The sequence below is a fragment of the Calypte anna genome, chromosome 11, assembly GCF_003957555.1.
Source record: "Calypte anna isolate BGI_N300 chromosome 11, bCalAnn1_v1.p, whole genome shotgun sequence".
In the NCBI taxonomy this organism is placed as follows: domain Eukaryota; kingdom Metazoa; phylum Chordata; class Aves; order Apodiformes; family Trochilidae; genus Calypte; species Calypte anna.
The window spans coordinates 3115176-3187264 of NC_044257.1; the positions used below are offsets into that span (position 1 = coordinate 3115176).

Sequence of the window (72089 nt, forward strand, 5' to 3'; positions counted from 1 at the left end):
CTTGAATTGTGTTTCTGTTGTCATCCTATAGTGCCAGGAGGTAAAAATTCTTCGTTTCTGAGTTGATGATATGTGCTGACATTGATGTGCTGCTGCATGATTCCAGGGTAGCTGAGAGACCAAACTAGGGACAGTCAGATTTGTTTAATCTGGACCACCAAACAAACACTATGAAAAAAAAATAGTAAATTCCATACTGGAATTCTAAGTTCCTTAAATCTTACTGCCTTACCCAACAAATAGGACTGAGGGGTCTAGCCAGAGAGTGCTTCTGGGACAAAGCCTTGTCATACTACTGGCACAAGATGGGTAAGCATGCTACACCAAACAGCTTTCCTGGGGTTTTCTGTACAGCAGGCCACCCCTCAGATCTCTTATCACCAGTGTGTGGTACAGTTTTTGCTGGTTGCTTTAGAGCCCCTCTATTAAGCATCCAGATCATGATGGAATAAAACTAGCTGGCCATCACTTCAGTTACAGAAACTTTTACACAAATCACAGAGCTGCACCCTAGGCAGTGCTACACTGTGCCTCGGTTGCTGAGCTGTGGTGCAAAGCAGGTGGATCACCTGTCCCTCAGACAGTGTACACAGATTAACTGGATCTGAATCTGCCCGAGAGCCTATGTACTGTTTGCTGTAGGCTGTATTTTTTAATTGATCTAGATAAACTTTGTCAGGACCTGATATCTTTGAAACTTCTACAATTTCTTAGTTTTGTGTCCTTGTTGGTGTCTTTCGTTCACTTGTTCTAGAAGTGCTGTTGTAAATTACAAATTGAACATGAGAAACAGAAGATGCTACCTGCTTTTGTAAAAACAGATGATACTTCATTGGCAGTATCCTTGCTGAGTGGCAGTGATTAAACCAAGAAAAGCATTAGGGTCCACATGTTGAAGATGCCTGAAATTCCTGTATAAAGTAGGGTAAGCATAGTGCAGAAACTTAACACAAATTTCTTATAAATACCATTGTACTAATAACCTGGGTCATACTATCCTTAAGCAAAGTGGGACTGACACCTGAAAAAGCAATCCAGGGTTTCATTTCCTGGCTGTGTCTTGCCTTCCCCCCCGCCTTCCACCTTTTTTTTTTTTTTTTTTTTCTTTTTTTTTTTTTTTTTTTTTTTTATTTAAAAATACTTTTTTTTTTACATAGTCTCTGTCTAAGGCTTGTAATGATAGATGTCCTGTAGGTACAGGCATTGTCTGAATGATTCTTTGTGAGACAGTATGTGGAACTGTGGTGGTAGTGGTGTGTACAGAACTACTTTTCTCCAGGATGTTACCCCCTCTGGAAAGGAAAGCCTGTTGGTTGCAGTTTGCTGGTACACACACTCCCCAACTCCTGCACGCATACCAAGGCATCAGAAGGCACAGGATCAATGCAAAAAATCAAGGAGCATCTGTACAGTGGTGCCACAATGCCATACCTCCCAGCTTCATTCTCTTGCACAGTTAGATCCTTAAGACAGTTAAGTTAGTAATTACTATATAGACTGATTAGTATGTGTATTGTTTAAAGAGACTGTTTTACAACTACCCATTTCTTGATCTCTGAGAAACTAAGACCATCAAAATCTAAAACAGGTTACTTCAAACCTGAAAAAATATTTCTCAAAAAGTTGACAAAAGTGCTTGTTTTTCAGTCAGCATAAAGCCACAGAACTGATTTAAAAGTAATTTATACCATGTTAGGTTTACTGTGAATGTAACATTGTCTGGCAGTAGTTTTATGATTGTATCCCACACAGTGTCAAACTCAGCTCCTGCAACTGATACTTAGTGAAGTTGATATCAAATTGTACTTTACATTGTTAGGAAAGCTATTAAAAATACTGTACCTTATATTTAATCTTACTACTGAGAAACAGCTGCTGGACAGCTCACAAATTGCTACTGATACTGTTTGGGTTTTTAAAAAAGGTTAATAAAATACAAGCAAGGTAGAAAATAGGATTAAAAGCACTGTTTCAGGTACAAGTCTTTCTGAATTGGGTGGAGAGATACGAAATCAGAAAAACACATTGCACACATGTGCACCCTCTGTATAAAGAGAAACATACAAAGTGGGAAATTGGTGGTGCACTTGGAAAGTACACTGAAATCTCTGATGCTATAAACTTGGATTTCTAATTTTATCAAAAAGGGGAATTGAGTGTGGTTCCACTTTTGAGTCCCCATGGGGTACACTTGCATCCTGCCCCGTGGTTTGGCACAGTACACTTTTAAGAGGCAGTCTCTGCTGAAGGGATGCCAGGACTGGAAAGTGAGGCATAAAACATGTCAAGACCTGCTGTAGCGGGAGAGTGTGGGAAGTGGCCTATACCTACTTGGAATTAGTCAATACTGTGAGTCCAATACTTTTATGAGTTTCTATACTTTGAATATCAGGCTGATATAACTAAAAGGTGTGTGTTTGCTGTAGCTAATTAAGCCTGTACCAAAGGCTGTGCAGAAGGGGATTTCTAACATAAATATATTTTGATTTAACTCAAGATAATGCCTAGCAGGTGTAAACTAAACTAAAATAAGAGCTTCTTCAGGAGTTTGTAGCCAGCATAACTAAAACAGTTTACTTAATGGAGTAAGTAAGTATTAGATTAACTTTAATCTTTTTAACACAGGGAATCTGTAATGGAAGCAGAAATAACAGAAAAACTGAACAGGAAGTAGGCAGAAGAAACTAAGTATCTGTTAACAGGCAAGGGATCTCATTGTTCTCCCAGCAACACAAACCCTTCTGTATTTAAATGCCTAAAAATATCCTGTCTTGTTATGAACCTGATTCACAGCTTTTATTTCTTTTTGTTAAAGTTACAGGGGCTAGGTAGGTCAGGGCATGGGGATAAGATGGCAGAGGGGAGCCCCACATTGAAAGAGTTGCAGTGGAAAGATCATTCAAGTTGGGTGAGAAGACCCCTACACTTTCCCTTCAAGTATACTGATTCCTTTGGAAAATTGTTAGATTATCCTGCCTTATCAATCTTGCACTGTTCTACACTTTTTCTCTCAAAATGTCACTGACACTTTTTCTATATCTAGCATGCATTTTACAAGCTATTTTACTCTCTTTCTAACAAAGGCAGAATGATGGCTCTGGTGTTACCAATGCTACTACAGGAATCTATTCACTCTACTTTAACATACATATCATCCCATATCGTAATTCAGAACTACCCCATGTATGGGAAAGATAGAAAAGACATTATAGGGGAACTATATTTCTTTTTAAGGGAATAAGTTGCGCTTAGAAAGCTGAAGGCCCAATTCTGGAGTCATCATTCAGAAAAAAATACTTCATGATTTCAAAAGGAACACAGTTAGAATAAAGGTAGACTGTGTTTTTACATCTTAATTCCAAGTATTTACTGCTCCTTAAATCAGACAGGAAGCTCCTGGTCTGCAAACTGAAAAGTTTGTTTGAAGGTCAATCCTTAGTGAGAGGTTTGCCAGTCCCAGAATGCCTTCCCTTGGCTGGTATCTGATTTTTTTTAACTCGTTTCCATTCTGATATTCCCCATGGTACCTTACTAGTTTATCTCAGAGTGGCATGCAGTGCGGGCGCATGCTACTGATGCAAGCACGCTACTACAATTTTAACAGGCTAAAAAAAGAAAAAAAGCTTTAGCTTCTTAGTTATACAAAGAAATGATGCAAAAAACCATTGAGCAGCACTAATTCACAGACTAATTACAAACTAAATTGTGCTATTATTGTTAGTAAGAATGGCACTGGTTTTTCCATCTTGGTTCGTTAGTAGTACAGGCCTGCCTTGTTGACTGAGCAACTACTGACAGTGGCTTCTGGCCACAACCTTTCCGTTTCTTTTTATATCCACCATCACTGGTACATTCTGGGAGTAGCCCAGGTCAGGTCTGTTCATCTTTCCTAACGTGGCACCAGAACAGCTTGTTCTTATCCTCTGATATTTTCTTAATATCATTAACATTTTCCATTATATCAATAACATTCTAATCTCTCAAAGCTGATCTGTTTTAAGGGTCATCTTTCTGTTATTGCTACTGGTAGGTGGTCTGTTAGGCCTGCTAACTGGGTAATAAAGCTGAACTCTTCCACTTCCTGCAGACAGAAAACAAAAATAAGACAGAAGGATTGGAAAACTGAACTGTGATACCACACACTAGGACGTAGCTTTTATTCTTTTTATGAGGTATCATGCACTAAGCTATGCTGAACTGTTCTTTTGCCTGCTCTTCTTCTGTGATTTATGGTAAGTAAGTAGAGGAAGCAGACACTGCACCATAAGTTCTCATCCAGGCTGGCTTGTGTCAGCCTCTGTCTGTAATTTGTAATTTAGGTGGGTTTTCATGGCATAATGAAAGAATATCCAGACACTTGAAAAGATTAAGTATCAGGCAAAATACTTAGTCTGGCAAAAAAATAAGGAAAGAAAACAAGCTTGGTTGGTTGGTTGCATATGCTATGCTGCCAGAATCCCTAAACTCATCTTAAATTTGTTTAAGGTGGTTTCAAACTGGGTACTTGCATGCAGAAGTAGAAAACAGCAAAAGAGCAAGTTCTCCTGGGAGTATGAATTTAAACCTAAGAAGAGACTGCAGTGCCATCCAGACAAGTTATTTTAGTTGTGGCTTTTTTTCTCAACTCTGAAACTCACCACTTTCCACTCCAGGTAGAGACCTTCTTCAGTATAGAGCATATAATCAATCCTCCTCCCATTTCCTTTCAGTGATGCCTTCCTCCCCTTTTGACTGGAACCATGGTTCTTGCTGGTGGGATACACTAAGTATCCTTTCCTTCCTTCTTCACTTTCCAGCACCCTGTTTCATTGAAAAACAAAACAAGTGCTTTAAGTGTTTGCCCTGTCCTTTCATGCATTACACTAGATTCTCTCCAAAACCCTGGTAATGGTAATGCCTGTCCAAAAGGACTGTTAAACTTGTGAAGCACATCCTCTTCTAAATGTGTTTGCCAGTATTAGGCTGTAGTAGCTGCTGACAGTGCTCTTAAAGCCTCATGGCAGATTTGGCATCACTGGTGCTGCACTGGTGAACTTGTCCAGTAACCAACAAGTGCAATGGCTGCTGGTTTGCATGTAACTGTGCTGAGAGGATCAGGCTTGGTTTTGCTGTCTGGCACAAAACACAAACTACTTTCAAAACCACCTCCTTAAAAATAATTTTCCTTTACTTACCTGCCTAAACCTGAGCTCAGGGTTCTGTAGTTTCCCTTGTAAGAGTTGATTATGCCATTAAGCTACATCATCAACTGTCACAGGGGAAACACTGAGCCATGAACTTGGGTCCTAGCAGGTACAAAGCTTGCAATTTCACCTTGGAAAAAAATAAGATACTTTTGATCACCCAGTTTTTAAGACTTAACTTTGGATAGCTTTTATGGAGTTGATTTTAGGTATTTTTTCAATGCATGTATGTGAGTAGAGAATGAAGATAAAATGAGACAAACACCAGACTCTTGTGATGTATTTTGATTTTGAGATTCAAATGGTTTCTTTTAAAATTTTTGTCTCGTTGGAAGATCTGAACTGTGGCAGAGAGGACACAGCACTTGCTGCAGTTGATTAGATCTCAGTAGTGTTGTAATCTCTTAAATTTGGGTCAGTTGATAAATACAAGAAATACTTTGTGCCTTAAAAATATAACAATGACAAAATTCTGGTGATATAGTTATTTAATCAGAAGTTCTCTTAATGCCCTTTCGACTTTGTGAGGTATTGAAGATTCTCAGAGTTTATTGTAACCAATTTATGAAATGAGCTTTCTTTTATATATTATCCAGTTTTAGACTATTGTCTCATAATCCACATTAAATTAGCTTACTGTCTGCACCCCATTTGCAAGCTGATTCTGCAAAGAGTTACTGCAAATTATTCACTTCCTGAATTTTTTTTTCTATGTTCAAGAAAGCAAGCTCTTTGATGGGACTGACCTCTTTCAAAAATTTATTTATATTTGGCAAAGCTAATTAAATAATGAAGTAGAAGAAACTGCTTATTAACACTGCAGTATTACTGCAAAAGACTCACCCTGATTTGCATTTATTTAAAAGATGCATTTGTTTTAGCTTCAGTTACATCTTTTAAAAAAGTGTGAGAACATTGGGTATTAACTGAACCTGCACTCAAATGCTCATGGAATGGAAATGTTGATTTCAAATACATGGGAAAAACTACTTGTAAATGTGCATGCATCTACTTCTGATTAAACTTGAACCACTTTCTAAGCATGGATTTGCTGTTTGTCTCTGCAGGAAATAGACACAAATACTGGACAGGTGGTGATGTCACACTAACAGTTAAATGAACATAAAAAATTGTGACCATGTTGCACAACTAAACCTGAATTTTGTCAGGCTCTCTTAATTCAGAGGACACAAAGAAAAAGAGGATAAAAAGTAATTGCAACTTTATTTTTTCCTTGAAAGATTTGCAATCCTAAATAGCTCAAATGTATTTTAAGTATGAAAATTCTTTCATACAACTCTCTGGCTGATGGCTTGTTTGCAGTTCGGACTGTAGCTGCAGTGAACAAAGGACCAGGAAGAGCAGTGTATGTAAGGCATGTATGTCATAAAGCAAAACTTCATCATAAAGCTTGAGGGACCATCTCACACTTAGGCAAGAAGCATCCAAGTAAAGACACTTCTTAGTGGTGGTACAGCCTGTTGCCCAGAATTGTGAACCAGTGTCCAGCACTGGAGACTGGTAAAACTGGCATTGAAATCTTGTTTCTTAGCTGTGCTGTAATGTGCTCTTCTTTGCCAGACTCCGTTCAGGCTTTAGAGATGAAAATGGGCTCCCAGTGCTTTGCTTGAAGGTGACAATCATCTTTGTGAGATTGTGTGTGCATTTCATGAAGCCTTGTGTGGCTTCCAGCACTGCAGCAAGGCCCAGATTGTCACATCTAGCTTATTAATTGCTCTCTAGTTATAAATTACTTGCTCCTTATTTGTACCAAGTATGTTCTTCTAGCCTGATGTTTTACATATGCTGTACTTCCCATTAAAGAGATAGTTAAGAACTAGTTGTTCTGCTGCTTTTGTGGCCTAATTTACTGCGAACTACTTAATTTTATTTATAAACTAGAGAAGAGTGCTGATGAAGAAGTAATTCCCTGGATAGTTTATATTGCCAATTTAAATGTTTGTTTTGAATGTATGTAAAGCTTGATCAAGGTTTATTACTGAAGGAATTTAGAATGGATAAAGTTTAGGCTGTACCCTCTTTTGCTGTGTATATGAATGATACTTGTTAGCTGGAAAGTACTCCACAACTTATGTGCTATTTGACATTTAAAAGTCTTTACAGCCCAGATTCCATTAATGGCTTTAATTTTTACTGAATTTACTGCCAATTTTTTGTTTACCAGTCCCTTGCAGAGATGGGAGGACAGGCTCTCTTGGCCTCTCCTGGAAGTGATGGTTTCTGTGGTATATATGTGTGTCTACATAATGGACCCTGTAAGTCTCCATGAGCCTGGTGGAAATTCCAGTCCAATAGAGGGGGTTTTCATCAGGTTAAGAGAATTACAATGTACTGCAGAAAACTGAAAGCCATATTCAGTAGAACCTAAAAACTCTTCCATATATTCTGTAACCAACACTTTGAGTTTTTTTCAGTTATCCCATACTTGAGTTGCTGTACATACATACTGGTAATGCAAGTAATATTCTTTTAAGTCTTTATTATTCATTTGATGACTCCTTATCAGTCACATTTTTGGCAGTGGAAATCAATTGCTAAAAAAAAGTAATTTTTCAGGGAATAAAAAAAAATACCTCAAAATTAATTCGGAGACAGATTGTCTCAAAAGGCTGCCTGGAAACATAGGAGTTATTTTGTTGTTCAGTTTTTGTGGGGTTTTTTGGTTGTTGTGAGTTTTGTTTGGTTTAAATTTATTTTTTTAATGCACTCCAAGCCTGTTCCTGGCATCATAAAATAGAATGTAACACTAACATACAGATTTGAATCTACAAACTCAATTACCAGGCCAAATAACCTTATTTTTGCTTTCCAGGAAACCCTTGGTTCAAAAACTGATCTAGGGAAGACTTCCAGGGGTAGCCTTACCTTATACATCCAATTAATTGTCCATCTATACTATGCAATGTACTGTGTTTAGTGAGTAAAAATGCCAAAACTGTGTCTATATGATATACCCTCTCCATTATGTGTGATGTGTGTTAACTGAAGCACCTGCTCAGACACAATAACTGAGTAACCTTTACTTCTTTAGTATATTTTTGTAAAGAGCAGCTATAACATCTTTTAGAGATGGGTTATGATGATGATTTATTCATGAAACTAGCCTTTGAGGTAGAGAAGGCACAAACAGGGATTATCACCTTCATTTAGTGCTGCTTGAAAAAGTACAAAGCTTATTAATTTCTTTCCAGTAGCATATTATTTAACCAACAGTACAAGTATTCAATAAATTTATCTTAACATTTCTGCAAGTTAAGTTTTTTTTTTTTATTTCTCCTAAGGCCACTAGCTCAAACTAAAGATACCTGTTAAGTTATCAAAGTCCTTAAAAGTAATGGTGCACTAGAATCACTGGTAGATGATAAGTCACATTCCTAGTTATGTCTGATGTGCTCTTCAATTCTTTACATTTGTGAGGTTTTTTAGGTGTATTGAATTCTGCAGGCTTTCTATCATGCATAATTAGTTCTTAGGTTGAAGGCGGTGTCTTAATGGGCTTTTTATTTGAAAAGTAAAATTTCCTCTTGTCTGTCCTTCTGTGGTCATGGCCTTGTCTGCCTGCAGAAGGACTTGCAGACAAGCTGCTCACATCTCTTTTTGGTGGTGGTCTGAGGTTCTTCTCCTATGGGCCTGTTCCACTAGGACAACTGTAGATACAAAAAAACAACGGACTGCAGTTGTTTTCATCTTTTTACTCACTGAATCTAATTGTTAGACTTAAAAGAAGCACCCACTTCTCCTTCCTTTTTTTCTCCCTCTTCCACAAGTATCCCTGAGCAGAAAAAAAATGTTTGGGGTGTTTGTTTTTTGTTTTTTTTTTTATAGTCTATAAAACACCCTTCAATTTGTGACATGTTAAATAAACAGCAAGCAGTGAACTGGCTTTTTAAGGAATTGTGTAAAGCAAGTGGGAGGATTAGGAGCTGCATACTTCTGTAGGTTATCTGGAGTGCACACTTCATCATCATATAATCCTTCAGGATCCAACAAAGTACCTGTGAACAGAAAGGGAGAAGTGACTGTTGCAGAATACCTCCTGTGACTTGCCTCTCTGGAATCGATCTTTGAGCTCCATGAAATAACTACAAATTCATAGTGTTGTTGAATTGCTGCTACATCTTCACTTGCAGTATTTCTAGAATAGCAAATGGAACATTCTCTTCAAAAGCTGCAGGCTTTCACTGCATGCAGAAAATACAGAAACAATAATTTGGCTTCCCCCGCCACCCCAGGTAATCTAGGGATTATTTTAAAAATACAGTAGGTGTGGGAAGGCATTCAAGTAGCTTGATGGATAAGTTTTAGAATGTGTACTGAACTCTGAGATCTCTGGATCTTAATTATACTTGAACAAGACACTGTTAAGTTTATAAAACTCTACCACAGTCTTACTGCCTGTTAGCCTAAAATCCTGCTGGTTACAGCTGTCATGGGAGTGAAAGACAAGAAGATCCTCATACCATGGTAGCCAGCAAAGATCTTACCAATTGCCCATGGTTTATCCTCCCCAGGACCAATTCGACATGGGTCTTTGTAGTGTGTAAACAGAGAATGCTGTTGTTCCAACTTATCCTCTGCAGAGAAAGAACAAGACCCAAGAAAACATACATCAGTTATATGTTGTAAACCTGTGGACAACTGGGTGTTCTTCCACAACAGAAATGGGAAGTCTTCCTTCCTTCTCAGGATACACAAATGTAGGGTGGATTGGAACTAGTTCAGTAGTACCTTTACTGCACAACAGTATCTTGTCTTGATTACAATTTACAACAAATGGTTGCTAATAACAATGCTTTATTACATTCTTCCTCTGAAAGCTATTTTTGGTAGTTCCTAGCTGTAAAGTGAAGATTTTCCAACATATCTCCTTAGGCTGGCATTGAGATAGATCACATGATGGAGAGTTGGGCTGACGTCAGAGTGGCAATGTAAGTGGCTGTTTGTGGGTACATATATACATCTCAGTAAGTATGAAGAAAAAAAAGCTTGTGCTTTCCATGCATTGGAAAAGTTCACTGAATGTTTTCTGAGCTATAATAGGTAAGAGAAAGGACAGGCAGTTGATAATGTTCTTGGGGTATGATCTACAGCATTAAAGGCATTCTAACATGACTCTAGTTACATATTTGTCTTATTAGGTAAACACTGAATATAGAGAAGCTCCTTCCTGCCTTTCCTACCTCCCCTATCTATACACAAGACTCTTCTACAACTAACTTGCTTCTAACTCATTTTTCTCTGCATGTGACAGTTACTATTCTAGAGTTGTTTCCACAACTTTACTAAAACATCTTCTATTACAATGCATGACATTATGGATCATTATTTTTCATTATTGCTACTGCTTTCTTTATCAACCTCAGCTACCTGCTGAGATGTATTGGATTAAATCAGCTTTTAGGCCACAGATTCTTGTCTATGTTGCTGAATCCCTTGGGATACTGCAGCCTAAGGTCACCAAAACACTAGCACAGATTAAATTCCTCTGACAAGCCCCTATCATTGAACCTGCCTCATACTCTTTGTATCTCAATACTTAGCTTAGGCTCAGCCCTCAGCTTTTTAGGACACTGAGTACTGATAAACCATTTCCCAGCTCCCACACCAGTTCTCTGCCACCACATGTAGCCAGTGAGGAGCTCTGTTGGATGCCTGAGCTGTACGGGGCAGGAATACAGAGGATAAACAAGCTGCTCTGCATAATATTTCTATCTGGAAAACACTACCATCTCTACAAACTCACCACCCTCTACTTAGGGGTTTGTTCAGTTCTTCTTTTAGTATCCTCAGCAACCAAGTATAGAAAAAACCTAAACATTTTTAAAATAAAAAACCATAAGTACTCAGCATCAGTACTTTTTCCCAAGAATGATTTAGCAATATTTACTTCTCTCTGCAGCATTATTCTGCTGTGTCTGGGCTTTGGCACTTTCAATTTATTTTTTAACTGGATCAATTTACCTCTGACTCTCTACAAAAATCTTGTAACATACATGTCTTTCATTAGACAATAACTGTGTACTTAATTCAGGTGAAGCTAACGCACTGCATCTGTCCAAATCAGACCACAAATTACAAGTTATTGCCCTTTATGCCTTAAATAAACCATCATGCTTACTTAACTCATCAGAGATCTTAAACACGAGTTTCTCTCCTTGGCTCATCTCAAGGAGAATATCTGTTTTAAAAGATTCTGTACCAATGAAGTCATTCCTTGCAAAAGCCAGTCACAGCTTAATATACTGGTATAATCCTTTTTTTCGCAATAAGTAGACACCAAGATAAGGAAAAGCTTAACTCACCAGAGGAGCAGTTATCAAAGTTGAGATCTCCACAGATTACATCAAAAGCCACCAGCTCCTCTGGATTGGCTGTACTGGAGGAGGAGGTAGATTTTCTGAATTCAGACAGCCAATCTTGAAGCATATCCAGTTGCTCACATCGAACAGTAGTATCTCCTGAAGCAAGCAAACAAGCATTTAAATCATAGAATCATAGAATTGGTGGGGTTGGAAGGGACCTCTGAAATCATCAAGTCCAACCCTTGATCCCTTGAACCATGTGGTTCCCAGCCCGTGGCACAGAGTGCCACATCCAGTCTCTTTTTAAATATCTCCAGGGATGGAGAATCCACTACTTCCCTGGGCAGCCCATTCCAATGTCTGAGCACTCTCTCCATAAAGAAATTCTTTCTAATATCCAACCTAAACCTCCCCTGGCACAACTTGAGACCGTGCCCTCTTGTCTTGCTGAGAGTTGCCTGGGAAAAGAGACCAACCCCCCCCGGCTCCAACCTCCTTTCAGGGAGTTGTAGAGAGTGATGAGGTCTCCTCTGAGCCTCCTCTTCTCCAGGCTGAACACCCCCAGCTCCCTCAGCCTCTCCTCATATGATCTGTGCTCGAGTCCCTTCACCAGCCTAGTTGCCCTCCTTTGGACATATAACTAAAACAACAATTGGACAATAATTAAAACAAGAAATAAAAACTCCTTTTAGGATATTACTCTGCCACATACTAGTTGTTAATCTACTGCTAGACATCCTAAGAAAAAGGTTGCAAGATAAATAATGGTGGGGCTAATAGCATACACAGTACATGGTGCTTAACCTATTACAGACTTTATTAGGAATCACACTTTTTCATTATTTAATTATCTTGTTCTGGAATCAGTTGTAATAGGATTGATCTGAAGAAATAAGAAGACAAAGCATCTGTGCTGCAGACAATCAGCCAAAATGACAGTGTTTTTAGCAACAGCAGGAGGATGATCTGATACACTACATTTATAATCAGGAGTTCAGAGTTGAAATTCTACTTCAAAAAAACTGAACATCTTCTGGGCTAAACCACTTGATTTACTTTGCTTTGCTTAATTTACTTTAAAATTGATTTACTTCGCTTTCTAAATACACTAGAAGTATTTTTTCATATATTTAAAAGTACGTGTAGTTACAGCTTTAGGTGGGCATTATTTCAGAAATAAAAAACCAGATCCTTTTCACTAGTTTCAGGGAAGTTATACTAAGCAATACATGCAGAGGACATGCCTCTGTTTTATAGGAGTGAGATGAAAAGTTTGAGATTGATCAATTTCCAAGTATTTCTTGTTTGTGAAACCATCTGACATTAACCAGCCCTTTAGTTGTAGCAACTAAACACACTTAATTTCAACCACATTAGATGCCATTAAGTCTAAGAAAAAATTAACTACTGGTTCTCTTAAAATGATTACAGCAAAAGCTTGATATACAGAAAGGAAGAGACCTATTCTAGAATTAATTGTTCACCATACTGTCTTCTCCTTTTCTTTGCATTTTCACTGTATCTGTAGTTAACAGTTATAATCTTGCTTGTTTCACCCTTGATATGCCAATTCAGAACATTACAAACCTACAGTTTATAGTTACTTGCATCTCAAGTTCACACAGTACCCTAATCACAGAGCTTGACACAAATCCAGACCAACGTGTTCTTGGGAAAACCCCTTGCTGCAGCAGACATAGCTAGGCAAAAGCACAAGAAATAGGTCACATGGAATAAATACAGCCTCAAGCAGGTGACACTGGCCACAAAAGGTGTGCGTGACTAACATACACATTCTGCTTAACTGAAGAGACAGACAAAATTACAGATTCACAGAAAGCATGAGCTTCAAAGGGAGCTCTAGAGATCATCTAGTCCAACCCCCCTGGTTCAAGCAGAGACACCTACAGCAGGTTGCTCAGGCCTGTGTCTGATTAGGCTCTGAGTATCTCCATGGCTGGAGCCTCCATGACATCTTTTTAACTTGTCCAGTTCTTAGTCACCCTTTCGATTAAAAAAGTTTTCCTGGGTTTAGATGGCATTTTTTGCATTTCACTTTGTCCCACTGCATTTTGTCCTGTGACTGGGCTGTACTGAGCATCTGCCTCCATCATCCTTACACCCTCCCATCAGGTATTAACACACTTTGATAAGAACCTTCCTGAGACTTTTCCTTTTGAAGCTGAACAGCCATAGCTTTATCATTCCTGGTAAAACTTATTCATTTTGCAGCATATAACTCTATCCAATTTCATCTTTGGTCAGTACTTCTTTCCGGCCTGCCTTTATTTTCTCTTAACTTTTAAGCATGGTACTTACTGATAAGAATGCAGGAAGATATTGTTCCCCACAGAGTCCCCATTCTGTAAATTGCTTCACTATCTAAGGCTGCCCTTTACATCCCTATCTGTCTGAAGTTTGATTTTTTTCGGGTTTTTTTCCCATTTTCGACGAGTTACTCATTTATCACAGCTTCACTAGGTGGAGTGTTAAAATAATGCATCCATTACCATATGGGCATAAAATTCAGGCAGCAACCTGTAACAGACCAATGTGAAGAATGCAGAAATCCCACTTAACAGAAACACACTAAGGCAACATCCTCCCCAGCACAAAACTCTCGAGAAAAACAAAAGATACCAGCAAAAACATTCTAGGAAGATATTGTCAGAGCTGTCCTGTAACATGAGTTAACATGAATTGCTATTTATGCTAAAAGGCATTAACTATATGGTGACATACATCTCCCTTAGTAAGAATGCTGAGCTTTTGTAGAAGCACTGTACACCAGGTAACCTTAGAGCTCTACAGAAAAATAGTAGCCTTGGAACTGTAGGAGCAGATGACTTCCATTTTTTTTTTTTTTTAAAGTACAGAACTTGCGAGTCTGGCAGCTCTGATTATCCCCACTAGAGGTCATAGAAGTAATTGCACTTCAGTGCACATGGAGTGTGTGCAGTGAAGTGAGCTACATTTCCATGACAAAAAATTAGATCCTTTAACATGAGTTCAATACAACTGTTTTCTGCGATTTATATCCAAGTAACAGTATCCAGCTTACTGCATGTATCTGTAGGCAAAAGTTACTAGTGAGATTCAGTCCTACCAGTTCCCAATGATTAATAGATTTGGAGATAGCTGATGACTGAATTAATCACACATCTAAGTAGAGGAGAAGCCAAAGTTGAATCCAGCACAGTAAGGGGAGCACAAATTTCAGAACAGCACCAGTAAATAGTAGCAGAAGAGAGCTACACAGAAACTCCCTCCCAACACTAGCATTCAACTTCTAGCTTTCAGCTCTAATTAAATGTTGAGATAGAATCATTGATCTGATTGCCTGCCACCAGTGATTAACCAGAGAAGACAGATTTGTTCTAATTGCTCTACACTCTGTTCCTTAGTAACTGGCCTGGAAAAATGCGAATAATTGTGTTGTGACTGATTCCTGCAGTCAGCATTTCTGAATTCTTTCCTATTTCCCTTCAGCTTCCAATTTTGTGCGAGGATGAAAGGGCAATGTGGGAAACCTCAGCCAGCATAAATAAAATACTTCACCTTTGCTCATTATAGGATAACCATGTTTGCACTTTCCATTTACTTTGGAAATGTTTAAGAGAAATCCCAGCTTTGGTTAGAACTGTAGATAGGTAGGGAATAAGGAAGACTATTTTGTCCTGCTCTAAAAGACTCTAGAAGGAGCACTATGGTGTGTGAGCAAAGCAGCTGACAGGCTTAGTCAGAGGAAATTAAAAGATCATAGAATCATAGAATCATAGAATCATAGAATTGGCTGGGTTGGAAGGGACCTCAGAGATCATCGAGTCCAACCCTTGAACCACCGTTGCGGTTGCTAGACCATGGCACTGAGTACCACATCCAGTCTTTTTTTAAATATCTCCAGGGACGGAGAATCCACCACTTCCCTGGGCAGCCCATGCAGTGGAGGGTTTTAAAACCTCAGTTCTCAGCATTGTTAAGTGCTATGGGATATAATGGCATGGAACTGGAGGAAGATGAGCAAAACTACAAGCTTTTAAAGTGCAAGATATAAAGCCTAGTCAAAAGGAAAAATTGTTTCCAAGTCATAACCAAAGTCCTCAGTTCAGCCAAGAGACAGGCTGTGTCACACCTGACTGTGTGGCACTTTAAGCAGACCCCTATGCTTATAATATACTTAAATCCAGGAGAGGATGGGAAAACCAAGTAAAAAAAATAAAACCAAACCACCCAAAAAACCCCAAAACTAAAAGCAACAACATCAATAAACCAAACCCTTTTAAGTTACTTTTCAGCTAGGTCAGGTCCCCAGTCAAGTGCAGTGCGTCCCACAGCAGCTGTGTTACCAGCACTGAGAGGAGGGGAAGCTGCCACGGGGTGGATACAGCAGCTTTGCTATTTCAGGAGCTTACATGGTATCACTGCCTAAAGATGCTTAGCACTGAAGTTACTCCTGACTGCATGGTCAGAATTTCAGACACAGACTGATCTTATTCAGTCCTGAGATGAGTTCTGCTTCAACTGTGTGTAGGCTTGTAGAACCTGAAACTGGTGCTAGAGAAGTGTGAGTTTGGAGTGCCTGTACAGTTAATGACCAGATTCACACTAAAAGGGATGTGAACAGGGTTGTGAAATAGCATCCAGTATGCAACATCATCTAGACCTGGGCTGGAATAGGTTAAGGCTATTATAAACAGAGAAAGCTGTTCTGATGGCTTGGTAGGCTGCCTGAAAGGCATGACTCAAAAGGCCTTGAGAGGTGGGTGGATTCCAGGCAGCAAAACCTGTCCAGAACATTAATCACTAACAGAAAGACACAAAAGAACCATGTAAACTTAACAGCTTCTCAGGAAATAATTGCATTCAAGTCTCATTAAAGGATCCCTTCACTTGTCACTGAAATGCAGCCATTTCCACGGCAGAAATGAAAAGCTGCCTGTTAGCACCACTCAGTAATAGGTAGAGAACTGAGAGGCCAATCCTACTACAGCCAATCCTAAAGTTTTACTGAAGAAGGTGAATGTCAGACCTGAAAAAATAGTAATTGGTCAGAACAGAGGTGAGTCAGCACATCTCTTGAACAGCATTAGTAGTTCATCACTATCAGCAGCTGGATCCCTTCATTTTATACTCACAGACATCACAACTGCCAGGTGTAAATTTACAGTAGAAGGGAAGTGAAACTGCACTCAGCCACGTATGAAAAGATGATTTAAATGGCTAAACTTTTAAAGTGCTTTTTTTTTTTAAAGATACAACATCTTTACATCATTTTACCCTTGAAGAAGCTTTAAGCTGACTTTGAAAATGGAACATTACTTCCCCATTATTCTTCCCTCCCCCCTACATCCTTAATATATTAGGGACTTCATAATGTAGTTACCAAAGACTGAGAATAGATGACTAGGTAGTAAAAAGGAACAGGACTAAAAATGGAAGTTTATAACCTAAACTAGAACAGCAGCAAATCTCAGCTCCACAACAGCAATCTCACAGTGTATTACCATAATTCCAGTTAAAAATAGAAAACCAAAGAGGAATGTTACATTGTTAAAATGTAGCTGAAAAATTCATGAATCTGCTTTAGAACTATCTAGTCTCTCTAATGTACTTCAGGGACTGGCAGTTTTGTTCCCAAGTCTGTCTCTCTGCTGCTGAAGCACTGACAAAGTAGGATGAATGCTGGCTGCCAGAGTGGGTTAACCTAGACATGCCACAGTGCACAGGTTCAGAGTTCTACCATTTATAACACATGACTGTCTTGCCTCTCTGCTGATACTACGTGTGGTCTTCAAGCAGGCTAGGAGGGCTGTGTCATTTTCTCCAGTTCTCAGGAGCACAAGAATTGCAGTTGGATCAAGTAAAACTAAGGATATCTACCCTCTGGCTAAATTAAATTCTACGTTATACTAAGGAAAGGCTTGTAGATTTGACTTTTATTACTACACCTCTTTTAAGTATAGAACAGATAGTTTTGTTTCCAAAGATAGGAGAAATACATAGAAAATTTTCCATAGAAATCTCCAAGAATTTCAAGTATTTGTCAATTGTAATTGACCAGTGTTCAGGCAAATGCTAAAAATGATGGAGAGTCTTGATTTCAAAATGTATCCATCAGAACGCTAAGAACTGAATAAAACAATCTAAAGATAGAACTTTTCTTTCCCTTGCTTTCTGGCCTTGGTTTGTTTAATGCAGATGATGTTACCCGTCCACCCCAGCCTTGTTCTAAATATTAATATTAATAAGAGAACTGGGTAATATTAAAGCTGAATTAATACTTAAAGGAGATACCATTGCAAAAGGCCATGAGATGGTTGAGGAGGAGTAGGCTCCACAAAAACCTGACAGTCTAGTTATGGAAGGCACAGAAATCTGCTATTAAAAGAACATTTCATTCTTTTTTAAAATAACTCAGTGAAAAATAAATTTTAAAAAAGCCTTCCACACACTAATAAGAGTTTTTGCATTTTATTTATCTCTAATAACCTTAGAAAATATGTTTTATTAAGCAAAGGACACAGAGCATCCTATCTCTTATTCTAGGAAATGTAATAGTAGAACCAGTTTGAAACATGGCTGGGAGAATTTTTCCGTTATTGTATTAAATTGCTAGCCATATATGCTTGAAATCTGAAAATGAAATTTTGGGTACAAATTTATTTGCCTTTCGTCAATATTTCAGTGCTATTTGGAATGCACACTGCATTCACACTTTGTCAGAAATACTGAAGGAGCAATGCTTGCTACTTTTGCACAAGAAAACCACCCCAGGCCTCTTATAAACAGTGGAAAACTAAGAACTATAAACTAGGACAGTACCTGCAATAGCTTGCAAGTGAGTGCAGGAAATGTATCCCACAATTCTTTGGTCCTGAGGTGTACTTCCCACTTGCACCTGGAAAGAAATAAAAAGGTGATTAATGGATAGTGAAATTATTAAAAAACAATAAATGAAAGGTGGAAAAGGCTGGGCAGACCTTGTACACACTGTAGGTCAGTATTTCACCACTCTTTCCATCGAGCTCAATTTTGAAATCACATACATACCAAAAAACCCACCTGAGACCCACACTGGGACATTGGGGTCTCACTTGCTGCTAGCACACCAACTTCTTCCTGATCACCAGTACTTCAGTGCTTGGATTTTGATCTGCAGCACACACAAAAATTTTACTTCCTCCTCTTTGCAACCCCATTGGTTCTCTGTCCCTGTTGCATTTCCACCTTTTTGCATTCCAGCTCCAGTTCATGTGCTAGATCCAGGCCCTGTAGTGCTGTCTATTACTTGGTATCCAATTGGTAGTCTAATTCTTGTTATCTATGTCAGACTAGAATGCAAAAGGAAAAAATGCCAGGGGAGCCTGGGGAAAAGGATGAAACACAGAATAAACACTGGGTTTGACCATGTTTTCTCCATTCCACAGAAAGTTTTGGATTTTGATGGATTTTTTACATTTTTCTACAAAGGTGGTGGGTATTTTTGCTATGTTACAGCAAAGTGTTGACATTCTTCAGCTCACAGAAGCAGCCCCCATTGTCTGTCCAGCCAGAAGAAAGCACAACATGCATCCCTGCTCTTACAGACAGAAGGAAGAGGAAGCTCTTAGGACGGTAGTATAATTCCTTGTACAGATCATATGCTCCAGTCTTTTAAAAATTTATTTGTTAGCAGACACCCAAGCAAATTAGAATCAAGTTCTAAATTCATTTTTGTTGAGGTTTTGGCAGTTCAGGACTTACGACAGCAGCAAATTAAAATTCCCAATGATTCGAGGGTCGGGATTTGGACTGAGTCAAGAAACGACTTTGAGAATAGGGTTTTGATGTTGATAATTAACATGGCAACACTGCATGGACTGATGAAGAAAATGCCCATGGAGCAAAAGTGTACACAGGTCTCAGAAAACAGAACTATAGATGTCTCTCCTTCACAAGACTAGGGACAAATTTAATCCAACACCTCTATATAACAAGCAGAGTTTCATTTCATACAGACACAGTTTTGTCATCTTGGTTGGGTTTCTTGTTTTTAAGTTATTCAAGAACCATCTGATTCATTTTACAACTGAAAGTCAGCTTTGCAGTAAGTGAATTTATAACTCATTTGTTCTCATCAGTGCCTTGTAAACTTCCATTTTTTTTTGTTTCAGATAAACAGCTTGCATTATTCCACCCTCAGTCTACTCAGTCCTCTTTCAGATAGTTTTCCAAATGGGTAGTGATGGTGTTCTTATTGCTGTTCCCATACAGTTAACCTGCATCAGGAGGGATGAAGACAAAAGACAAGAAACACAGATGAAAACACTGGTGGATCTACCCCTAAACCAGAGGAGTCTGCTGCCCTCACAAGACCATAGCACAGTCTCAGAGGCTGTGCTGATCTGCCAGATGGCTATGAGTGACTACTGCAGAGGTCTGGCTGTGCAGACCTTTTCCTTCCTCCCTCAGGCTGCCTTGGTCTCCAATATATCAGTGTCACAGGTGAGTTAAAAGGAATGTTCTCTTCATTTTTTTAATGCAACAAATGCCATTCCAATGGAAAAGTGGGAAACCATCTCTACTCTCTAGAGCAGACAGATACATGAATTATATCTTCCAAACAATAACTGAAAATCAGATCCTCTTTTCAACACTGAAAACTATATATTGTAAAGTCTGTATTAGATTACAAATTTGCAGTGAAAAAGTGAGCACGTCATACATCTTTCAGTGCCATCTACTGTAGCCTCACAGAAAGTTTTCTGCCATAAGAGCAAGAATGTTCTGCCAATAATTCTCTTATTGACAAAATCAGATACAATCATTTTTAGTGTCTCTGTCCAAAAATCATAAAAGATTTAAGTTCAAAAGCTGAACATAAATTATAGTCAATTGAGAAAAAGAAGAGCTCAATTTGGCTTTAGAATTCCCTGTGCAGCTTTAATGGAGTGCCTGACAAGGCCTTTTACTCATCAACCAATTTATGCATAGGATCACTCTAATTTCTATTAATCATAAATAAATATATCATCTGGTGTCCCTGTGTGCACAGATCTATATTGAAATGGACTTGAAATCTTCTGCTCTCAAAGAATGACATGAAATTGCCTAGAAGAAACACTGCTATATACATGTGGGGACCACAACAAATGCTCCCCTGGGCTGCTGCCACAGGGGGACAGTGTCCCAGGGCTCTGCATTTACCAGGAACAATGTCTGCTTTACATACACCCCTGACGGGAAAAGGAAAGGGGCTTTCATAAACAAGCTGCTCATTAAAAAAACCTCCAAATCAAGAGCTGAAGGCATTAAGATAATTAGAATTTCCTTGGAAAATGCCAGCATAGCAGTACATCCCAAGCAGCTCATCTTCCACATTTCAGGGTTCCTTCAAACTTTTAAAACATTTGATGTTTTTTGTGGTTTGTGGGTTTTTTGGGTTTTTTGGTTGGTTGGTTGGTTGGTTGGCTGTTGTTTGGTAGGTTGGTTTCTTTTTTTCCAGTGGCAGTATTCTTTAAACCACCGAGTCATTTTCAGTATAATCATAAAAGAGGAAAATATTTATGACAACTACTAGCACAGAAAATTGATATCCTTGCAGCCACACAGTCAGTTCCCACCTACAGAGGAAGCACTAGTATATTAACTATGGTCTGAAATAAAATACTAAGGAAAAGCTGATTATTCAGTTTAATTTGATCTTTCACAGATGAACAAGGACTATGGGATGTGCAGACAGGAAAAGTACTTGACCTCTGAAATATTACAAGCCCTATAATTCTGTATAAACACATTCTTTCCTGTGGCCAAACACTGCAGCTACTTTTAGACTGTTTCATTTTCAAGGGTATATTATATTGTGGTGACTTGGTCTGGGCAGCTACGTGGCAGTCCTGCAGGATGACAACCCTGAGCATTTATTTCAGCCTGCAACGTGGATCTTGGCAGAAAGGTTCCACTTTCACCAAACCAAGTCAGCACTTCACAAATATAGCATAGTTTTTGCTGCTTAATACAGAAAAAGTTCTTAAGTCACATTACTAGGAAAATAAATGTAAGCTAATAAGCCAGAGTGGCTCCTTCACCATAACTCTGACTTATATTCACCTCACCTGTTCTACACTGGTAGCTCTGTATCAGTAATACATTCACTGAACTACCCTTGTCTAGGGAACTCCTTCAGATACTGCCTTCTCAAAATCACTGTATAGTCTTAGCTGTGTCATGTACCATTCTTCTGCCTCCACAAAAATTTATAGGAAGGTAATATCTAAATATATTTGTCTTTCCAATGTTTTAAAATAGGATAATCATTATAAGAGGAAAAAGTTATGTGTGATCTCCTGTTAAACTCTGATGTTACTGAGAGGTAAAATGAAAACTGAGAGAACAAATTTGTGTTCTTAATGAAGTATCCCAGTTATACAGGTATAGATATTTGTCTGCATTATGCTGAAATTAGCAAAATATATTCTCAGCACATTTGCAAATGCTAAGTAATCAAACTAGTGAAGCTTTTGGAAGGTAGGAGTGTATTCTGATCCCCTTTACACCCCTGCAGATTACATTTGGTTAGCTGTACGGGTGGAACATAAAAAGCTTATCACAGATGAGAAGCATTTTTCCATAAAGGGAAAAGATGGGACTCTCTTTGTTGTGTTTGGAATCCAAAATGCCAGTTTCTACTGCTACATATTTACATTTGTCTCCTGCCTGTAAATTAAATAAGTGTAAAACTGACAGCTCTGAATTTTTATTTTCAGAGTACTGACTGTGTAAAGCACACAAAAGTACTTGACATCAAGTACTTTTTATTAAAAGAATTCATCTCTATGCCATAGCACATTATGCTGGAGAGACCGTGTTGATACTGTGCTCTACTACAAAAAGTTTTAAATCAGAGTATAATTTGTCCTGTGTGGACTAAGGAGTAGTATGTCCTCCAATCAGACTGGTTTCAGGTAATGAACAACACCCATGAAGGAAATCAAGCCAAGGCTAGAGTAAAATGATTCTTGTGAAAAAGAAAAAAATGTAATTAGTAGCATCAGGTCAAATTTTAGAGCTAGAGTGAAGGAAATAATGTTCAATTCAATCACTTGCTATTGTGGGAATTTTCTGAGATACCCAGAAAATCTTGTTTACAATACTCCAGCACTGTAAGTATACAAAGCTGCAAACATGACATATATAGTTTATATTTACACACATCTGTCCCAGCAGTTCTGTTACATCTGGATGTCAAGAAAAACTTCAGCAGATACTTAAACAAAAAACCAAGGAAATGCTACTTAAATACAAGGGGGGGTTCAATGTCAGCTTTAAAAACAGCTTCAAAGATTGCTGTGTTACTAAATCATCAGCTACTTGGAAAGAAATGTTTAAAAATTTTGGCCATGTCACAGATGAAAATCTCACTCAATTAAAGAATCAGACTAGGTGCTCAAACACTGACCAGTATCATGTAGACAAAAGCAGAAGTTTCATTATGAGGGGAACTTAAACTTTAGTGACATTTTCTAGAAGTCACTGCCAGGAGGTAGCCACTAAAAAAACAGTAGACAGTTTCTTATGTGTCTTATGTGTCCAATAGGAAGGGTTTATCTGCAAACAAGTCCAAGCATATGCCATTGCTTCTTTCATGAGAAGAAAATCCAGGTTTGCAAACCAGAGCAGACCTATGATTTTGGTGTACTCCTGTAAAATCTGCTCCAGAAAGTTTATCACCCCACAGTCTACATGCAGCCAAAAAACCCAAAGTTAGGAAAGGTAAATAATCTGCATGTGACAGTAAGAATCCTTTAGGGAGATGGGATGCTACACAGCTCTAGCTTCAGCCATTATTGATCAATCACTTCTTGGACTGTAAATGAGCAAAACTATTTGTTAGTTGACCATGACACTGTTCATTTTGCCACTAGAATAATGATAATGAGCACTATGAACTGTAGTACTGATTGCTGCCTTACTGTTCTGAAGAGGGAGTGTCTTCAAAATGTACAGTTCTGTGGCAAACAAATTTAGTCATAACAAGAACCAAGGTTATAACGCTCATATTACAAAGAAAACCTAGGCAGGCTGAAAAGCACAACTACATGCTCTATGAAAAAGCCCTCCCTCCTTAAAAACAAAAACAGGAACACTGCATTTGTAAAGAACATCATCTAAGCAGGGGCCTTGAGTTACTATTTGTCTTAGAAATAAAATATTCCAGGTGGAGAAAAACAACAGGGCACAGAAACAGACTTTACACTAGACAGTGACTTACTCCAACAGAAATATACATCTTACCATATGTAGCCAGTGTTGTTTAAGATCAAGTGAAGCAGACATCTTTGTAATTATAATAAGCAAACAATACAGTGAGGAAAAGAAAAATACATGGAACATAGAGTTACTCTTTTTTTCCAGTACAACTTCTCCATAACCTCCCAAATAATTGCCTCCTGTTGGATATTTTTTTCCTTTTCAGCATTTTTCCAAGACTAACAAGACTAACTACTGTAAAAGCCAGTTAACCCATGTGCCCAAATCCTCATTCCTCTTATTGTTAAGAGAAGATGCCAAGGAAAGCTTGCAACTACTCACATTCAGAATTCAAACATTCCTGCCACACAGAGATAACTTAGATTAGTGGCAGCTTCTAAGAAAGATGTATTTTATCCTGTACTTTGTGTTCTTTGTAGATTATTTTTTGTTAGCTTAGACACAATGTAAAAGGATGTCTTATTTTTAGGACGCTGACAGCTCTGCCCTTTGCCTTATGGGATATGCAGCAGCTTCTAAGGAACAACCATTAGTTGAATTACTAATTTATTATCACAAATATATTATTTAAGCATATTAAATAAGTTAAAGAAACTGAAAATGTTAGCTCAAAATTCTATTCAGTGCTCTGCAATTCTTCCTAGCCACATTTGCACTTGCATATTTCAGAATCCTATTTTTCCCCACCTACCACATGACAACAGGTACTGTTCTGTGAACTCAGAGAACTAGTTATTTGGCAAAGCTTCATTAAGCTTATGCATGAGAGAAAGGGACTGTAAATTGGTGCCATGAATGAAGGGCTCTTCCTCTTCTGAAAAGGATAAAGCCCACAACTTGCATTCTCTCAAATCTGCATTACATTCTGAACTGTCGAAGACGGCGGGAGACAAACGACACATACACGTGTTTGAGGATATGTCTCCGACTTTATTTTCCAGACGTGATCTTTTATATGCTCCATAATTAGCTGATGCATATTCCAGAGCCTGAGCTCATCATTGGTTAGCTGTTACTTCATCTCGAAAACAATGGTGGACATCCTCTTATCTTTTACCTTGCTATATTCTTGTCTATGCTTATGATCTGTTAAACTCTTATCTATGCTTATGACCTGCTAAACTCTCATCTATGCTTATGACCTACTAAACTCTCATCTATGCTTATGACCTGCTAAACTCTCATCTATGCTTATGATCTGCTAAACTCTCATCTATGCTTATGATCTACTATACTCTTATTGATGCTTAGTCAGACTCTTTGTCTGCAAAGATCATGGTATTACTGGGTTCTGTTAGATATACTGAGTTCTTACCAGTCTCTGCTCATCTGTCGCATGGCCACGTTCTGTGAGCCATGCCTCCATACTAAATCTCTCCACAGTGAACAACAGATTTAATTTCTCTCCATTAATGAAGAAGAAAAAGACCATCATTAATGACATAAATTATTTCAAAGTGAAGGAACATGGTACAGTGCCATGGTAGGGACTTTCTAAAAAAAAAAGTCTCAAGCAGTTTACTGGACTCTATCCAGTTCCTGCATTAACATTTTATAGCAGAAACTGACCATGTGGAAAATGTTTAGGTTACCCTCCCAACTTAAATGACACAGCTTTAGAGATAGCAAAGCAAATCCATAAACAGCACTAGACATTTCTTTTATACATCTTGGGATAACTGTAGAAAAGAAAGCTGATCAAGAATAAGCAAATCTAACCACTGAAATCTGTAGATCATCTTTTCCTGGGGTGAGACAACAGCCATTCCCCTTTTCTGTGTAATTGTTAGATAAAAAGGCTTCCCCTCAAAGTGCTGTTCAACTGCATAGCAGAAGTTACCCCTTCATTCTCAGCCATAGTTGGCCTAGGATAGTGAAGACAGCTTCAATTACCCAAGCAAAATATATCCACATCAGTAACATCAAAAAGGAGAATCACAGATTAATTCAGGGAACCCTCATTTTATCATACAAAGCAGGCACCTTGAGAGTAGCAAACCATAAAAACTGCTTCAAAGCAGTTCTTCAAGCAGAACTGCTCCTTCCACCATCTGTTACCACCAGATCAGCTCTTCTGAAAACAAGCTTAGCTTTGCACATAAAGCAAAGGTTGCTAGGTTTCCTTTAAGCAATGAATAATAACATGTTCTCTGCACAATTACTGTACTTCCTGACAACAGCAGTAATTTTCAGAAAATTTGAAAAGTAAAACTGTTAATAAGCCCAGGAATTAATATTAATGAAACACAAGTTCTTTCAGAAATTTAGCAAAAACTGCAAGACACATTTTTTCCTTTTCATTCCTTTTGGTTGTGTTAGTACACTATTAGGTGTTCAAACTACCCACAGACTGTGGTTTTGCTTGTTCTCCATTTCACATATCGTGTTTTAAGCAAGTTTTTTGTTTTTGTTTTTGTTTTTTTTTGGCTAAGATTGTCTCTCTTGGCAGATGCCAAAACCAAGAATAATTTCCTGTTATAATGGTAAGAAGAACAGCCTTCTATGCAACATACTTCCACATCTCCCAGACTCCCTGGGAGGAAAACCACTCTAAAACCTCGAATCAGTTAAAAACCATTTTGAGAATGATCTCTCTTTCATTCACCTCCCTACCCCAAGGAGGCATCAACATGTCTTGTATGTTTTAGCTTTTTGTTAGTTATAATTATCACAATTTAAGCAAAGAGAGAGGCAAAATTTGTTAGCAGAAGTGACAGTTTTTATTAGATTGATACGTCTGGAAAAATACTGATAAGCTCTCAAACTCACCAGGTCAAGTTAAGAATGTTTTCTGATTCTGTGACACTACTATTCAAAACTTACACAGTATCCCTGAATGACAGTGTAACTAAGATGGATACTATCCATCTGTCTAAAAATGTATGCTGACATTTTGAAACCTTCTAGTAAATAACAAACAGTTGATGCATTACACAACTTCTGCTCAGCGTTTATTGCGATCTTTTAAACTTGTTTTGACTGCAAAGTCATCATCCAGTTTCTGAAAGGGACTTGTATTTTAAAACTCTCTTTAAATTAATCAAAACCACTGTGAATTAAAAGTATGTGCATGTCAAATCAACAGCTGCAGTGTAGCCAAGCCCACATCGTGTCATATACAGATAGATCCAGCTAGCTTTTTGTTTAGAATCACCAGTACAGGACAGTGTCTGTGTCAGTGCCCCTTCCTTCCTCTGTCTGTAGCAGAGCAGCAGTAACAGACCCTTGGAGTTATAAAATGCACAGAGCAGACTCAAGGGTTCTTTTCTTAGGCATTTTAAATTAATGTGAAATGCAGTGCCAGAACAGTCACGGCAGAGTCTTCCAAGGACCCAGACTGTCAAAGTATGAAAGTGGATTGTCTGATTTATATATTTGTGAACTTCTCTGACTCTTCAGCAGCAACTAGGAACAGTGGTTTAACACTCCACACATGAAACTATCACTTAGATGCGAGTGACATTTGCCCCCTTTCCTATGTGCTCTTTTTTCTGTGACTGTGTCCCTCTTACATCCCAACAAGACCCCCATATTGGAGACAGAAACACTGCTTGAGCTGAGGAGATCAAATTGCTGAATGTAAATTAGTCCTTCAGTTATGCAGAAAATGAGCTTTACACAAGAGCTACTGTCAACTATGTCATCTTCATGCCTTCATCCTTATCTGCAAAGCATCAGTCTATACAGAAGGAAAAAACAAGTTGTGATCTGTCAGGAAAATTCATGGAGCAGCATCTTTTGTGGAAGACATCTTAGGAAAGGAACAGACCAAGGGTAGCAGATTTCTTTGCACAGGTCTCCAGATAGCTGGTAGGTAGTATGAAGTCAGTAATACTAAACAGTGTTAAAAGTCTCTGTAGTTTACTTCCAACTTCTTTGGTTGTGACACCCCAGGTATTAAGCCACAATTAAATCACTTCACCTTCCTGTGCTTTAGTTTCTCCTCTTAAGCAGATATTGACCTTTCTTTATTATGCACTCTGAGACATATGAACGAAAAGCAGCACCTGAGAGCTGATTGTTACTATAGCTATTAATAATAATGCTTGAGCTGTGTAAGTCTCTCAGGTAAAATAAGTCTTTATGACTAAGCATGTCTCTCAAATCCTTCCAAATCTCCACTTGAACTCCATGATCTAGATGGTGAAGGCAGGAAAGAGGGGAGGCAATGAAAATGATTCCCTCATCACTGGAAGCAGAACATTTTCTGAAAGGAAAAAATGTGTAAAACACTTGTACCTTGGCAGTAGGGATCTGTCTTGTGACACAACTCCCCAAAAACTGTTTTGGCTTTTTAGTTCAAAATAATTAAACTTTCATTAAATGCATTAAATGTTTATTTGAATGTTGGGTCTTTCCTGAGCTTCAGAAAGTTTTGAATAAAGGCTTCATTTTCCCTTTGAGGGGTAGCATTACCTAATTTTTATCCATAATTTAAAAATGTACAAGTGCTCCCCTCACTTGCTTTTAAGAACTTTTTTTTTTCCCCTATTTCTCCTTTACTCAGCAATAGATGCTATGCAAGGGGAACAGATTTGGAAGTATGCATGCAGAACAAAACTCGGTTGGTATCTTTTCTACTTCAGTATTGTGCTTTCCACAGGAGTCAGAAGAAACTTAAACACACAGGGTTTGCACAAGATAGAGAGATTTGGCTCCATGCTACTACTGAATGCAAAGCAATTAGGAGACTCTTGTTCTGCAGGACTATCTTACTGTCTGGGAAACCACATTGCCATAAACTCCAGTGCAGGACTGGATTGTGTTATATACATTAAAATATCTTGCCAGTCAGTGAAACGGGTATCTAAAGGCAGGGATATAAGCTGCCCATTCCAAATGGCACAGAACTGGGTAGAACGGCAGCTTCCAGCCACAGTTACATTTTTTTAGCTTGCTGCTATCCCACTGTAAGACCTCAAGACTTCTGAAATTAATAGATTGATTCTCACCGACTTCAATAACAAACCAGGCTTTTACTTACTGTAGCTTTCATCTCCAGAGCCCACACACACACTGAGTTGCTGATTAAGCACTACATCAAAAAAACAGCAACCTTCAAACCTATTTTGTTGCAAAGCTAAGAATATGTAGATCATTCCTATTTTTTTTTCTCAAAGAAAGAAATGACCAATTATCACTTAATGTAAAATTCAGAGAGAAAATAATTTAATATCAGGATAGACAGAATGAAAAATATTTTGGTTTTGAAGTGCAGTATGTCAGAATGACACAGATATGAGGAAAAATGTTCTTTTAGCTAGGCCAGAATTCTGTCATATTTAAAAAGAATGAAGTTATCTTCATATCTTCACAATCATTGGTCCCTATTCCCTGCTTAACTGTAGCATTATTTAACTACTCAAATTCATAATTAAGTTCATCATCCCAGTGGAATTTTTAAAAGAGGCTTAATTTTCTACAAGACGAATGGAGACTGCAGCCTGTCTAGCAGGGCAGCAAATCAATGGCTCAGCCAGTGGCACAGTTGAAAGGAGACTGCTTTTCATCTCTTAATCCCTAATATATGCAGATATTGAAGGGTAGTCTTTGTGGCACTGGTAATATTTATATTGCACAACAAATATGTTCATTTTTTTGCATGCAGCACTTAATGATGAAAAAATTTAAAATTTAAGCTGTTCATAAACAGACAAGGGTACAGTAAAGAAAACTTACATTTTTTTGAAACCTGGATTCAGATATGGATAGGCTTTTGTTCATATTAGATGTATATGAAATACTGAAGTATTATTGGACTGCAAATTGTAATACTTCCTCTCTCCCTTTTTTTTTTAATGCAAGCCACAATACCAGAAGTTTTTACTTTGTTGTAGCGGGAGGAGCCCTTCTTGCTCCTAGGGCTGCTCCTGAGGCCTCGGGGTTTAGCCCATTCCTGGACAATGTCCTAGGGCTGTTTCTGAGGCCTCGGGATCTACCCCTTCTTGCCTGCTCTTGGGGCTCCTCGAGCTGTGGGCTTCTCCATCCTCACTGAAGAGTGAGAGCTCTCTCCGTGGGTGTCAGCTGCTCTCTTATTGGCCCCCTGCTCCTGCACATGCTCAGGAGGGAGGCCAGACACAGGTGAACCCACAACCACTCATCAATAACTCAGTGCACCTGGTCCTGTCTCACTACATTTCCCCCTTTTTTTTTTTTTTAACACAGACATTTACATAGACATTTAGACATAGACATTTACATTTACATCTTATCTTTAAACATTTACATCTTTAAGGGGAATTAAAGATCACACAATTTACATATATTTTTAGGGAGAATTCTCAACCCTTACACATATTTTGGGGAAAATTCTCAACCTTCTTTCTTTCAACCTTCTTTCTTTAAGGGGAATTAAGCATACCCATATATTCGCTCCATGTCAGCCCCTTTCTGGCAAAGTCTCTGCAAGTTGTCTGAGCACTCTTCACAAAGTCTCTGCAAATTGTCCCAGGTACTTGCCCTCTGTTCCAGGGTTTCTTTCCTCACGGGCCTCGGGATTTAACCCTTCCTCATGGGATTTCCCTCTGCTCAAGGGCTTAGCCTAGGCATATTTCACACAGTCTCTGCAAGTTGCACCAGGCACTTTTCACAGAGTCTCTGCAAGTTGTTGTTCTTCTAGTTATTATTCTACCTCCTGTATCTGCTCTTCTGGCTTGGTTTTCCTCTGTTCCGGGGTTTCTTTCCTCATGGGCCTCGGGATTTAACCCTTCCTCATGGGATTTTCCCCTCTGCTCTGGGGTTTCCTGTCCAGAGAGCTTGTTGATCATACCTTACAGGGAGAATGTTCTTGCAGTTTCTGTGCCAGCTAGGTTTTCTGCAGGCTGCCTGCATTCTCCACCAGATGTAGCGGGAGGAGCCCTTCTTGCTCCTAGGGCTGCTCCTGAGGCCTCGGGGTTTAGCCCATTCCTGGACAATGTCCTAGGGCTGTTTCTGAGGCCTCGGGATCTACCCCTTCTTGCCTGCTCTTGGGGCTCCTCGAGCTGTGGGCTTCTCCATCCTCACTGAAGAGTGAGAGCTCTCTCCGTGGGTGTCAGCTGCTCTCTTATTGGCCCCCTGCTCCTGCACATGCTCAGGAGGGAGGCCAGACACAGGTGAACCCACAACCACTCATCAATAACTCAGTGCACCTGGTCCTGTCTCACTACACTTTGTTAACAAATTTCAGAGGGAATGTCTCCATAACAGTTCTCTTTTCAGCTTCTTTCTTCTAGCATTTAGACTTTTAGCTTCTACTTAAACATACAACATGCATACTTGCCCACTATGCTGTGTTTGTTTTAAGAAATGGAAAATGTGTTCATTTTATTGAAAGATTTCTGTATCAAACTAAAATTACTGAAAATTAATTCATATTTGGACATTTGAAATTACACTCAAGATCTACATCCAAAAGTCCCTCATCATCTCATGCATGACCATCACATAATCCATATCTGATTGTTGCCTCATCAAACTGTAACAGAGGTGACTGAGAGAAAATAACTTTATAAATTGTCACATTAATAATAGAGTCAATATTTGTAGCTTCAGAAAGGCTCTTACCTTAAGAAACAAGGCTCCCTTGGAAGCCAAGGAGTCTGTTCCTCTTCCATTGGGGTAACAGTGATAGGCAGCATCCATAACAGGATAGCGGCTTGCAAAAAGCAGACCACTGTTCACAAACTTAAAGCTACAGCATTGGTGGCAACTGTAGACCCCAACATCATAGACAATGTATTCAAAATAGCGATGAAGCTGCTCTTTCAATTTCTCTGCAGCTCTTTTGTCAAACACTTCCTGCAAACACAGAAAGTCCAGGTTGGCAGGGAAGAAAGCAGAGATCTCATGATCAAAGATCTCATCTGTGTGTTTCTTTTTCCGCACTGATGTCTTCTTCATGATTGAGGCTTTATAGAGGAGCTTGTTGTTGACAGTGCTTTGGTCCACTGTACCATCTCCAACACGAACTTTAACTAAGGACTCTCGTGAGGCAGAGCAGCTGTCTAAACTCCCGCAATCTCCTTCCTTTTGCTTGTGGTTAGGTGTTTTTGAGACCTCAGCATCACCTTCCAGTGAGGGCTCTGCTAGGCCACTGGCATGAGCCTGCCCATTGACTGTTTCTGCTTCCGTGTCTGACATGTGGCCGTTATCCTCTCCATTTATGCGGACGATGCAAGTGTTTTCTTCTCCCTCATTTGGCTCTCCAGCTCCATTTTTATCTTCTCTGCTATTCTCACTGTTGTTTGAGCCAGAATTGTCTCCTTTATACTCCATTGATGTTGTCCTTTTGATGCCAGCATTAACAGTACGATTAGTGCTGTCTCCACCCTGGGGGGACACCAGGCTGCTAAAACTTGCTGCACTGATGGATGTGTTGGTAGGAGAATCTATATATATTTTGATCTGTGGTCTGCTTGCTCCATTTCGGATCCTCCGGCCAATCTCTTTAGCCCTAGCCTGTGTATTGAAAACATTATTAAATCTTGCCAGAGAATCTGGCAGCAGGCAAACATTGGCACTGCCAAAGCAGAAGCTTTTCCCATTCCCTGCAGCCTTCCATTCAGTGAGTAGTGTGGCCCCATTGGCATGGTTCTTGTCTTGTAGTCTGGAGTAGATGTATGGCCTTCTGGCTGACTGGAGTGGGGACCATAGCAAGAAGCCAATCAGAGCAAAAGGAAGAGAGGCTACCAAGAGTGCCAAGTAGATGGGAGTGGTAATAATGATGCAGAGGGCATGAAAATAGCATGGATCATCTGCTCTTTGACGTTTCTCATAGGTGGTGGGAACAAAAGAGGCCACGAGCCTATCTGCTAACCAGTAACATGGAAAAATCAGGCCCCAGGAAAAAGAATGCAGAACCGACAGAAAGCTGTTAGGAAATGGGGAAGTGTATAAAACCATTGCAACTTAATTATGGCAACACTTCAGGACCTACTACATGATGTCACTGTGTCAAGCATCCATTAGAACACTGGGAGAGGGCTGGGGAAAAAAGGTCCAGTCACAAGTTGGTTTTTTTTTCCAGTGAGAATCAATAACAAATTTTTAAGAGCACCATTTCACTGTGTTGGAGTAAAAATGAAACAAGGCCACTGTTTTTGTCTGTCTTTTTGGCATCTATATTTGTCAAAGGATGTCATTGTTCACTGGAGGCTGCCATACTGAAACACTCTGGATGCAAAAAGGAAATCTGTAAAAACAAAATAAACAAAACATATGCAACAGTCATTAGAAGCTTAAAGCAAATATTCTCACCAATTTTGCCTTACAGTATAAATTATTTCCCTTTTTAAATTTAATTTAGCACTTTTAACAGTCTGTTAAAGACTATGGATCTAGAGCAAGTCCAACAACAAGGAACTGGTCCTGCAAATGAAATCACTACCTTGACCATCTAATGCACATGACTGCTGCTGGCATGAAACTCATTTCTGTTATGAATTTTAGGCCTTACACTGAGGCCTTAACTGCTGACACAGAATATGCTGTACAGATCACAACTGATAAGTAAGGCATTAAAATATATTGATTAGCTCTCTTTTTACCACACTATTTGTGTTTTTTATTAATGAAAATTCTTTGCTTAGTTTAGATTCCTGATCAGCAGGATTAGGAGTAGTCATTGCACACCAGATTTGCAGCCATACAATTTTGGGTAGACACCATGGCAAAAAAAGAACTTTAGTAAAGAAACAGATGAAGATGAAATAGTTTTGTAGTTGTTTCTTCCCAGAAGTGAAAGCAAGCAAGCACTGGTCTGAAAGATCCAGTAAGAAGGTGGCAGGGGCTCATAACAAAACCAAACTGGAGTCAGGACATTCTATCCAGAAGTAGAGGGAGAAAGGTCGAGTTTGGTAGGGTCAAGACTATAAATATTTTGAAGACCAAACCCAAAGAGTTGATACCATAAAGAAGGAAGAGGCAGTAAATGTGTGCATTAAAAAGGATAGCAGTACCACAATAGAAAAATTGCTTTTAACTGTTTTGTCCTCAGCAGAAAGGAAAGCTGCATGTGAGAGATCTCATGTAGAATCTTCAGGATGGCAAGGAATGCTTAATAAATATGCACATACTGATACCATAAAAAGACCACCAAAACTTCACTAAAAAGAAAAAGAATGGTGAGGGGGGAAATAGAAGAAGCAGCAGCTGGTTTTCTAGAGCAGAACACTCCTATCTTTCCAGGTACAAGAACCCTGAACTTGTTCACAGCCAACTGCACTTTTTTCCAGGACCAGGCAGTCAATTACATTTAATGGGATAGACAGTCCTGTGTGTTTTTGTGCTGATGGTACTATTTAGATGGAGATGGGAAATGTTGAATCAAAGGAAGATAATTTTTTATGTGTTTTTAATTATTAGCTTAGCAAAACTTCCGCAATCTTATGCAACATGTTTTTGAGTTTTTATTTAAACTCAAATACGCATTTATTTACCAGTGACTAGTAAAGTCACTATAAGTGACTAAAGTCACTATAACGAATGCTTGGCATTTACTCATTGCCAAAGGCATTTTGGGATGTTGGGATGTTGCAGATTTGTTTTCCTGAATGATTTTTAGGACTCCTTAGTAGGAATGTTTAAAGAGACTCTGACATCTAATGGTAATTACCATTAGAAAGGAAAAAAATGACCTGTAATGAAGTTACTCTGTTCTCTCTGATGGTTGAAGAGCTTTATAAAAGCTCTGCCTATTTACATAATCACTCACTAGACCAGATAGGTTCTTGTTTACAACAGTACCAAGGGTAAACAGAACACTGCTGTTTGGGTTATGTGAAGTGAGGACAGGCAGTCCTTATATTTCAGCTCTGAAGCTAATGATCTTTCTGGTGAAAGCTGCAGTTATTTTGCAGACTGTAAGGTCAATTTGACTTTCACTGTTTTAAAATAACACAGTGGAAAAAATGCAGAACCACTCTGGATCCATAATGGTTTGTCTACTTAGTCTTCTATAGGTCTGTATTAAGTATAAGAAGTGCTACAGCTCCCAGGGCATCAAATGCCAATTTTGTAAATAGAGTACTCAATGCCTGCTCGATGATGTGATGAAGTAAAAAAAACAATCCAACGTAAATCATGCCAGTTCTGTTAGGGACTACAGCATCAATAAGCTACAAGATAAACAGCTGTCCAGCAAAGTATAAAATGCTCAACTGGAAAGGCTTCACAAAAGCAATTATCCAGACTACAGGGACATATGAAAGCCAAGGAATTCATGCTTACTGGAAATACAACATGCTATCCTGTGCGTTGGTAGAAAAGGAAGAAAAATTAATGCAAATAGAAATCCTTTTGTGGTGCAAAATTACATAGCAAGTGTCATAAAGCAAAATTGGTTCAAACTGAGGTCTACTTTAGTAACACTTAGGAAGAATTGTAATTTATTGTATACTCTGAGGATTCATTGATGGTTCAAGGCCTTGCTGGTGACTCCTGCCCTTCCTCTGCCTTGAACAGGGCAAGTACCTTTGAAAATCAGGAATTTGAGGGAAAGTTTTTGCCCAGGTGCCAGCTGCATTCCTCCTTGCTAGCCAGCTGGGGACTGAACAGGGATTTGGATACAGAGACAGATTCAATCCATTTTATTCTATGGACTCTAATAAAATTCTCACAATCAATGAAATAACTCTGGCAGCACAGCAGGTTTTAAAATATGATAAGGGAGATGCTAGGGAAAAGGGAGGATTGAATCATGAGCTGGATGTCCTTTAAATTTTTACATGTTGCTGACAGAACACAGTGGCACATGAAGTTAAAAGCACTCTTCTTGTAAGTAAAATATTATTCTAATTTATTAATTTTATAAATGAAGGAAATCACACAACTTGCCAGGGATCTGGTACAAACTGGCATACACATGAACAGGAACTAAGTTTCCTGATTTTGTCTCTTAGCTACAGAACCAGACACATTACTGGTGCCTCAAACCCACCCAAAAAGAGATAACTAAGTCATGAGAGACACATTTTAGCTCAACATGATCTAAAATGGAGAGAGAAGGCACCATGTGAGTGAACTGCATCTTGGAAAGCGTGACATCACTAACATCTCTCTTAATGCAATGGTTTAGATGGAGCCTAAAGCTAGAGTGCATAATGCCTTGTGATGAAGGGTATTATTTGGTAATCCAATGCTTTATTCATAGGGGTTTGAGAGATTAGAGGAGAATTGAAGATATTGCAATGAAATAGATATTTTTTTTATGCTACAAAGACGTAAACTGCAGTCTGTTTGGTTTTTTTATTATTTTCTATTATTTACTATTTTGAAGGTTAAAAAAAAGCCTTTAATTTTTCTATGGTGTCAATATAGAATATCAACTTTAGTGATAGCAAGACATAAGGTGGAAAGGTTTAAAATATTTTTATCATTGCAATTATGCCCCTAGAAATAGTAGAGAAACGGAAGAAAACCAACAGATACTGCAATATTAAGGTTACAAAGACAGGAAATTTTAAACTCTTTTTCTTAAAATAAGCTTTCAAATCAGGAAAGTAAAATTTTTCAAGTTTGCTATCAGTATCTCAACTGCATTTTTAAAATACATGTACATCACTGAGAGAATAGTTGTTTTTTTTAAAAAACAGTAGAACACAGCTGAAGTGATTAAGTGATTTGGAAATTACCCTATGGGTGAATTCACGTTATCCACAAAAATTCATTCAAACTACTTTTCCCCGAATCCTGACAATTGCTTGGTCTTTGGTGATTGACATAGTTACACATACCTAAAAGTGGATTTTAGAGGAGCAGTGTACTTAGGCCAGCGTTGGCTTCTTGGAAGTTTTATTTCATTATTCTTGGTGTGATTTGAAGCAGAGAAACACAGCTTACACCAGTGGCACTGTTACACTATGCAGAACAGCAGCAGACATGGTTTAGCACTGGATTGGTGGAGGTAGGTTAATGGTTGGGCTCTGTGAGCTTACAGGTCTCTTCCAAGCAGAAAAATTCTAGGAAAAATTTGTGTGCGAGACTGTGCAAAGTGAAGATTGAGAAAAGTGAATGAATTTCCACTTATTCTCTCATCCTTGCTCATTACAAAAACCACAACTTAATCTCTTCTTTCCTCCATGGTCTCATCGGGTTTTGCTCCCACACACACTTCAGGAATTCCTTTCTTCACTTGGTCTCTTTTCCCCAATTATTCCTTTATATGCTTTTCATTACAGTCTAGTCCAACAGCTAACTACCCTTCTGGAGAAAATACCTACTCCAAAAGGCAAAATACATGTGAACTGTTTCCCATGTTGATTAGATGACTTTAATTACAGAGATGCAGCCATCCCAAAGTGTCAGCAGCTCTAGGGGAGATACTTCCTTGTTCCCATGTGATCACTTCACAGGTTCATGTTTTAACTGTCATCCTCTACAGGACTCATTCCATGAAGTACTTCAAGATGTAAGGTAAGGGAATTCAAGGAGAACTTACTGGCCTCCACTTAAGTGAACAACAATGTCCAGCTTTCTTAGGAAAAATTTAGCAAAAATGTGATCTGCTATGGTATGAGAAGTTGACTTAGGTGTATTTCTGATACTGGTGAGTAAGGCAGTACCCAGGCAAACTAGGGATTTGTCAGAAGGAGAAAGGAAGGAAGTGTTTTTGCAGACTTGCCATTGCAATGTTCATTTACTGTTTTCTCCCTAAACTTTCTTCCTTCTTCCTAAAAAAGGCAATTAAATGTTGCCTAGCTACTCTGCAGCTTGTCTCTTACATCCGCAGGCTGCCATCAGGCAAGAAGCCATTAGAAACATGTCTACCCTAATTGAACTAACCTGTAAAAAAAAATAAATGAAGAGTGTGAATTTACAAGTCTCTAAGAGTTCCAGTGATGTCAGCACTTAATTATGTGTCAGGAGAATAAAAAAGGGAAAATGAAAAAAACCCACCAACAACCAACCACTACTCCCAAAGGTTTACAGATCCTGCTCAAACCTTTAGCAGTTAGTAAAGAGTAGATTTAGGATCTCCATAAAAAGGTATTGAGCACTGGGGCTTAAATTTCAAAAGCTTTTGAAGCCTCTCAGTGAATTTCTGTAAAAGCTGGAGTTTGATCCATCCTGGCAAAAGTAGCTCTTGTCTCCTGTATGAGAGCCTGCCCACAGTGCATGGGAGGCAGTGATCCTGTTCATTTGATGAAAGGTTGGCTGTAGCTGGTGTCACTTCAGGCTGGCTTATACCTATGGCATCCTATATCCCTTCTCACTCCAAATGGGAGGTTTTGTATCAGAGCTGAGAATTGGCTTATGATCAGACTGTAAACCTTGCTCTGTGTGGCATGGAAACAGATTTCTCATTTCTAAAAGCAAATAATCTCCATTTGGTAGTCACAGATCATATTCCTAGGCCAAAAACCATACCCACACACCTGCTACCTAAACTAAAATGAATTATTAATATTAAGTTTCAAACTTAATATTAAAATATGTATTCAATTATGTTAAGGTATGAGAACACACATTAAAATATCTATATATGTCCAATTTTAAATAATTAAAAACATACCGTTTTTTTTTCAAAATGGCTGAATAAATGAAGCTGAACTAATTACTGCAGAAAACAACCAGCTTTAATATTCCTGTGAGCAGTCTTAATTCCACCTGACAAAGCAGACATTACTTGCTTAACACTTACTTTTGGAGTCATAAATGCATAAGGGATACATTGCATCTTTTAAGCATAAAGGAGACCCAGAAAACCTCACCAATCCAGCTCCAAATTCTAAAATACACATCTGAGACTTTGTGCAGTCTGTTATTTGAATGCAAGCGCACCAATACCAGCCTTTAAACATAAGCTAACAACTCAGATACCTGTCATGTGAGAACTTCTTAACAGGTCATTTAGTTCTGCTTCAGTGTAGAGTACAAAGACTCACCTAAAAATCTGGAATCCAGAAACAGTAATTAATTATTTTTACTTCAGTGGATATAGAAGCAGAAAATTTCTGTTGTTTTCTTTAGGGACCAGTGGCACAAATGTGTCTAAAACTATCATGATAATGCAAACTAGATAACAACACACCCAAAGCCAGTTATGATCAGCAAGGACATTACTTTAAAAGACAGATTCAAGTGTGTTAGTTGAGATTGTTAGACATACCAAAATGTCTGTTCCTGTACAGGAGGCCCAATCACACATATCCAAATTACCAAACCATATCTATAGCCTTAGGTTCTGGTAAGAAATAGAATCAACAGTCTATCCTTGAGTGGCTGAAAATAACATCAAACATTTCATACAGCTTTTAAGTTTTCAGGAAAGCTTTGCTGTCAGGCAAGATTTAGAGGGAAAAAAAAAAAAATGAAATCACCTGATTCCTTGGTGATCTCACCAAGGAGTGAGTACCTGGGAAGCTAAACAGTCTCTATTTTGAGACCTTATTTGGTGTACTTCAGTAGTGAGCATACAAATGCATGAACCTGTGACACTGAGCTTTGTTTATACAATAGAAATGGAATGGGCTGTATTTACAAAAGCAACTTTTACTGTGCTTTTTAGCCTTGTATTTTACAGTAGCTGGAGTAATTCAATAATGGCTAAATATCTTTGTAGATATCTTCTTTACAGAAATCTTAGTCAGATGCAACAGCATTAACTTTGGTTGCCCAAGATAGAATTGGAGATAGTATTTTTGCTACTCATCTTTCACCATCTAAAACCTACAAGCAAATCCATAAACTGCTTGGGGCACAGTCTCCCTGTAAAATGAAGACCTGTATTGTCTCAAGCAGCACTTTAAGCCCTCAGGCCTTAGTCCAATATGGCTCATCAGATAGAATTATAAAGCAATCAGTTTTCTCTAGAATGGCTATTTTTATACTATTAAAGTAGTACTTAACAGCTGGCAAAGTTATCTTAGCCTGCAGTAAATCCAACATAAATCCCTGCCCATAAATATCTGTTCTATTAAAAAAAAAATAAAAATCTCACCTACAATTCTCAAAATAATTTAAAAAGCAAATTAAAATGAAATCCACCTAAATTAGAACACAGCTACTCCTATAAATAAAATTAAAGTACATTTATGTGCCACACTAGAAAATTGGAAAAACAAATAAAACTAAGTTTTCATGGAAACCCTGAGGACAGACTCCTTCACTCCCTATTTCCTGCTGTTCTGACAAAGGCATATTTCCTCAGGATTCAAAGAGATCTAATTATATCATGAATAATAAAAAAAGAATCAGCATTACTCAAAGCTCAACACATAAATACTGAATCTTTGCCCCAAACTTGTTACTGCACCAGCCTCTCTGACAAAAACCACAAAGATCTCGAATTTGAAGTCTTGTAAGATTCAAATGTTGATATGTGCAACAAAAATACTCAGCCTTTTCCAAACAGTTAAATACAAGTTTATTAAAATTCTCTTTAGAGAAAACCCCAACAGCCACCACCAGTCCAGAGCACTCCACACATCTGACTTTTCCAATGTGGTAACAAATTCAAGCAAAAATATTTTGTTTATTCATTTACAAATCCATGTCACTGTAATACAATGGTAAATTGAAGTATGACCAGTCCTCTCATATTTTTATTTCTTGTTAAAAAGACATAAGAATAGGCAGTTAGCAACATATTTAACATATCCCATTTAATCAGTTTGTACTTTGTGAGAACACTTGTTGCCATCTTTTTATAAAGCGTGGCTGAATTCTGTTCAGATTTTACAAAGCTATTCATCTCCTGATTAATCATTAAGTATTTAAAACCAGAAAATCTCTTTGATGGTTTCTCTTAAACACACTCCTAAGAAGGCAGAGAGAAGATTTTTTGCAGGTTTATTCTAGGAAGCCTCATGCCATGTTACAACTACAAAACATATATTAAAACAGTGTTACAGACCAATTTAAACTCTGTTCTGTCTATAATAGAGTAATATTTGTTACATTGGGTACCTCTGGAAAAACTATGAGCAGTTTTTTCGATGTGACTTAAGGTAAAATGTTTCATTGAAATAGCTGTTACTAAATAAATAACCAGAAGCTGTGCACACCAATGCATGGTATTTCCGGATGAGATTTTCCTGCATGAAATTTTCCATGTACTGGAACATGAGACAAGTCTAAATAGGTCTCAATACAAATTTAAAAAGTTAGAGAACCAAAAGCATTGACTCCAAAGTAGACCTGGCCCCATCCCAAATATAAACTTGACCTCAGTATTGCATTTAGGATGCAAAGCAAGCACCCTAGGTTAGATAAACTTTATTGCTGCAACTGTTAAGCAAGAAGACTACATACACAAATAAAACATGCTATTCCAGGGCAGAAAACAAAACAAACTGAGTGCATTAAAACGTGGTCAAAACATGGTGAGAAAACCAAAAAAGTATCAATTCTTTTTTTTTTTACTGTAACTCTGATGCATAGTCACAGCGCAAGCAACTAATTTTACCTTCATAAAGTTTGGTTTTAGTAGCTACTACACAGCCAATTCTACCACAGCAAGTTAAATGGCATTTTATTTATAAGATCTTCATTGATATATTTGTTAAGTTTGCTCTGCATGGTCTATTAGTTTCAAAGAGCATCCTTAGACATGTAAAATACCTTTTTTAGCTTTATAAAAGTGCTAAAAATTGCAGCATTCACAGAGCACAGTCTTTGTTCAGAGTAATGCCTAAAGCTGGAAGGACTTCTGCTACATCGTCCAAACCAACATAGTCTTATCCTGCCATTGTACAAACTCTCTTTGCTTTGTGCTTCACTTCAAAATTCAGTTTTTAAGAGTCATTTTGTAGAGCAGAAAAATGTTTCTGAAACATTCAGTTGTCTTTACTAGAAAAGCAGGCCTTCAGGTGCTCAGCGCTATGATCTTGGAAGTGAACTTCAGCAATGAAGTGAAATTCATATTCAGGCTAAGTTTGCGTTATTTCCTGCATGTAAGAAGACAGTTGTCAAGGAAAAAGGTTTATGGTGTGGAAGGCTTCTTTCTCATGCTTTTCCTCTCCTGGGCTTTGAGTCATCTCATCCCCATTACAAACCTGAAGCTGGCACATACCAAATCTGAGAGTGTGTTATGACCAATACAGCTTCAGCCATGAAACAGCAAAGCAATTTTTTTTAGGTATTAGTTGCATTTCTATGTCTGCTGACTGTCCCATGTCTATGCTACACATTGCAGAACATAATTTGAGCATCTCAAGTAGAGATACTCTTTCTTTGTTTGCCATGGCTTCTGCCACTATGTCACCTTCAACAGCACTTTACTCCCAGAGGTAAATCTGCATTAGTGAACCAAATGCCTACTGGGAAAGTATCAGAGCACTGTTAGACAGAATGACATTATTTATATAATTCCAATTATTATGCATCTCAAATTTTCTAAGATTTGAGGTGATGTAGAGGGAACATACTTTTAGTTCTTACATAATTCATCCTGATCACTTAAACAGTTTCTTAAAACAGCATTCCCTAGATGCCTGGTTGTGAAGTGTTTAATGAGGTATACATTAAGAGTGTAATAACCATAATGGTGGTATAATGAGCTTTGCTATCAACAGGAGTCAAAGTACAGTAGATTTTATCTCAAATAATTATTTCTATGTGCAGTGAATGCACCAGCAAAACTGAGAAAATGAAGTCTTTGGATTACCAATAGTGAAGGGAGTTCACAAAAGGTAACAAATTCAGAATAAAAAGTGAAGTTATATAAATCTGACAGAGGTTGCACTGATAAACCAAGAGACCAGAGGCCTCATGTAGTGACACAGGGCTTTACACTACAGCACAGGAAGCAGAACTTCAAATTCCAGTGCATATTCCTGACAGGAAATTATTTGACACCATGGAACTAGATGACAAACTTTCTACACCAAAAGGCTATTTCATTATAAGATAATCAAGAGAAATAAGTGCCTTAGCTATGAGTAGCAGTCACAAAGATACCCATGAGCCAGCATAATCCACATGCCACACAAGTACCCCAAAGTCAACAACCTTTTCCTAGGGAAAAGAAGTCATTATTTACAGGGCATGTTCATTCACTCTTGAGCCCTATAGACAAAACAACCACAAAGTTCCTGAGTACTGCTGATAAATTTTCTAGTAAGTGTTGTCAAACTCTAGAGGGCCTTTGCTGAAATCACTGAACTTGCACAGGACACTGAAAGCAGGTACCACCAGCTGGTTACACTGTTCTTCCTGGATAACAGGATTATTCATCTGTTTTGAGGGAAAATACCCCAGGGCAAAAGCCCATTTGGGCTCAGAACAAGACCTTCTTTTGTTATCTTAGGATATGCTTCAAACAATACACTTTAAAACACAGATCTCTGCTCATCAGTACTGGTGCTAAACCTTAAAATGGAGTAAAGGACTTGAATCATACTGAATGTAAGATGCTCACTTTCCCTTTATTGCTACACAGAAAAAGGTGATGCCACCTGCAAATTAAATAAATTTCACAGCTGCTGAATGCCAGCTTCTGTCATCCAGACTCAAGGGACTTGGCTACGGGCATCAGATATCACAAACTCCTCCAGGGGAGATCTATTACTGAACTTTTCTTCTTTACTTTGATTTCATTTCAAAAAAGGCATGTTAAAAATAACATTAGAAATCCTAGAAACTGAGTACATGCAGATGTAACAGTAACACATAGGCAAATCAGACAGAACTGAACTAATACAACTTCTGTGGATCACCCCCAAGCCCAACCACAAGAAAGCATTGAGGTGAATTACTTGATCCTTACTCCACTGGGTTTTTCAAGCCTAAATGGATAGGGATGACATTAATCTGAAATAAAAATTCACTTACAGAAATTTAGGGTTTAATATATGGCAGCACAAATAGAAATAAAAAGTTGCTCTTAATGCTTATGGAAGGCTTTAAAAATTAATTTAATGATTATATTCTACTACATAGAATAGCCCTTTCTTAAATCCCAGCACTGCAGCAATCATCCACATGGACCACTGTTGACACGAGCAGATCTCAGTGTTACATTTTAAAGCATATTGATCAAAAGACAGGACATTGTGTTTACTATTTTGGACATATTCCTGACCAACAATGGGATGATTGAAAGCAAGCAACTTCTGTGTGCATGCATTTGGCACAATGAACCACTTGTGACTACTGTAACATTTGGAGAATAATTTGGAGAATTTGGAGAATAATGGCATATTTTAAATGGTGAAAACTTAAGAGTGCCACTGATCTTACTGTGTCAGCTTGCTGTTAAGGTATAAGACTTCAGTATCTGAATGCTGAAAATAATTACCAGGAAAACTACATTTTTTCAAAAAAGAATATTCTCTGGCATTATATCAGAATAACCAATAAACCATGCATGGTTTGGCTACCAACTGTTCTTATATCTTGGTTGTTTGGTACTTCAGTGGACTAACTTTTTTTCTAATTCAGTCATCAGAAAGTTGCAGTGTGAAGAGACCTTTGGTTAGTTTTCCCCTAACTACATCTTTGCTTGTTTTTAGACAAGACTCAATGCTTCATTTTAAAATACCATCAGCAGGAGAATCAAAACATAACTCTATCACTACTAAGTAATTTTTGGGATATATAAAAATCATATTGCCTTACAAGCTAACTCACAAAGTACAAAATGAAGCAACCTTCCCAGACAGGCATGAGGTAGTCAAACCATCTCATATCAAACTAGCACTGTCATTAGCATACAAGCCAATCCTTAAAAACAAAATACTGAATATCCTTGGTCTGAACTCACCTAGAAAAGAGCTGGTGTTTGTCTGAAGCAACACCCTTGAGACTTCCCAGGAAGCAAAACATAAAGTAGCAGTCATCAGCTGTAACTCTAGCAACAACAGGGAGAGCAGTTGAGGAGTATTTGATATTGTGCCTCATATGAGAAGGCTGCAAGCTGATGAGGTTTAACTACTGTAATTTCAGTTTTAGATGGTGAGGCTAGGACAGACTTTATACCGTAATTCAATGAAAAAAATTATCTTTATAAATGGATAATCTAGGCAATGTTCTCATCAAATACTCAAAAGCAATAATAATGCAGATCATGTGACTTAACTTTCTATTTTGCTTAATAATGCAAACCTGTTAGTCCTAGTTTTTAGTGAGGTACTAGTTTTTGGACATAATATGTCACCAATTTTTCCTTATAGTCTGTGACCACATCTTTCTTTCCCTTAGAAAAATCCTTTCACTGATTTCTATTTCTTCTTGTTTGAAGGACCATATCATCACCAGCACCATTATTATTACCATCATCATAATTTCTTCTTTATGGAAATTCCCAGAGCAGGGACACCATCACCATCATCATCATTTCTTCTTTATGGAAATTCCCCAAACAGGAACAGATTCAATACACACCTACACAAAAAAAAATGATCACCAACAAAAGACTTTGCCATTCTAACAGCAGGAAACCCAAATCTTACAAACTGGCTTGTTCTTCCCTCTGCCTAACATCTTCTATTTCAAAGCAAATATTCCTGCATCTGTCACATGTCCCTTTGCAAGCTATGGGACATCTGTGTGCACTCACTTATTGCCCAACTTCCCCATCCAAGCTGACTTCCCTGCTTGAGCTCTGTGCTCTATTAGACCCCGAATAACTCTCAGCTCTAAAACAGCCCTCTTCATCCATAGATCAGCAGAAATGCATCTGGTAATCCAACTGTTGGGAACAGGTCATCAGCATGATTAGCATATTAACATCTAGGCCAAGGTGCAAAACTAAGATATTCTTTCAAAGGTTAATGAATTGGCTCAATATGTACTTCAGCACTGATTATTTCCAAGAAACTTGTTAAAGGTAAATGGGCATCACTTGAATTTTAATTGAAGGTATAATTTTAATCTGACTAGTTAATACAAGTGTTACCTGATTGTCATGAACATGCTTGCTCCTGTTCCTGTCGTAACCTGCTTGGATTTGTTCACATTAACTGCATATGGTGTCACTGATTGAATTCCCTGGGAAAGGACACAATACTCACAAATGACTAATTAACCCTCAGCTTAATGATTCTAAATTCCCAATTGTTATGTCAGTATAAATGTATATTACATGATATATAGATTCTGTACTTGGTTCACAGATAAAGGTCAAACCAAGAGCAGATCACAGTAGCCTTAACTATTTAACATTAAAATTGCACACTATTTAATTTCATATTGACTTGGCCACCCACCCAGGTAATTTTCAGATAAACCAACTAAGTAACTGCATACACCCCAAACATCCATTTGGAAGAACATATATTAATATATTATTCACTGTAAAGACCAAGAACTGGAGTACTCCAGCAAATTGTCATTACAAACAGATGAAAGAGCATCGGTTCCGAAGACCTAAAGACTAAGGAAAAGAAAAGGTTTATACAGCCTACCTGCTGCTACACAAAAGTGATTTTATTTTATTTTATCTTTTATTTAATACCTCTTTGGCTAGGCTTTATGTCTTTTGTAGAGTAATCTGCACCTTGCAGCCTGAAATCTTTGAGGACTTTTTAGAAATGCACCCCCAGAAAGATCAGATCCTTAAGGTAGAATTGCTTGACTCTTTGAATCATAATGCCCCATTCACCAGTTTCTTAGCAAAGGCAACCAGCTACAAGAGCTGAGGCCTTTATGTAAATGCAGAGACCTGGGATGATTCTCTCAAAATTAACACTGTCTAATTGTTCATGGGAGTACAGCAAGCAGAAGAATTGAAAGCAAAGAATTCTTCCAAATTCTTCCTATCTCTTACTGAGGGGAAATAAAAAATGTTAAGGCCAACTCATCCTAGCCTCATTATCTTCTAAGGAGAAGGGGTTCTGTATGCTGGAATGTACTTCATGGTAATTTCTGGGGTTATTATTTTTAACCGAAGAAGGTTTGTTCAAATCTGCTGAAACTCCTCAAGTCGTATCTGATATCACACCCTGAGATACTGGAGATAAAATTCAAAGTACTGTTATCACTTGGCTCAGTCTACTAAATATTGTCCAAGAGATTATTTAAAGCTACCCCTCATCTCCTGCAGATGCAAGACATGAATTTATCAAGAGAGAACCCCTTGAATGCAACTAGCAAAGCAACATGAAACAATAAGAAACAACAGTGAAGAAACAGGCAATATTACATTCATAAAAATAACACAGGAAGCTCCCAAAGAAGAAATAAGTGCTTGCTTAAGCAGTACAATTGCTGCCTATCTTTCACAAGAACAGTGCTGTTAGAATATCACTTGGAAATTCTGTACTAAATGCTATTTACCATTTTTAGAGTGTTCAGTAGTACGCACTGTTAGATTTATTGTTTTATCTGCTTGCACTGGAAATGCTAAACATACTTTTTTTCTAGCAGTACAGGTTTTAAAACTGATGTAGATGGAAACAGGCAAAATAAACCCTATCAGTATTGAAGTTAGGCAGTGTGTGAGAGATAAAACAGTGTCTGCTCCTGTTTGTGCAGTGGTGTATTTCTTTGCAAGGGCCAGGAAAGAACTGGCCTTGACAGAAGTGTCCTGCATAATGAAGGAAAAGACAGGGCTCTATAATCAAGTGAGAAATACACAGGGATTTAAAATTTATTTCAATTTTTTTTCCTTATTTTTTTTAATTGCCACCAGTTTTAACATTCTGGAATTTATTTTCTAGTATTCTCTACTTCATGTATCATGTCATGAATCGATGGAAGCATGAGGAAACCTAAATTATTTTAATTAAGGTTTGGTTTGCAACTTAAAGAAGTTTCTGTCCTACTGCTCTAACTGTATATTACTATAATTTAAAAAGGCATTTTAGAAGTATGCACATAATTTGTTATTATTGTAAATTAAGTAAGCATGGGTACTATATAAATTAAACAGGACACTTGGAATCAAATCTTAGAGTCTCAAAATTCCCAGCCAAATTAATAAAGCTTTAGCTGAGCTCTATCTAAATAAGAGCCAGAAGAAATAGTCACAGTTACCAGGTACCAGCTACCCTTAGTAATAAATAACAATTGTTTTAAATCATTCTAATGCATATGGTTTTATTTTCCAGGTTAAATTCAAGTCTTCTCTGGGTGTCACTGCTTATCATCTGAAGGTAACACTTAAAATACATTCAAGATACACCAGAATGAGCTGAATAATCTGGACAAACAAGAAATTTAATTGCTTAAACTCCGTAAGCAGGTAAGTTTTAAGAAAAGAGTTGTGATAAACAACCTAACCTGACTTTAAGGTATTCTATTTCTCAAGCACAACCTGCTCCTAACACCTCATCAGATCAGGAGGGAATTCACAGTTGTAGCCAAGAGCAGACCAACAGTCACATTAGTCTTTACTTGTGTATTTCACTCCTTAAGTCACCTTTTATCCTTGCATTTCTGTTAGCAGCACAAATCTGAGCAAGTGGCAGCTGTACAGATCTGAAGACTGAATTTGTCCATGGGCCGTAACTGTGTATGTGTTCTGCAGGACCAGATCATGACACTTGGGCAGCTTTGACTGTAATGAAGCCAAAAGGCAAGAGCAGGGATACAAGTGAAAAAAATTAATTAGATGCCCTAGCAAACCTGTCTTCAAAAGGGAACTTGCTCTGTACCATGCTAACCATGCTCATGACTTTTCTCTCCTAACCTTCACCTATGTGAACTGTTGAGTGTGTAGGTGTGCATGAACTTTCATGTATATATTTGCATTTATCAACAGTGACAGCAGAACTGTCAAGCTACAGTCACTTATGTAAGAGCTGCAGGGAAGAACTGGTAGATTTATTGTAGAGGTGCATGTTTAATTGTGCATTGTAGAGGTGCACAGGTGCATGTTAAATAGTACCAGTCTATCCTTCTCCATAGTATTAAATTATTTCTTTCAGATAAGGACAAAGTACTTTATAAGGCAAAATCTTTGTAAAAAGAACAAAAAAAGAATTTAAAGTAATCACAGATAAAAAGAATACAAAATACCTGAATCACAGTAGGAATAACTCTCTATTATGTATAGATACTCCCAGGGTCTGGAAGGGTCTGGAAGGAATAATTCCCTCACACAATAATCTCTTCTGGAGATTACTTCAACATAGCATGCACCTCTGAGGATTAAGAAACTCCAAATACACAGGGTATACATCCACCCACTCATTTTCTCCCAAATATGTAAGAATTATATGTCGTTCAAGCAACAATAAGACAGAAACAAGAATCTTGCTTTTTTTGAAGTCATTAAGTAACTGAACAGCCTCCTCCTATTAAAATGAACTGAAATGCTGTGGAAGGGGTGTTGATCTGCATAACGTTATGGTAACACATGCTGTTTCTTTCTCTGAACAAAAGGTGCTGTTTTTCCAAATTAACTTGAAATCAATCCACTAAAATTGCTTAAAATTAACAGCTGCTTATATTACAGTATCTTTTAATAACTGTTAATTTATATTCTTCTTGAAGATAAAGTTAATTTTTACTATGAAACTACACATCCCTTGCAACTCAGAATGAATGATTTGTGCTTTGGATAACCATTCTTCAGTAGCCTTGATGTCCCTTCCAAACTGATAAGAGATTTATATAGAGTCTGTCTGCCAATTATTGGCTCATTTTTGCTTTCAGAAATGCAGTTGTCAATAAGTAAACTGCAAAAATTTCTAAGCCTTCTGAATCCTGTTAATTTTAAGTGTTTCTGTTTGTTTTTTTTTCTTGCAGTTTGTATGCAATTCATTATACTTCAGCTTTTCTTCTTGGCCCCGATAAAAGCTGAAACAGTATTTTACTTCTTAATTAAAATTGCTTTTTACTTTGCTTTAAGGTTCTGGGAAATGCTTTAATCTTTATTGTCAGACAGTGAGGGAGAGTACATTAAAAAAATTACTCTGTGGGCCTTTCTGCACCAGCTCTATTGCTCTGTTGCCTACAATTGTGAGGGCTTTGTGTCTGATAACCCAGATGGTTCCTTCTAGTCTTACATCCCTCGAAAAGGACACCAAGTACTGCAAATTGATGCCACATGGCATACAGAAATAAATTCTTTAAAATGTCATACAGTTATTGAGCAAATTTTAGTCCCCTTAATTTCACTAAATGAAAAGTACCATTTTAAATGCAGTGTTAACAAGCTCTAAAATCAGAAACTTAAGCTAGCTCTATTATTAAACAGCAAAGGCATAAACACAGCATATCTGCAGCAGAAGTAATGTGATTATTGATACTATATGCAATCTTGACAATACAAAAAAGAAACATTTTTTTGGACATGATGATCCTAATAACAGTCACCGAGATGTATTTTTGTGTGGAGATGAGTATTTGAGAAATACAAGTAGAGCAAACTTCCATCACTACTTTAATGATCTATATTTTGTACTCAAAGGTTTCAAGCCTTTTTGCACCCAACAACTGTCTTTTAATGACATGAAACACAAATTATTTTGTATTAGGAAACTGAGTTTGTAGCCCAAGAGTAGCACTGGTTCTTGTACAGATTCTAACAGTTCATGGAAGTTAAGATGCTGAAGGGTGTTTAAAAGTATCTCAAGGCTGTAAGAATTTTCAGGTAGATTACCCTGACTATACAACCAGCATCACCAACCAACCAACCAAAACCTGATGGCAACAGAACATAAATACATAAAGTAGGTATTCAAGCCAACATGATTTTAAAGCTACCAATAAGCTAGTAAGGAAACCTAAGAAGCAAAGCACCACATCCAGTTTGTAATAAATGTGGAAATGCCCACTAGAAAATTTAATATGTATTAATATAACTGTCACCAAGAAACTAAAGCACTGCTCTGGTTATCTCTTTTAGGATACACTGCTCACAACCCATCCAGATCAAGTATGCCAATGTTCATTACAGCCTCCTTATTGCTAAGAATGCATTTGGGAAAGCATTAGTTTGTAAGCAAGCAGGTATTAGATTAAGAATGTTTGTTGTGAAATTGTGAAACCAGTATGAATTCTTATCAAAGGCTTTGCAACTGAAAAGCTTTTCCAAGCCACCTTTGTTTTCACATGAGGGAATTTTAAAAGGCTCAAAGAACAGTTTGGTGTTCAAATGCCTTTTATAAATGTCTTTGATAGAAAGCCATCAGGGAAGTTATTCAGTGATAAAGCTCTGACTTTTTTCAGCATTACTAATCAGTGCTTTGTTCCTCCTCTGCAAAAACAGCAACATAAATTTACCCAGTTTCTCGGAATTAAGAATGAAATGTATCTTTCCTAACACACAAACCATCAAATTTGGGACTTTCTGGTCTTCTTAGAAGTCAATAGCTCAAAGAATGCTTCATCTTAATAACACTTGGGGCTCGGAGAACTTAATTCTGTAACAGTTCTTAACAGTGGTAACAATCCTATCCCTTCCTTCCACGTGCAGGAAGATGTAGGTAGATAAAAAAATACAAATCAACCAACAGATAAAAATCAAATGGAACATGAGAAATCCTTGAAAAGCATCTGCAGCAAATGTTTTCGGAAAAAGAAACCACAGCAACAAACAGGAAAAGCAAACTTTGCCCCAGTAAAAAAAATTCTTCACAGGTTTCCATGGGTAAGCAGCAAGCAGTCACACTCACTGGGTGAAGCTGCTGAAGAATTACATGCTGATTGAGTGTTTGTGAGTAAAATAATTCACTGAATAATTTTACAGTAAGATTCCTGTCATCACTAGAACAAAAGCTCAAGTGCTGGATAATTATGATTAAAAGACAAATAATCAAAGATATGACAAAAAGTGTTATGCCTGAAACAAGTAGAGGAACAGAAGTTATTTTTGAGGGTCTTGAATCCACTGGCTATGGCTGAATGAGTAAACAGGATGACAATGAAAAATCAAACCAGCAGTTTTAAGAAACATACTGGTATGACTTTTTGCAAATCAGTATTACCATCCAGGTAGCTTGAATTTTTAAAATGAAAGCTGCCATGAAAAAATAAAAATTTATGTAAAAAATTGAATGAAAAATAAGTTTATGAAATTCCCATGCATTTCACCACCTTCAAGAGATTTTCAGTAGAAACATTCATTTGCAAAAGAATATTCAGTTTTAAGGTAAGTGCTAATTAGAGGGACAAGCAATGATATGGACCTTAGGGCAGTTATGCACTTTCTATTGGAGTAGTGTGTATGTGTAGACATGGAAGTTTATCTTACTGGATGTAGGATTATTCTACCTCTGGGGAGGAAACTGTCCTTATTTTTCACATGAAATACATAAATAAATACATATATATTTATGCAATAGATTTATTTATACGTATATATGCTCACACACACACGTATTTATTCTTAAACACATACTTTCCCTATCTTTTCATTTGCAGGCTGCCCAAAACAATTTAAAAGTCTGATGTAGGATGATACTTTTCCCTTTTTCCTATAGAATCCTAAAAAAAAAAATCTTGCTCAACTGTTAAGGTAAAGCCTAACAAAGGCTCTGTAGAGAGACATATATTTCAAAGGAGTACTTAATTCTACACAAAGAACACATATTCCAAAGATAAGCACTGTTTTTGAAATGGGTATTCCATCTGCCTTAAAGATCAGCTTTCATGAAATGAAAGTGTGAACTATTACTCAAATTTATGCTTCAATAATTTTGCACAGAATAATAATTACATAAAAAGTACACAAGCTTGGGTGAAATAACATTTTGAAATCATAAAAAAAGAAAGTGAAAATGTGTTTGACTCTATCTTTTTGTGACATTAATTTGCTTCACAATGGAGGGTTTTGCAGCATATGAGTGAGGAAGAATCTGAGTACAGGATCATACTGGTGCCACATCTTCCCTTAAACAAAAATTAAAAATCTTATTTCACCCTTCCTTCTGAGACATACTATGATCTCTTTTACCTAATTACAGGAATGCAATGAGTTGCAATTAATTTTCCAATCTTAGTCTCCTGGTTGTGCTCTCAGAAGGGTATCTAATCTCAGTTGCTCTAAAGCTGTACTATTGTATCACTTAAAGCATTGCATGGAGAATGGAGTATGGAAGAGGAAAGAAAGATCAAAGATTATTTTCTAAGGATGCCTTGGACAGATAAAGAAACCAGCTGTGATCTATCAGACTGTTTTTTATCTGTACCTGAAAGCCATTTCAGTCCTTACCTTTAAGGCACCTGGACTGAACCCTCTGAACTAGACACCTACCTTTGCCTGAGAATTCATGCTGAAAGCTACCTTTAGGGTTTAGAATTCAAAATAACTGATAAGAAGAAGCTTATTGGAATGAGCTGTTTAAAGATACTCTCTTGCTTGGTTAAAATTCTGACAATCTCACCCTGTTGGCCTCCAGAGAGCTAAAAGAATCACAGGGAGAAAACAGCAGAGAAACACTAGCAAACAAGTTGTCATAGCATTGGTCAATTGGTTGGTTACCAGAAAGCTGATGATGTATTACAATATTTACTTCCTTCAAGTAATCTCAGCTTCTTTCCACCCTTATCTTTCCAATCTCTTTTAAAGACTTCCTAAGTTCACTACAACAGTCATTAAACTAATGATTCTTTCACTTTTCCAGCTTCATCCACTGATTCATCAACATGGTCATTTAGCTTTTTGTCATGGATAGGATCAATGACCAACACACCAGTTTGAAGGTGGGTGTTCTACCCACTATCTAGGAAATATTAGCTCATATCTCTCCAGTACACAGCACTGCATGTAGTGAATATTAGTCCAAACTTCCCCAGTACACAGCAGAAGGCAGTGAAATCACTTGGAGAATTATGCAAAGGGAAAACAAAATCCCCAATTTTTGAAAGAGCACTCAAATACAGAGGGAAAGGGAAGGTCCCCATTTCCTATCACTGGACAATAGGACAATGGGAACAAAGGTGTAAGAGCAGAGTTCTCCAAAATATACCTATATCACAAATTCCATCTCTTTATATTTGGGAGGATTCTTAGGTAAAGCTGCTAGCAACTTTTTGCTGTCTTTTACCCAACTGCACTTACCTTGACAGGTTAGGATAGAGGTCAGAGGACCACCAAGCACATGGTTCATCTTAAAAGGATTACAAAATAATGCCAAGTGTTGAATGTAATACATATATATACTAAATAACTTGAATTATTATGGCATGTGTTACTGAAGTCAAAGGTTTGCTCTGACATCTAGATAAGCACCAGCTGTTAAGTTTGGAATTGTCATATTGCCACTTAGCACTCTTTATTATTACCCTTTAATATTTTTAGTTTCTTAACCCATCTCAAAATCACTTCATTCATGCAAAGTTTCCAGGTGGTTTCAAGATAACACTGGTAAGTGTAACAGCTGAATACTTGGAATCTATTTTAGGATTAACAAGCTTTCTCACCACACAGTTTGTTATATTTCTTATCTCCTTGGCCTAGTTCATGGTTTATCAAACATTCAACTAAGACTGAACTTCAGATCATTTTAATAATTATTAAAACATTGACAGGCTATTTCCTTTCAGTGAACTGGTGAATTCAAAGGTTTTGTCCACTCCTCAAATGTTACATCGATTTCAGTGCTCCGATTAACAGCCCGTGAAGAAGGTCTACATAAAATTAGATCTTATATAAATCTGAAGTTTATTCAGTTACATTTAAGAAGAGTAGGAAACACTGGGAGATCAGGAAAAAAATTAGGACTCCAGTGAAAAGTGGAAACAACTAGAGATCTTAAGAGGTTATGCTAAATAGTGGTATTAGAAGATTTTGTCAGCATCATAGCTGAGACTTTCAAGGGACAAAGGAGAGTTTTGGAAAAGAAAAGAGCAAAGGAAGAGAGTGAAGTCTAATAGATATCTAGGGGAGATTATACAGCTGCAGAAACTAAAACCTGGATTTGAATTTTTGAACTGTCTTTGACACATTGTCCTCCTTATACATCAATCAAGTCAAAGCACAGACTGTCTAGAATCCCCTGACAATGATAAGGCCCAAGAGAATCAATTTATATGACTAGAGTCATCACAGAATGGAGGAGCCATGCTGGCAAAATACACAACATAAAATGAAGGGCTAAAATTAGATAGGCACAGGTCATATGTAGCAGGGAGTTTATCAGAAAGCACAAAAAAATGCTTTTGTTTACCTACTACATGGAAAAGCACCCAGAGACCTAATGAGAACCTTGCATTATTCACCTGGTTTTGCAAACAAATACTGCAGAAAGAAAAAGTTTGTTTATGTACATATTCCTGATTTTTTTTGTTCAGCAAAAATCATGAAAAATTTATTAGTTCCTCTACTTCTATTTTGGTGATTCATAGGTGGAACCAAACTGTTAAAAATTGCACCTGATGGGGAGTATGACAACTGGGGGAAAAGCTCAGCATGTTTCCAACATGAATAGGTCAAGTGCTTTCAGAATCCAGCAGTAAAAACTAGGAATCCTGACAAGCACTGCAATCAGAGTGCTAATGGAACAACACGTTGCCATCACAATACTGACAAAAGAGGTGAAATGCTATTATTATTTGTCATTTCTAAAACCTGTATGCCCATTTGTGCATACAAACACAGTTACCCTCAAGGAGAATAAATCCACAAGAGCATAAGCACAAGTAAAACACAGTAAAATGAATATATAAACAAATAAATGAGAACAATTCCACTACATAAGTTCTCCTTGGTAGCTTGCAATGTGGTAGACATTGGGAAAAACCCAAACAACCTGGGATAGTGTTTTCAGCTCAAATGCAATCTTTTCCTGTAAAAATCACCACTTAGGCTTCCACTTTCTACCCATTCATGTTTAAGTTCTTTAGAGAATGCCAAAGACAGAATATCTAATAATATCTCTTCCCCATGTCAGCCTTTTTATAACAAAGACTTAAATCTCCTTCAGTAGACCACCTCATATTCTGCATCCTTTTATCTCATCAGCTCTTCTATCCAAATTTAAGATTACTTTTACTACCAATTTTTTTTCATTTTTTATATTTCCTTCTCTCTTTCTCCATTACAATCACTCATATTTAATTTAGCTATTGCTCTATATTTTGATAGACTATTATATAAAAATATACTGTGAATATCAAAGACAGTGGAATTACTTCTATGTTTATTATTTTAATTCTTTAACATTGTCACTACACTTCTCATAGCTAAACATGTTCAATAACATTAATGTAAAACAACATTAAAGAATGACATTTAGATAAAATTTCCAAGTACTCTGACAACTAACATTACCAAAATAAAATTTTAAGTACTGGTATGAAGACAACATCTCTCAATTTGGTTCTTTTGGCACTGCATTACCAGTACCAACAAGAATGTAGGACATTCAGATGGTAGAGTTTTTTTTCTTTTTGTCAGTAGCTAGCAAGATCCAATAGAAGGATCAAGCAGCTATCCCAACAGCAAAAGCAAGGCATCAGGCAGCACTGAGACTTGTCAGACAGTGTCACAAGAAAAACTGGAACTACCTTCCTGTGATACCAGAAATTCCATGCACAATAGAGAGGTCTTAATTATTTTCTCAGACACATAGTTCTGCTCCAGCATTTTTTGCTGGGGCAGTAATTGAGGGAAATTTTATTCTTACATTTTAGAATTGCGTGAAAATACACAAAAGACTTTACTGTTATCTTGGGAAGTCCTGATCAAACTCTGCTGCACTGTCTTAAACTAATAAAAAAATTCCTGTGACAGCAACCCATTGCCAGTTTAACATTACTGGTAACATTTTTACTATAATCCCTACTGCCAGAACTGGATGATGATCAACTGTGTCTAGGTCCTTTTCAGCCTATTCTTTGTGATTTTCTCCTTTACTCTTCCCTTGCAAATCCAGGCCTACTTAGTAACATAAAATCTCCATTTTAAGTACATCTTTCAGCCTGAAAGAAGCTCAGAACACACAGCTTAGTTCATGAGTACACACTAGGATCAAGAGGCAAACTTCAAGTGTCAGGTCTTTATTTGGCAAATGAATGCATCAAAGGAAAAGTCAAGTGAAATTCTGAAAATCTTCCTGAAGAAAATGGGACTGGATAAAGGGCACAGATATACTAGAGAGAAGGCATCTGTGTATAAGCTAGATGTTCTAATATGCTTTCTATTTTTACAACAGAGTTAAAGTTAATATTTATGAGGCACACTTTCAATCAGGTGGTTAATTTCCGCACTCAGACAACCTGATGTGTTTTAATTCAGAAGCTCATCTTCACTTAGGCAGCAGAAACCCAAGCTCATTTCCTGTGTAGTGGAAGGTAGACAGATGCAGTGCACAGAGGTACCATTTGAATGTTTCCAACTGTTCTGCCTGATAATGCATGATCTAAAGATTAAAGTATCCTCTGTGATCTTATTTCCTATGATTCACAAATAAAAGCATTAACAAAAACCTTAACCACTAGTTAGGGCTAGAATTTTCAGATTAATTTCAGATACACATAACTCATCTAGTTGTCATGTCCTGCTGTTGCCTGACTTCTTCCCATTGAAGCAGCTGCAGAAGCTGTATTAATCTCTACAGAAACCAAAAGGATACATATTGTTTCACAAAGCTATTACATTCAAAGCCTACTCAGTTCATTGGCTAATATAACCAAATGAAAGATTTTTGAAAAACAATCTTCCTCCAAGTTAGGTCATAAATGTAATTTCAGAGCTCTTTTAAATACAGTAGCAGCAGGCATTCAAGAAAAATGTCATAGAGTTATTCCATGAGGCAACAGAAATTTCATTTGAGTTTCATTTGCAGAGTTTGGCCTTACACAATTCAGCTGGTAGAAGACCAACAGAAATCCAAAGCTGATGGCATAAGATTAGAGCCAAAGGCTTCTTTGCTTATGAGGAAAATTCTGCAAAGTTGATTTGTCCTTATACATGCTTTCATTAAGTTCATTATATTTATCCAGTTGATCAATACACAGTCCCTACAGGCTGCAACCTAAACCATGCAGTCTATTTAAGGCAATCCATAAATACACAAAAAGGGCAAATCTTAGTGACTTACAGCTTCAGATTCTACTCCTCAGCTTACTTCATACTTTTTACAGGAAAGGGTTGGGGCTATGAAAATCTTTGTTAGGTCAGAATTAACTTCCATGCCCTCACAGTGAAATTTTGTGGGCTGTCCTCAACTGCTCAAGGAATCCATACATTGCACAGTTATAAGAGAACAGCTTGTGGTGCTAATGAGGCAGCCCATGATAGACTGTATCTATCTATATGTGCAAGAGAGGCACTTATGTGCATCACATATAAAATATAAACGTATCATACAAAATGAGAGTTCATCACCTGTGTACCCTTTCTATGTCTGTGCTGTGTGTCAGTGTAACAGCTGTCATGCAGCAGCTCCTAATTAGATTTTCTGCACTCATCCCCCTCTCTATAGTTCAGCCTCATTAACTGCTGTCTTATGTTAGTTTTGCTGGTGGTCTTGTGAGATATTTTGCTTCCACATTTGTGGCACCACAGACTGTGCATGTCCAAAGTGAATGAGAAAAGACTTCAACAACTTTACAGAGACAAATAAATGACAGGAAGAATTCAAGTCAAAAGCCAGACTTTCTGCATCATATCAAATCCATTTTATAATCCATTTTTCGTGGAACTTACTGTATGTTTTGAAATTCCAAGTTCTCTCACACTTCTCATAAACAAGAAACTGCAGCACACACAGAGGGAGAAAGCAACAACAGAAACATCAGACTGAAGCATAACATTAAATATCAGAATGTTAAAATATACATGGAAGATTCAAATTAGGAAAAGCTTTGTGGAAAGGAACCTCCCTACCTATCCCAAAGAGATTAATTCCATAGCATCCATTTCTGTGTGCTACACCCCAGGGAGCAGTGTTGGCATGGTAACAGCAGGCTTTATGGTTTTCTTTTTATTCCTTTAGTAGTCACACAAGTTTTTGTTAGCTTCAGGACACACTTAGACTGACAGCACTAGTTACTTGGGACAAGAAGAAGAAGGGATTTTTGTCTGAAAACATAACAAAAACTGCAGGAAGAAGAAACAGAAGCACAGCTTCTATATGTGGCTGCAAGCCAGGCTATACATGGCTGTAATCCTCAAAACAATGTCAAAGAATGTGAAGAATAAGCATCAAAAACTTTGTCTATCTGACAAGTCTTGTTAAGGACACAGTGGATTAAATTCTATTTTTCCTCTTGTTCAATTTAGTAGAAAAGCTGAAGAATAGTCAGAATTAGAAGGTTTTAAAAGATAGTTAATTGTAAAATTAATTTTGTAAGATATTTGGTAAAAAAATCATTTTGTCAAAGTCTGACCCTGGGTTACCTTAATACCATCATATTTGTAGGTACAATTTTATATACAGGAAAAATGTTGATTTAAACATTTTTAAAACAGAGTTTGCCTCATACCATGCTTCCACTTTTTTTATTACAGTAGAATCATTTGCAGACCAGTGAAGCAGTACATATTAGAAGGCTACCAGAAAAAAGTTACGTCAGTCATGATGCCTGCAGTTTAATCTTATCTGTAACAGTATCTCCAAGATTCCTTCAATGACTGAGCAAATGATTTCCCATCTCTATACACTCCATTTGCACAATATAGACTTAACTTCACCCCATCAGGGTCACATGGTGCATAACAAATGATATAATAACTCATTAGACAATGCTTGTAATGGACATGCTGTGGAGATGCTAAGGGGTTATAATATATTCCCAAAATGAGTAGTGAGAGAATTAAATAATAATGTCGTTCTCTAGGCATTCCAGACACCTATAATGTGTGCTGCCTCTTTGCACCACTTTGTAGTACTATCAACCATCTCTTCTGTGCAGAAGCACAGAAGCACGTGGTTCTAATACCTTCTTGAAATTTCTATAACCATGTCTTAGCTGTGCTGTCACAGCGGTATCTCAACTACATTTTGTTCTTCTGAAGTATATTTCATTTGCCAGATGATGTTGGAAACTGAGAGCAATAACAGATTCTCTTTCTTTTTTAAAAGTCAAATCTGTTTCAAATGCATTTTCTCCATTTCTTTCACACTGCAGTCTAGCCAATCATTAATCAAATCTCAGCTTCATTCTTTCCCAGCTCCTTACAGCTTTTACAGCTATTTAAAAAAAATTAAAAGCAATATAATTAACAGATGTGTCTTGGCTGTTTGTAACATCTCTCCCATATCTCAGTTTTTCCACTTTAACTCTCCTATTCTTTAAAACATTAGATCTCTGAAATCTTTCTTGCTACCAACCAATAAGGCTGACCTTCCTCAAAAGCATTCCAAGTGCTATGGCCACTGTCAGGTGGGAAAAAGTGGATGTGGAAATACATCTGTGTTGATATTCACATACTTTAACAATTGCTTTCTGACAAAGAGAAGCCATAAGTCCTGGCCATTCTTAGTATGACTGATAGTTGCAGAAATAGCTTTTATAATGACTGCAGATGTGCAAGAGGGGGTGGCCTGTGGGTTTCATACTCTACTGTTACTTTACTGTTCAATTTTGTAGAACTGAAGAAAGTGCAACCAATTGTAAACAAAATCTAGAGCAGAGTATTGCACTTCCTGTCTGCTGGAAAGATTATTACTTTAAAATAATCAATTTTACCTCTCTCAATGAAAATCCTTCTATCAAAACCAAGAAACTGAAAAAGAGAGGGTAAATAAATATCTACGAGATGAAGAACTGAAGTGGTCTGGTGCATTTACAGTTTTACTACCAGAAAAAAAATACACAAATTGTTCTGTTAAGTACCTACCATCCTCACTTTTCTGGTGAGCCCAGTTCTCACTAGTAAAGGTTATTAGCAGCATACCAAGTAGATACAGCCAAATGCCAGTCAAGAGCCCAAATAAAAATTTAAGCACTTTTATTTTTGATTGATTGATAGGGTCCTTCACCTCTAGCTGGTCTCAGTTCAGCTTCATCAGCCTCACTCTGCTGGGCTCTTGCCTTTCTTGTGATGTAGGAGTCCAGGCTTGTTCAGTGTGGATTAACAAGTATTTCTGCCTCACTGAGTGCTGTACAGTAGCTCTGGAATGAATTTGCCTTCTAAACATTTCATTTCTTATGTGGACCTGGACATTGAAAAAAAAGCAGAATTAACTTCCCCATAAAGTTCAAGTGATACCACTCAATTCCCTACTGTTCCCACTGACCAGAATCACCTTAAGTATTATTACAGAAATTAATGATCATCTACTTCTTTTTGCAATTTTTTATGACACTTTTTAATGACTCTTTACTACGAGGCCATTTCAGTTTGTGTGAGAGAGAGAACACCTTTGGTGCACAAAAGGGAAGTGCAAGATTAACTTCAAAAAACCTCGTGGTGAAAGAGTTGTGCATTTGCACACAGCAAGTTTAAAAGGCAAATCTAGAAGCAATTCTGGGGGAAAATTTATGCTTTTTTCTATCCTCTATTATTTTCTATTATAACCTTTCCTAAGGGTTAGAATTGCAGGAGATAGTTTTCACTTGCTTATTTTAAAACTGAATACTAGAACAGTTAATAGTTAACAAGCACACAAATTACTAATAGAAAACCTCATTTTTCCTGGAAGTTTCTTTTCCAAATTACCCTTAGTCCAGTTTAATTAACCCACTGAGATTTGACTGCAAATGACTAGATGTGATTATAGGATATCACAAGCTGTTTGTAAGCATTTCTAAGTTTTAGATGTAAAGATTTCTTTTCATACACATGCAACTCTTTACTGTCTAAATTATTATGACTAAAGTAATTCAACAGATCCCTGTACAATATGGATTTTCATAGCATGACCTAATCATATGCTATATCAAAATAAGATTTGGTAAAGGCAGTACAGGAAACAAAGGAAATAAGGTTACACTAATTCAAACACTGAATAAAGAATGGAATGACTGTCTTAATTCAGGCAATTTGAATTATTAATGAACTGTTTGCATCTGTAGAGATTTATTCTATTAGAAAGATTTCCTCAACCATCCATCTGGATCAGGAAATTGGAAACTCAGCTTCTTAAAGGTCAGATGCAACAAGCTGGAACGGGCTGCTGTTTTCCAGAACTTACTTCTTTGACTGAAACAAAATTACCAGGAAGTCCATCCTCGTAAGTGGGTAACAAAGTGCCACAGCCAAAGGAGTGGGATACTAAGATAGCAAACTAAAAACATAGTTCCAAAATTATTCTCGCGTACCGTAAAATGGCTTTTCTGCCACCAAAATACCACAGCAGCAGAGCAGAAGCTGTGATAACAGATTTGTATCCACGTTTTGTGTATGTCTGTCATCATTCATTACTCGAGTCACAGCAACCTGATGCCCTTATCTTTCTACTCCAAAGAGGAATATTTGTTAAAGGCCATATTTAGTCAGCCCATTAGCCATTTCAACAACAGAGAGGATGCTTTTCACTCACAAACAAATGTTGACTTTTTCTTCACGCTGTAGAATTTTTAAGACTTACAGCATCTTAGATGTAAAATCACTCAGAATATGTAAATCACCCAACTTACAAATTAGTAAACCTCTAGACTTACAACAGTAACCTAATTTGTTCTCTGCACATAGCAATTGCAACTTAAAGAACAGTGCTCTTTGTCAATGTCTAATTAGAAATTTTTGTTAGCATCGCCAGTATGGCTATACAAAATCACAGTTGTTTGCATGAGATAATTTTTCCCTTTAATTTTGCTTAATTATGTCTTTTATTAAGCTTTTTATTTATTATTTTTAACATCTCTGCATTGACATTTTTCTGGTACTTTGCTAACCTTCATTACAGAGTTACTTTAATTTCAAAAAATGCCCCCTTCCTTCTAATGTAGTCTTCCCTTTTTAAAGGTTTTCAAAGTAAAGTAAGTTTTTTAAAGCTTTTCAAAGCTTACTTAATTTCAAACTGCAATGACAGACAATTCCCTTCTACAAAGCAAATAAATATTACAGACGTGCTGGCTAGAAATAGAGGTGACCTCTTAGAGATTCAGAATGTTGTTTTTGCAGCCTTAATGTTAAGAGTCTCACTCATGACCAGAAGCTGTCTCTTCATATTAGTACATCAGATGCTATTAGAAAAAATGCAGGTAACTGCCATACATACAGCATGTAAATAAGAACAAGCAATGATATTTAAAAGAAAACCAGTACCAAACTTCAGAATTTTACATACTAAAGTTAATATCTGCTGCATATGTCTCACCAGTTGCTCAAACATCCTATGCCTTATAATCATACAACCCTCAGAAGGGTTGAATATAATCAGAAAATTCTGTCATTGATTTTGATGTACCAGTTGGTAAGTATACATCAAATGTACAGTATGAGAGTTCTACTACCATCTGCAATAGAAAAAAAAAACTTTTTATGATGCTTTAATGTCAGCTGGCTAATGGTACATGGGTAATTTTCCCATCTACATTGTAAAAAATTATTATACCTATAGAATTTTGCACATTCAAGTACTGCTGCTTCTAAAACTATGTACACAGATATCTTGCAAGTAAGAAAACCAAGAGATAAAGTTACAAATGAGAGTAGCAGTCTGGCATCACTGGGGCTTGGAGTAATCACTTCCCAGAGTACCCCCACATCTAATCCTGTCCCACTGCATCTTTTAAGTATCAATTAAATGATACAGCAATTCTCATTATGCTCTTGGCAAAACTTTTCCATCAAATCAAGTACAGTATTCCCAACAGTAATCAAAAGTTCTATCTCTAAGCCTGGATTCGCCAGCACATTTGTCATACATAATAGATGTCTTAAATTTTCCTGAGAAGTGTAAGTCACAAAAGCCAAATAAATTGCATTACTTCTGTTTCGCCCTTCCAGCCTGCATCACTCACTCAGCCCTGTCACCCATTTCTGCCACAACTAAGACCTTCCACACTTCAACATTTCCCAGTTATAATATTCTTAAACAAAACAAACCCACAAAATAAAAATCCCAAAACTCAACAAAAAAATACATTTTTACCACCAATATGCCTTGCTTACATTCATATGAGACATTTACTACTCTATCAGAAATTTTAGCAGTGCCTGTTGAAGAGGAAAGCTGCAAGAGAAACACAGCTAACACTGCCAGAAAAGAACTGTGCATCAAATTATGGCATTTTCAGAGCTGGAGTTATTTACTTTTGCTAAACAAAGTGTGAGAAAGCTGTGTGGCAAAGCATGGTTATTCAAGCAGTTTTTAGTAACCAGGCAATCAAAGATTTTACTTTATACTAATGCATCATTCTTGACATTTAGCTGTATGGGTTTGTTATATCATCAAGTTCCAGAAATCCTAGATGGAATTACTGAGTACCTCATGCACAGTTCACAGTAATCAGGGCATTACAATTAATATTTCTGAAACAAGATGTGTTCAAATTACTTTAGAAACTTCTTGTAAGAAAGCAACATAAGCACAATGGAATGTACAACTGAGTTCCCATTTTAACAGTTAACACAAACACTTGTCAGAAATGCTTTACTCAGTTCCACACCACCCTCTACAGAAGACTGGATAGTCTTATACAGTCACCATTTGAACTGTGTAAATGAACATATGGCACAAAAGTGATAAGACAAAACAGTGACTGCTTTTCATCATGTCTATGAACTACTTTGTTCAGAAGCAGCCAGCCAGAATGACATACTCTTCTCCTTACCAGTTTTCAGAGGTACTGCTTCAACATTTTGTATAACAACAGAAAAAAACTAACTGTGCATGTGCATCTTAAATCTGCAGGTATCAGTAGAAAGTCTATCTGTTTTTCTCTATTACCATAATTTGGTAATGAAAATTTACCTATCCTTGTCTTGATTAATGAGCCTTAAGGTGTATTTTCTCCTCACTGTCCCACAGTGAGGTTGGGGGGTGAGTGAGCAGAGGCCTTGTTGATATCAGCTGGGGCTAAACCATGGCAACCTGTAAGTCCAGTTTTACAGTTTGACTGTGGGTACAGCTGAGATGAATACATTACCTTGAGCCCACAATGTCAGTGAATTCTTGTGAGATTAAAAAAACCCATCTATATATGTAAATATTACAGTTTCCAAACACCAGAAGGCCTTAAAAATTGTGAAAGTCTCTGGGAAAAAATCAACAGAAAAAGGAAGTAACCTAGTAGTAATCTCCTCAAACAATATAAAAGAAATAAACAAACTAAGTAGATCCTGTTGTTTACAAAAATATCTAGCAATTGTTCTCATCTTCTTCTTCTTGTTCAGGAAAGGGGCTTCAAATTTCTGTCCTTTTCATCTCAGTAAAGCAAGCAGTAGTAGCAATATGTTACTGTAGTCCTAAAAGCATTATTAAAGCCTATTATGAAGGATAGATTTCTTATCAAGGTTTTATTTTAGAAGAGATAAGACTTGTCCAGAGACTGATCGTTATTATGCAACCTCAACTCTCCAGGCAAACATTGCCTCTTAGGCAACTTCTAAGCATCCTGTTCAGCTCAAGGTATGCTTCTAGTCCAGTTCTTTTCCTTGTGCCTGGTTGATTACAGCTGTTCCACACTGATCAGGTTTTGGCTTCAAAGTTTGCTGTTTGGACTGTTCTGATCTCTTTCCCTTGCAAAACCCCTGTTCAACCTGTGGAGTCTTTGGGACACACCCAGTCTTTTGTAAAAAAAATTAAATGCAAATGTAAATAGATGTTTGTAAAAACAGCATTGTACAAAAAAACAAAACAAAACAAAACAAAACACATGTATCCTTCCCCCCAAAACACTATATAATTTGGAAGACAGCACTAAAAAAGTACAAAGATACAAGAAAGATGACAGAATTTTCAATGGAAGTGATAAGAGAGCTAAAACATTCAGGATAAAGCCTGTGGGAAAGAGCAGATCTGTTCCCCCCTCCTGGCACTGTCCCGCTCCCTGTCTTGCCATGTGATCTTGGCAACTTAAATGGACAAGACAGACTTTTTTGGAGCAGCCACTGTCTTCTTGGGTTTTTGTGTAACAGTGGTCAATATTACTAGTCTCTAAAAGATCTAACTACTAATATAAAGTGTCCAGAACCAAGATTTTTGCATGGTTCAGTACTGAAAATTATTTCTGCATGAAATAATGTTCTCAGGTCAGCAAAAGGTCTAAAATGAATTTCCTCAAAAGTGGAAAATTTTCAAATGAGTGGCTGCCTCCTCCATCTACTTCCCCTTCAACTTTGGATCAAAGTCTTTAGCTCAACTTTAAGTAACTGTTTTGATTTTAGGACTTTTCTTCTCCAGAAAATAATAGAAAAATGGGATTTTTAATGAAAATCCTAAATGTTTAATTTTGAAAATACAGAAATATAAAGTTACAATAATTTTGGTGCAAAATTGCTGTTATGTAATGTGAGAGATTAATGCAAAATAATTTATTTGGCAAATTATTTTGCTTTCAGTTAATCTATATTTTGATATAGAAAGGTTATGTAGAAAAAAAACATCAAGAAGGTCTGTTTCCTTTGTCTTAAATATTCTTCAGTAGGAACTAATGATGAGTCAGTTTGCATAATCAGATTTTTAATTTACACAGAGGTTTCAGCCTCTTGAGGGAGGGAAAAAAAAAGAAAGAAGAAAAAAAAAAAAGAAAAAAAAATATTATTTGCCTTGAACACAGAAGGGATTCAAAGACCCTGCATATCCTTTGGCACTTGCCTCCATAAAACCAGTCACTGGGAAAAAAACCTGCTAGTTTTTTTTTAAATGCACAATAAAATTTGGTGAAGAAGAAATATGCAGGGCCAATAACCAAAATGTCAAGGGACTAAAACCACCCTTGGGAATTATTTAGCATCCTACCATGGCACCAGGCCTAAAGCCTGGCATTTCGGTATAACTGAGGCACCAGCTGAGGTCCCACCTTTCCTCAAACCAGCAGAATTATATAGCCATTTGCAACATCTCCAAATACAAAAGTATATCATGGCAGATTGTGGAGGTTTGCATTTCTGTGAAGTATTAAAGAGAGAACATCCTGTCCTCTTCCAAAGCAGAGAGTGCTAAGCTGGAAGCAGATCAGTGGAAACTACAGACTTTAAATTACCATGTTCTGCTGAACCAAACTTCTGTGAAGGTACAGCTCAGTGCTACAGCTGAAAAGCAGTCTCCTCTCCATGCATTGCAGTCATGCCATCTGCTTTGTATGGGTGCTAATGGGGGGTTGGATCAGTGCAGAGAGGGAAGGGAAGCCTGCACACACAGCAGTGTGTGTCAGCAGTGTGACATTAGATGGTATCATGAAATCAGCTTCAGCAATAACCAAACAGTGAGCAGTATATTGCTATATTGCTATCCTGCTCAGTTTCAAAGGCATTCTGTCTGAACTTTTCCCACATCCTCCCTGTTAGACTTCAAGACCAAGATGAGAACTTTGATATAGAGAGTAATGGTAACTGCTGCTTTTCTCAGCTGTGTAAAGAAAGAGGCAGTGGCCAGTATCTGATAATCATCAGCAGGTGAAGAGTCAAATATTTGGGCCAATAGACTCTACTTTAGATTTATACTTCATATATACAATTAGCCATGCAATTCCACTTTTATATTGCATGAATATTAATGACATCATTACAGCTGTAATCCCACACTTTGCTTTACTGCATACAAGTTCCCTGCATACTGAATTTACCTTACTAAGAAATAATGCAATCTATATTAGTTCATATTATTACAACTTGGATATCCATATATCCAAGACACTTGGATATCCAACATATCCAGACACTTGGATATGTAGTAAACAGCTACCACATCATTGTTATAATGGGTGGGAACTCAGGATTTACTGTACATGTATCAAACTACCACCCTAAAACACAGGTAGCATACTAATGAGCCACATCACTACTGGCTGTTCAGAGAATCTGAGAATTCACAGTCACTTACACTTAGATTGAAAAAAAATTTGATGTATAGTACACAAATAATATTGATACTCATAGAAAATTAGCAGCACACACTGGACTATGCTAGCAAAAAAAATAAAGGGCTAAAGTTGCAAAAGAAGGTGAGGGGGCAGATCTTCAGGTTTCTTGCTGCAGTGCACTAGATTAAAATTTAAGCAATTTGAAGTGAGAAAAAGCAAACTTTGTATTCAAAAACTTCTGTCTGTCCAAATTTAGTCTCCTGTTAAAGCTCTTTTCAGAACCCTTCCAAAGCAAACAATGAGCTTTTCAAAAATGAGAGCAAATCTCTGATAAAAAGAGCCAATTCTGAGCCAAGTGATTATTAAACATTTTTTTTAAATAATAAAGCACGTAATAATTTTTTCTCCATAAAAATGTAAGACTTCACACATAGCTATCAGCCAATAAATATCAAGAGATTCAAGGGAAAACTCTTCCTAGTTTTCTATTTTAAATTGGTCTATATACATCTGACATTATCCAATTGTACGTTACATGGTTAAAATAACAAAGTTTCTTTGTATACAACTTTTCAAAACTGGCAGTCACCTAAAAAGTTATTACATTTCACATAGATAGAAAAAGACTTAGAAAAAAGTTATATAATGAAGATATCTTCACTGTACAGGTGAAGTCTTTCCTGCTTGTACCAGTTCTGCACAGCAGACTTGCACCTCACATAGTAAAAGAAGGGAACCCACCAGCCCAGGACCATGGGCTCAGACATTACAGCTAAAGAATTACTTCAGTTCAGCTACTACTTCAACCTACTGGCTGGAAAACTACCAAGCCTCTGAACTTTTCCCTGCAGTATTTTCAAAGCTGAGGCAGAGGGGAAAAAAAACAAACCAATAAAACCAAGCAAAGAACTAGAGCATCAGCTCTCTGACAGGGACTGAGCACTCCCCATTCACTTTAATTTCAATTTCAGATTAATTTTTAGACCAAATATCTACATACATCCTGTGACCACAAGCTATGAAGTTATTAACAGAAGTTACTTGTCTCAATCTTTCCTCATTGCAGGGAGCATCGAACTTCCATCAGTGTTAATAGATGGAAGAACAACAGGTTCTGCTATTGGTGTTACACCTCTTCAGTGCTCAGTTCTTGGCACACTCCTTACAAGTCAACTGAAGTCAATTATGCAGTTTCTGTTCAAGTTTAATGCTCCATTGGCTTCTGACCAATTGCTAAGAAGTACAGGTTAGACATGTGGCTTCTGAACAGCTTTCCCCCTTAGTGACCTATTTGCTAGCTGCAGTCTATGAGAACAGAATGTGGCCCATGAAAGGATCACAAAACTTGATGAAAGAACACTTTTCCATGCCACACACATTCACAAACATGATAAAATGTGAGGAATGAAGATGTAACAAACATTTAAGCACTAGTCCTTTTTTTTTTTTTTTTTAGTAGAGAAAAGCCTGTTTGATTAGATTGCAAAATTCCACATAGAGATTTTTATTTCAGTAAACTAAATTTTACTTGTCTGTAATCAGTAAGCTCATTTTAGGTTTTAAAAAGTGCAGAAATACTACAATAAAGAATGGTCTGCAGGTACATAGTATAAACAAAAATGCCTGTAAAATATGTGCTGTATGATCCCTCATGCAAACAAATCAAGAAACAGAAGAAATTTCAGCCTGAGAAACCAAACTTTTGACACTTCCCAGCTCCTTCAGCAGGATATATGCCAGACAATGATATTAAGCTTTGTATATTCTAGGATAAGTTGCTCCAACTCAACATCAGCTTTCAAGTGAGACTGCATACTGTACACATGAAGCTAAGTAATGGAAGATATACTGTATTTTCCAACAATAAAACCCTAAGTATCTTCCTTATAAGCAACCTAAGCATAGTTTTCTATACACAATCAATTTTGGACCATAGAACTTTTTTCTTCTTCTTACAACCAACAATATTAAAGTCACCCCACTCAGCATACAAAGATGTCCTAAATTTCCCCACTCAGTCTCTTTCAATTCTAATATTTATCAAAAAAAAAAAAAAATGCAAAAAACCGCATGTCTAGAATGTAAATTATGGAATTAGGTAGTTGTGAAAAAAAGGTATTGAACTATACCAGGTTAAATAGACCGCCAGGTCTAAACCCACCAGCTGAAATTGGCACATAACTAAGAAGGAAGAGACTGAAAGCAGTCTGGAAGTACAATTTCCATACTCCCAGAAGCATTTCCTGATGCAACTCTCAAAAGAGTTGAGACTGACCTGGAAGCACCAGGCATCAGCAGCACTATCTCTGCAATGGAGGCATTACTGTCCCTGAAATCATGTTTTGTAATTGTAATTTTGTGGAACTTTTATGAGGCCGTGACCCTCCACAGTAAAGCAGTGAAAGCATAATTAGTCAAGGCATCAACAGAATATACAATTAAGAGGCATGGGAAACTGGTTCTTCTATATTCTTCAAGTTAATTCCCTTTAGTTTAGTGAGCAAGTTATGCACCAGATTGCATAGTATTATTATTACCTATTATTATAGGTAATATATTACTACATAGTATTATTATAACTATTATTGCATAGTTTTATATATATGTACTCCTTACGTTTTTTTGGACTCCATTTATACAAGTTGACTGAGACACTATGGAAATTAAGTCTACTTCATGCAGTTATTACTATGCTACCCCTAAAAGATTTGAAGTGCTTTAGAACTCACATAAAATGGTCAAAACCATTCAGTTCACCCCACACAAACAACAAAAAAAGGAGCACACATTTTCTGGAAGATGGCAATAATCATACAAAATTTTTGCATTTTACTTGTAGAAATGGGAAGTCAAGAAGGTGGTCTCTAGGTAAATAGCACTCTCCCTGTTTCTATGGATGCAATTAGTATCTCAAGGCAACTACAAAATCTGCTCAATCAAAAACAAGTCTGTAAAGTCTTAAAATCTAACACACTAAATTATACATCAGTATTTTACCCCCTGAAAAGGCTGTATTAACACAAGCTGGGACTGAAGTCTAAATTAACAGACACAATATTGAAAAGATAGCTGCCTTGGCAATGAAAGAGCTGTATTTTTATGAGGTAAATCACTGAACTATAGTAAAAAAATTACAGCACTGAAAAGAAGACTTTTGACTTTACAATGGACTTTGGAAAAGAAGAGGTCATCGCTTACTAGTGTTGCTTACTAGTGTTGATGAAAGCCTACAACACAGTAAAAAAATATTTTCCACAACATACATTTCAAACGCATGAAAAGCAATCTGGTTAAATATCTATTTGTTATCATCTCAGTTCCAAACAACTCAAATTTCACACCTGGAAGGTGCAAATTAAGCCTTTAAAAATATTTAAAGGAAAATAAATTCACCTCCCGTTCCTGCTGAACTGCTGGTGTTGAGAGAGTGAGTGTTTTTAAAATAAACTCCAAACTTGATTAGTCCAACTCTAATAGATCAGCTACTGCAGCAGAATGAAAACCAGACACTACCAGATCCACACAACATGTAGACAAGTTTTTAGTAAAATCAGGAATACCATAAAATTAAACTAAAGGCTTTAGAAATCTTCTGTACCACAGGCCAGTAACAGGAATGAAATGGTGTCACAGACTTTTAAAAAAGAACACAAAAACCCTCTTCTCTCCAGCCTGGTTGCAAATACATTCTTATCACTTAAGCCAAAGAAAATATTCTGCTAACACTGACAGTCTGACAAAGATACAAAGCATTGCCAAACAGAAATACGAACTTCAGGAATTACTGCACTAAAGCCCTTTTTTCTTTACACTGAATCATGCTGGACACCAGAAGGAACAACAGAGGTTCATATCTGAGCACCAGAACCATGCTTTTAGTGAGACAGGGGATTGAAAACATTTTTGCCCTTTTTCTACTCCCCAGTTATCTCTACTAAAACCATGAAGGACAGACTGATGTTACTTCCAAAATGTTATTTGTGCATCATATTAATCAACACATCAAATACCCTCAAGGTATACTGAAGTTAAAAAAAAAGCCAAAGCCTTACACCCAGTGTGAGCTTTTGTAACTGAAAGAGTTCAAATCTCGAACAGCATGTATGTACCTTAGAAAAAAATTAATGACCAAAAGTCTTTTCCACAGAAGATAGAAATCCGAAGAGAGCTTCACAACAGAGAAAAATTCAGAAGATATCCGTATGTTCCAGCAGTGCCTTTAAAAAAAATACTCTATTAAAGAAAATTTCTTTTCCATTATGCTGACTGGCACTGTGCCTAATTACTGTGGCAAAAGATAAAAATAGATGAAAAAGGATCGTGCACAGCACAGGTTAATTTCTCTGCTAAAAAATATCTAGGATTGCCAAGATACATTTTATGTACAATTTTAATATCTTTTCTTACAACAAGACAGTAATTACATTCTATTAGTAAATAACAAATACGAGGTTACACTTTCTATGGACCCATTCTAAATATCTCCAGTCATTTTATAATTATCTTTACCCAAATAAAATTCTAAGTGTTTTTTAGTTTTTTTCTTTAATTAAGAGAGACTCTCACAAGTCCCTAACCTCTCTACACTGTGCTAGTTGGCCTGAACATGCTATGTCCATTCAAAAGATGCTGCTGGCTTGAGCATCCAGTCAATTCTGTAATTTAA

General features: G+C 37.3%; 1 protein-coding gene across 1 annotated transcript; it reads right to left on the reverse strand.

The window, feature by feature from the left end:
- Positions 1–4003: 4003 nt before the first annotated feature.
- On the reverse strand, positions 4004–32635 carry SMPD3 (sphingomyelin phosphodiesterase 3). The gene is made up of 7 exons (XM_008501283.2): positions 31298–32635; positions 18329–18404; positions 11507–11662; positions 9689–9778; positions 9136–9199; positions 4638–4800; positions 4004–4081 (listed from the first exon to the last, which is right to left on the reverse strand). The coding sequence occupies exons 1-7, from the start codon at positions 32633–32635 to the stop codon at positions 4004–4006; spliced, it is 1965 nt and encodes a 654-aa protein (XP_008499505.2).
- Between the last annotated feature and the right edge of the window lie 39454 nt (positions 32636–72089).

Excerpts from the sequence above, each read along its gene's own strand:
- SMPD3 (XM_008501283.2), bottom strand. The coding sequence starts at position 32,635 with ATGGTTTTATACACTTCCCCATTTCCTAACAGCTTTCTGTCGGTTCTG. Across the intron at positions 11,663-18,328 it reads TCACTTGCAAGCTATTGCAG|GAGATACTACTGTTCGATGT; the intron begins GTACTGTCCTAG and ends TGCTTGCTTCAG. Across the intron at positions 9,200-9,688 it reads GGATAAACCATGGGCAATTG|GTACTTTGTTGGATCCTGAA; the intron begins GTAAGATCTTTG and ends TTCTGTTCACAG.